This window comes from Physcomitrium patens, chromosome 4 (assembly GCF_059467195.1).
Source record: "Physcomitrium patens ecotype Gransden chromosome 4, ASM5946719v1, whole genome shotgun sequence".
NCBI classification, from domain to species: Eukaryota; Viridiplantae; Streptophyta; class Bryopsida; order Funariales; family Funariaceae; genus Physcomitrium; species Physcomitrium patens.
Window position 1 is genome coordinate 11,384,729 of NC_143413.1, and position 72,089 is coordinate 11,456,817.

Sequence of the window (72,089 nt, forward strand, 5' to 3'; positions counted from 1 at the left end):
AAAGATTAAGAGATGATGTCAAGGACTTATTATTGTCTATGTTAGATCCTCTAACAGTCAATGAAGCTATTAAACAAGCTGTGAAGTGTGATAATTATTTATTTCAAAGATGATAAGATAAACGTTCTTCAATTACATCACATATATACACCAATTATTTTGTAGCTTCTTCACCATCTAATTCTAATGAACAGTTGGAAGTAAAAAATATGCAGATTGATGCAGTTTGCTTCAAACTTCTAAACAAGAACAAAAATATGGATGGAAATTTGGACTATGCTTATATTATGAAAAACTTGGCCATAAGATTAATAATTGTTCAGAGAAATACCAACATACATATTAAATGAGAAGTGCAACCTTATCATCAAAAGCGTTGCAGAAAAATGAGGGCATCTAGCTATAATAGAGATCGTACGGTTAGATTCTTTACTATCACAAACCAAAGAGGTCTTGTACTCTCTGCTAGCCATTCTCGTTGTTTTACTATATATGTATGGTTAGGGGTTATAAAACTAGATTGTCATGCATTACTTGACTTAAGAGTCTTTGCATGTTTTATTGACAAAGAATTTTTTAGATTACACAAAATCTGTATAGTCAAAAAAATCTAAAGCCATACATATAGAAGTAATAGATAGTTGACCTTTATTCTCTAGAGATGTCACTCATAAAACAATTCCATTAGAAATAATCTTTGACAACCATAGTGACCAAGTAGTATTCAACATCATTAGATCACCATCAAGTCCAATCATTTTAGGATTCTCATGGCTTAAAAAATATAATCCACGAATAGATTGGATATCACAAAAGTTAGAATTTTTTCTAGTAGATCATGGAATCTTTAGATCTATAAAAAAAACTTCTAACACCTGACAAGCTAAAATTTAAAAAACATTTATTTATTAGAGCTAGAGCATTTGTGATGACAATCAAACAAGATACTATGTTTTTGTCTATGCAAATCCACACTCAAAACTTGTGGTTGCTACAACAACAATTCCAGAGGCATATAAGGATTTTGCAGATGTATTTGAAAAGAAAAATATAGATATCTTGCCAAAGCATTGCCCTTATGATTGTGCAATTGACCTTCAAAAAGGTGCTCAACCACCATTTGGAAACATCTACAATTTATCTCAAAATAAGCTTGCGACTTTAAAAGAATACATTGAGGGAAATCTGGCTAAGAATTTTATTCAATATTCTAAGTTACCAGTTGGTACTCTAATATTATTTATGAAGAAAAAAGATGGATCCTTATGAATGTGTCTTGATTATTGTAGTCTTAATAAAATCACGATAAAGAATTGATATCCATTGCCATTGATATCCGGACTTCTTAATCGACTTAGCTAAGCAAAGATCTTTACAAAAATTGATCTACAAGGTACTTATAACTTGATATGCATTAAAAAGAGAGATGAATGGAAGACAATGTCATACCTTTTGGACTTACCAATGCTCTAGCCATATTCCAATACTTAATAAATGACATATTTTGTGAGTATCTTGATGACTTTGTTGTGATCTATTTAGATGATATTTTGAACTTTTTCAAGAATCTGAAAGACCACAAAAAATATGTCTGCCTTGTGCTAGAAAAGCTATGTAGTGCTAGATTATATGCAAAACTAGAGAAGTGTGTATTTCATGCACCTCAAGTCGAATTTGTTGGATATATTATTTCCAACAAAGGTCTTTTTATGGAACCAAAGAAGGTACAAGCAATCATCAATTGGGCAAAGCCAAAAACTATATGTGATATTCAATGCTTTCTTGGATTTCTAAATTTCTACAAGATTTTTTGTTAAGAATTACTCCAAGATTGCTGCTCCACTTACATGGTTGACATGCAAGGACAAAATAAACTAGGGCTCCAAAGCAGAGAAAGTTTTTCAAAGCTTAAAAGATGCTTTCACAATAGCTCCCATTTTGATACATCCAGATTTCAACAAGCCCTATTTTATGGAAATTGATGCCTCACACTTTGCATTGAGAGCAATTTTGTGATAATATGGAGAAGATAGCAAACTTTATCTAATTAGATTCTATTCTAAAAAATTCTCAATGATAAAAATTAATTATAAAATCTATAATAAAGAGCTACTTACTATTGTAGATTCTTTTCAAGAATGGCGCTACTTTCTTGAAGGCTCCTATCATCAAGTGACTTTATATATTCATCACAAGAATCTTAAATATTTCATGTCAACTCAAGTATTAAACTGTCGCCAAGCACAGTGGAATATAACTTTATGATGATTTGACTTTTGCATCACATATTGACTCAAAAGCCAACAAAGATTATCAGATGCATTATCAAGATGTTTCTACCTTGAATCAAAAGAAGACGAGGTAGCATATAATCAACAACGGGCAACCTTGTTAAAACCTGAGTAATTTTATCTTTGAGCAACCGATGTATGAATGCGTGTGGATTTATCATTTCTTGATCAAATTCGTAAAGCCTCAAACACAGACTCTCTTATTCTTAATATTAAGCATATTATCAACAATCTTTTTGAATTGTCTTCTAAATTCAAGTATGAAGACAATGCCTTATTCTTTGAAGAACATTTGTTTATTCCTGAAGGACCAACTCACCTGCACGTTCTTCAAACACGCCATGACTTCTTTGTAGCCGAATATTTTGGATTCAATAATATCTTGGAATTTTTGTCTATAGACTTTTGGTGGCCTAAGATGTGAAAAGATGCTAAAGAATTTGTATTATCATGTGATACTTGTTCAAGATCAAAGAATCCTTAACATTGGCCATATGGACTTCTTCAACCCCTTACTATTCCAAGACAACCATGGTTATCTATGTCTATGGATTTCATTACAGATCTTCAACCATCAAACTCATTTGACACTATCTTCATAGTTGTTGATCGATTGACCAAGATGGAACATTTTATATATTATAAGAAATCAATTACTGGTGAAGAGATGGCAAGAATCTTTATTGAGAATATCTATCATTACCACAAGTTGCTAGAGGATATTGTGTCAGATCATGGACCATAATTTGTATCAAGGTTTTGAAAGGCACTTTTTAAGATTTTTAAGGTTGACATCAACCTTTTCTCTCCCTTCCATCCTCAAACTGATGGCCAAACGGAGCAGGTCAATAAAATTCTTGAGTAATATTGGAAGTATACCATCAACTATTAATAAGACAATTGGACTTCCTACTTGTCGTTGGCAAAGTTTGCATATAAAAACACAATCCATGCATCTAGATAGCAAATACTATTCTACTCAAACTACAATCATCATCCAAAGTTGGACATGATAGAGCCTTTAAAGTCAACAAATCTAACAACAAAGGAGTTTGCTACAAAGATAGCCAAACTTCAAGCAACCTCGAAGACTCACCTAAAAAGGACTCAACAACATTATAAGTTATTGGCAGATGAATTAAAGAAGGAACATCGTCCATTCTAAGTTGGTGACAAAGTATGGCTTCTTTGGCACAATATAAAAACCAACATACCATGTAATAAGTTGGACTACCGAAGGTTGGGACCATTTGTGATTCAAAAATAAATTAATTACGTAACTTATTGCTTAGAATTACCTTTATCTATGAAGATTCGTCTAGTCTTTTATGTTTCATTTTTGGAAAGGTATAAAGAATCAAACATACCAAGTCAAAGACAACCACCACCTCCTATAGTTGAAATCAATGATCATGTTGAATTTGAGGTAGAAGAGGTATTAGATTCAAGGATAAAAAATGGAACACTTGAATATCTAGTCCATTGGCATGGATATGATATCAACAATTGTACATGGGAATCAGTTGGTAACCTTATAAATGCACAAATGAAGGTTTGAAGGCTCCATCAACGACATCCATCTAGACCAAAAATAACAAAATAAAAAACAATAGCTTGGTAAGATGGCTTCACTATGAAGATTTTTAGTTCTTGGCCTTATAAAGAAGGGTAGGAGGCAACCTCTGAAGAGGCAGTTGTTGTCAAATGTTTTGAATAGTATAAGTCAATAGTTTGAGTTCACAACCATAGCTTGTTTATATTCTTTTGATCTTGTCTACTTTATATGATATGGATAGTCAAGAGATAGACGCCTTGCCAATCAAACCATCTCAACCAAGTAGCTTGTAGAGACGACCTTGAGATAAAGAGCTACTTGAATCACCAAGACATCCAAGGATACTTAGTAATAGTTCACTGATAATTGTGTTTGAGATAGAACCTGCATATCAAGGATGTTTAGAAAGAATGTTTGCAGGACAATTTCATAATGAAGATACCAAAGTTCATGCTTAGTCACAAGTAGAAGGCTTGAGATACTATTGATGGCTATAAGGACTTATAAACCATTTGCCTTGCAAAAAATAACCAGAATATATAGCAGACATTATGCAGCAGATCTTCAACTTCTTACACATATACTAGCTTGTTGTAACATTGCTTCTCGAAAACCTTGAAGCTAGAAGAAGACGTGATGTCACAGACATACAATTGAAGAAGATTCTAAAAGGTTCTAAAAGATTCTAAAAGATTATAGAAGGTACAAGTATGTTCTAAGAAGACTCTTAAAGGTTCTAGAAGGTTTCGGAAGGTTCCTATAGATTCTAAGCAAGTTCTAAAACATCATAGGAGATCTTAGAAGGTTCTAGGAGGCTTTAGATGATTTAGGAAGTTGTTGAAGAAGGATCTTAGGCTTGCTTTGTTCTCAAGCCTCATAGAAAGCTTCTCTTTTGTACTTTATCTATTTTTTATAATTAATAATAACTTATCATTTTTAATCATGTAATAATTTTTTAATAAATATAATTATATAATTATATATATAATAAATAAATTATTTTATTTTCTTATATATATATATATATATATATATATGTATATTTTATAATTGAATTGATTTTTTAAATATCAACACACTAAATTTCTATAGATGATAATATTAAAAATCTATGGCTATTATAATTTTGTCTTAGTTTTATTTTATTTTATTTTATTTTTTGGTTGTAATATAAAGAACAATTTAGTATAGTTTAGTTTAGTTTAGTTTAGTTTTTTTTTTTTTTTTTTTTTTTAATTTCTGAATCAAATCATTTAATGAGATTCAAGTATAAATCTTCAAAGATTTTATATGTACTAATATATCAATACTCTAGAGAAATTTGACTTTATCTTATTTTTATTACTAAAATTTGCACATACTTGTAATAATTAGATATTGTATATAAATACATATATTTTATAAAGATATATATATATATATATTTTTAGATAAAAAAGATATTTTTAAAAAACTATTTATTCTATAATTTTTATTTACAAAGCATATTAAGATTACATATTTTATTAAGAATTCTATTTGGCTTTGAAAATGTAATTATCAACTTTTGTTTTTTATTTTAAAAAATATAAATATAAAATGCAACACAATTATAAATTAATCTTAGAAAAAAATAATTAGAAAGTATAAATTTATTTTGGTGTAGTTCTATTGCTTGAGATGGTTACTAAATGCTATGATTAAGTCTTATTCATTCTAAAGTACTTGCATTGTCTTCTTAAGTACTTCTCTTCTTATTACATCTTTTGCTAACACATTGTGTTGTTCATACTTACTACCATCTCTAGTTTTCTCTATACATACAACTAGTCTCATCATTTGAGAATGTTTTTGCACTTTCCTCTTTCTAATCTACTATTATATTACCAGGAGTAGATATAAATAAGGAATGTACAGGAAGCCCCGTTCTGAGGTGCACGTATGGTGTTTCTTCAAATTATGTTCTTTAGAACACTTTTCGTCCGGCATCAAATCTCTTCGCACTTCTACCGATCATGAACGTCAACGTCTCTGGAAAATGTTCAAAGAGTCACAAGCAATGGTTTATTGCATGAGCTTTTAAGCCGATAATCAGATAACACCAATTTGGCAACTCTTTTTTTGATTCATGAAGTTTCAGCTTGACAAAAAAATTATGAAGAAAGAAAGAAAGAAAGAAAGAAATAGCAGAGTTTTGATGGCTTCAGTGACTAGGAGTTATGGAATGCCTAAGATTTGAAACAGAAAGCTTGTTCCCTATGTCCAGACTAAGTTTGACACGTGCCCGACATTGTTTAGAATCTCATTCCATTAGCAAGATTAAGATGACTTTCTGCAATTATGTGAAAATATACCAAGAAACTGAGGTTTTTGAGTATACCCATGCATTTTGCTTTGATTTGGTCGACCATAGGGGCGTCGATAGGAGGTATTGATGCTTTCTTCATAAACTCCTGGAATCTCTTTTCTTCTAGCAGTTTTTCTTGGTCACCTAGATCTCCATTTGTGGCAACTACTTCCTCCGCCTCTTCTTTGGAGTGCTTTCTCACTACCTTCTCGATAGCTCTCATTAAGGCATCTTCAGTATCATGGAATGGACGTTTGATGGTGACCTCCTTTGGAATTGATTTAGACCAAATTGAAACAATCGCATTGAGTGTAGGTGGTACTAATACATCCTCTTGTTGCAAACATGGAACTAAGAAGCTTTCCCACATATTGCCAATGTGTCGCTTGCCTTGTGCCCATTCGAATTCCCCTTTCGTCAGTAGCTGCTCAACTGCCCTTATCAACCTGACGAATTAAGATCATGAACAACCAAGATTAAAAATAAACAAGCAATGAACGTGTTTTAAAGCAATAAACATCAACAGGAAGATAATTCCCATTTTCGAAAGCGACGTGGACTAACCGGAGTTTTACGTCGTCATCAGCTGCCTTTCTTATGCAATAACCAAAAGCCTTTATCAACCTGCCATGACAGATATCCATCAATTCATCACATAGCTTCATAATCCCAACAATGAATATGAACATTGACGTGCATAGTCACAGATCAGCGGAACATGGCAACTCTAAACCTAGACCAAGCTCTGGCACCTAGCATCTCCCTCTACCTATCGTATGATTGGCAAATCCAATTTCAATGCCTCCATGGAGAAAGCTGTATGTACTAACTTGTCCAGAGTTGTCTCATCCACCAACACAGATGATTGTAGAATCCTGCAGAAAACCAACCCGTCCAGCGATCGCAATGCCCATTTTCGAGGATGAGGCAAAATTTCTAATATCTCGTCCACATAAAATGCAATAATTGCTTCTCCTGAATCGTTGCCTGATGCCGAAGCCAGAGCTTGTATTGCACTCTCAGCCTGATCAGGTGTCCACAAAAGTTCATTACAAAAAGTTCAGGTTTTTCACAACCCTTGTGATCTAGGTCTCTAATAAATGCATGCTGCCAACATGCAATGGAAGAGGTTACTACTCTTACCTCATGCGGAGAACGAGAGCAAAAATCGGAAGCTGCTGCGGCATTCAATAATAGCCACAGCATGGCTGAGACTTCTTGGGCGCATACGTTTTGATCCCAAGCTCTAATGAGCTGTTTCGCTACTGCTACAACCCCATCATTAACGCTCCTGTTCAAACACAATTTTCAACTGGTAAAGCTTCGCAGGGACAGGGATGGATGAGAACATTTGCTTCAAATTATTATTGCAGCATGCAACTTTTCAAAGCGGAAATTTGCATGTGCACCTCTTTGGGCTCAAGCCACAAAATGTGTACGACAAGAATTATCAACTGAAAAACATGAGAAAAAGTTAGTTAAATACTGCTGAATGCTGGTCATGATGTGACGATCGGTGAGGGTGGAGCATATTTCAGGGATGTGTGGCAGGATGTGCTCGGGACTGCTTCCGGCGAGAATACCATCCAACAATTGCAAAGCATGGCCCAAAGTATGTACGGAAACATCAGCACTCACATCTCCATGTATCCGTGGCATCATCAAAGGTAAATAAGAATCTGGAGGTACGAAGAAACCCAAGACCTTGGCACTCTCCAGAATCTGCATAAAGTGAACACTGAACTTCAGTTAGGTAATGTCAGAACTCTGGGTTCTGTGAAAACGTAGACATTCTTCGTTACATGTCCAGTTTACATTTCAGAATCTTGTTCACCGTCCACACCGAGTAGAAATGTTGTAAAAGTCATGACCACACCTTGTTAGAGATAGAAGGTTCGCCAATAGCTCTGTGCATTATTTTAAGGAGGGGCATCAAGTGCATGGTGATATGTGATTCGACAAAGAACAAGAGTGTAAGAAGAAAATTCGCTGCAAGCTCTTTAGTGCCCATCGTCCAACACTCAATGTCCATAGAGATAGCATGAAGGATTATTGCTGCTACGCTCTTCACCATGATCCGTGCTCCTAGACATGGTCTTTCTAACATGCTTAAACAAACAATGTGGTTAGCTACGGCTTGGACAGAAATTCAGTGCTGTTCTTTTCAGAAGTTCACTGATGTAATATAAGTTCTGAGTTGCAAAAATACGCATGCGGGACTTCTGCCTTCCTCCTTGGTTTCAGAGGCAATGTGACACCATCATTTCTGTGAAGCTGTGATAAATCAGCAACTGTTGTTCTGACAACATAAATCCGAGCATGTTGATAGTGCAAAATGATAGACCTTACTTTTAAAAGGATGAGGCAGGGGAGTGCCGCAGACGCTGACTATATCATCAGTTTCTTCGGCAAGGTAGGTGCGGGTATCTTTCACCTCATTCTCGTTCTCTTCCTCGTATCTGTCCAAGCCAGAAACTCACGAATGTGTTGACGAAGTTTTCTTGCACTCTGCCCATAGCGTCAGGGTCTACATTACAGTAACAAGATTCTCAATCCTCTACACAAACTTTCAAAATATTGTACATTTGTGGAGTTGACTTACTGAAGACCCACACCTTCGGTGAGTTCAAAAGCAAGCATCTGCAAGTGAGGACAAGCATCTTGAAACCCAGCCAGAAGATATCTGCACAACGCAATCACGAAACATCGATCACGTTACTGTATCTTCATGAATTATTTTACCTGAAAAGGACGGTCGTATTAAGAAAAGGCGTTGGATTAGAAGAAAATTACGGCAGAAGGCGGCACTCATGTTCTTTCCGTTCACCCAGCTCCCGCAACCAACAGGCTACGGTTGTATATAGTTCCTTTCTTACAACTGAGTTTTTATCTGTGGCCAGCATAGCTAAATATTGCGTCTGCACACACAGCATTAGTATCTTTATATTGTGATTAACAATACTTTCTGAGAGTTTTTCTGCAAGTTAGTTGTCCATACGATGGTACCTATGCGAAACCAAGAAATTTGAGCGATTAGAAGCAGACAGACCTTCGGGACAGGTTCATAAAAGGCCTTAATGGGAACAAGATTCGGGTCTCGATACGCAGTTAATTCGTAAATAGCATCATGAGCTCCACACATCGTCAATCTACAACGCCACAATATCACTAATGTCACAGATGCGTCCGTTGGGAGTACCCGAGAGAAAGACAGAGAGAACAGCTATCATCACGAAACGATACCTGCAGACGGCCTTCAGGGCAGCCACGCGTACGCGACAGTGATTGTGGGACAGGGACCGATGACACACCCTCACTAGCTGTTTCCCAATGGGCTTTAATCTGTACTCCATTATCTCCCCGAATAACTCAAGTGTTGGAAATACCACCTGCAATGCACTCCCCGGCAATGTATCAATACCCGCATGCCTCAATTGACGATCACCTCACAAAGTTACTATACGCTAAAAAGCATACAAAAACCAATGGGATTAATACAGAAGGCAACGGAGGAGCTCAAGATCATCAGGTACCAAAAGCACATCCGGATTTGTATCAAATGTTCCAGCAACCAGGATTGAAGCAACATCCGAGGCAAAAGCTTGAATTAGCCGTGGAGCCTGCTTCAAAAGAGAACTTATGACCTGCACCAGTTGCAACCTCACCTCTTCCGATGGCTCTACGACAAGGGCTTGAATGACGGGCTGCATGAGCGCGTGCACATCATTAAAATCATGTAACCATCAACTCATACTACTAATACACTTTTATGGTCAAACGTTACTTTGTAAATCTTATAAACAAATCCAATGATAGGCAATAGACTCCCAAGTGATCAGTTACCGGTTCTTTCAATAGTTCATCTTGGTCGTTACTTGGAGCAAGGGGAACCTTGAGGGGCAAGCGCTCGCCAATTACTGGGAGAATGTATGGCAGCAAAACTATCACCGCGCTTGGCACTTCTAGTAGCAACCTTAATATGAGTCCCACTGAAATTTTCTTATGCGAAGAATTAGGCATTGTACAATTGATATTTAACTTCTGAATGTCATGTTAAGAAATTATACAGCTGCAAATCAGCTACTAATTAATCATTACAACGTTGCCTTTGTTAACAGCTATGAGCGCGAAGAGATTATACAGAGCTACATAATTCATGGGTTGATTTTGAACTAACTTATGAAGAATCGTAATCGCGAGTATCCTGCATTTTTCCGAGGGATCTTCAAAGCGCAGCAATAGAGGTTTGACGACCAACTCTTCTGCCGCCCATCCCAGGCTGTGCCGCCTGCTCTCTCCTTTCGACCCGGTTTCTTCTCTCATGTTCTGAAAGCACGACTCTTCTCCAAAGAGGGTCACTTGAAGTCTCTGAAGAGCAGCTACACGTACTCCTCCCTCGTCGGCTGTCAAAGAGTTCAAGTCTTTGTTCAACGCAGTGGCCAAATTTTGGTTCTCAGGATTATCTACGGTATTGGCAGTGTCGGTAGTCACCGGAATGCGTGATTGCTCCTCGGGAAGTGCAAAGCGAATATGATGGGGTTCAAGAGCTGGAGTTGCCTGGACAGGATTAAATATTTCGTGGTTCGCTGGTTCTCGTCCTGACCCCATCTGTACTGCCACCCCTTCTATTTGCTCCATCGTTGCCTGCTCTATTCTTGCAGCCAAATTCTGGTCTTTGTCATCTAGATTTTGACTTTTGACCGCTCCACAAGGAGGAACCACTTCGTCCAGACTCTTCTCAACGCTCTCCTCCACATTAGAACACATATAAACACTCGCTGGGTGCGCTCCATTTTTCAGAGCACCATCGTCAAGATCATTGTCAAAACATTGGCTGTCGCGCTGAAGGTTCTCATTATCCACGACGAGCTTGCCAACAACGTCAGAGTATGTTTTGAAAGGATCTTGTTCGGACACACCAGTACTTTCTTGATGAGATTCTTCATGGGGTACCCTATTACCTGGGGCTGCATTAGGTTTCAGCTGTTCTACACAGGTCGCCGCGTTGGCTAAACTGTCTTTTCGGATCTTTTCTAGATACGCTGCTTTCAGTTTTGCATATTGCAAGATCGCAAGATCAGGCTGCCGGTCAACTTCACCAGGAAACAAATTTCTGTCTCCATGAACCCGCGTCTCACTGTCATCCCCTCTCTTGGAGCTCTTACATTCAGCCCTGCATTCGTAGGGGCACCCAACTTCCAGCGTTCCCTCAGAGTTTCGAAACAAATGTGCAGCTTCCATGAGAGAATAATCCGCGAGATGTGAATCGCAGGACATAGCAGAAGGGTAGGCTTTCTTCTTCCGTTTGACAGCATCCCTAATATGGTAAGAATTCCAATCTACTTTCATCCTCGAATCAATATTGCGTGTACTCCGAGTGGCATCGTCTTCTTTCAAAGCATTCCAAACATCCACGACAGACGCTTTCTTACCCTCTGCCTCCATTTTCGAATCCCCCCCTTTCAATCTTATCCACAAATTTTACCTCCTCCAAGATTCGGCTCTGCAAACCCTAACTCCTTCACCCACTCAGAAATAGAAACCAAACCGTCCCTCAGGTTTCCAATCCTACTTCATCCCCTACAAGACGATCCAGCGCCACCTCAGTAAAATAACTACTCCCTCAAAACAGTGCGCAAGCAAACTCACCTGTCGGTCGTCTTTAAGGGTAACGCGAGGCGATCTGCTCCACAGCCTGTCTGCTACGCCGCATACGTCTACAAAAGTGGAGATAATCCATGATCACTCTCCAAGAGAAAATGCGGAAGAAGCATTAGAAGAAGAAGCTTCTGGAAACGAGGTTGAAACATGGCGGGGGCGCCAGCCCTGTCACAGTTCCAGTGATGGGACAGGCCGTTGACCGTTACTCTCGTTAACGATCACTTTGGATGAACGCTCTGGATGAACGCTTCGATGGGTACTTTAAATGAATACTCAGTTTCATACGTAGCCTCTTCTCGCGCTCGCTCGCTGAATGCTCCGCTGTGCCTTCTCTCTTGCATGATGCTGTGACGACGCTTCTCTCTTTTTGGTGATAAGCATCATTCATTGGAGCCGAGGTGATCCGTAGCTGCTTTGTGATGACATCAGGTCTACTCGGAAGGTTCGGATAAACAGTAGCTTGGGTCCCCTGCATGTGCCATGTGTCGGTAAAGGTTTGCAGTTAGGGTTGAGTTGCATGTTGGCTTGCTTTGTCGAGTTGTGGAGCAGCATCAGCTGTACTTGGCTTTGTACCAGGTGATTTTCCGACTTTGTTGTTTTAGGCAGGTACCCGTTTGAGTTTTGCAGCAAAGTACAATGTATCTATTTTTATAAAAATAAAAATATCTTAGAGAAGTCACTGCAATATAAAATTGATGTTGCAATAAGAATTGTCTTTAAAGCTTCAAATGATATTTTAATTTCTTTATTCCACTTAAGTTTGTTTTTACAAGTAAAAGATGTAAGTAGAGCTACAACTTGAAGAATTTTTTAAATAAAAATTTAATAGTAATTGGCAAATACTAAAAAACATTAAAAATCCTTTATTACTTCTAAAATTTTACAATGTATGATATTTTGAACTTTCTTATGATCAATCTTAGGATTGTCATTTGAAATTATATATCCTAAGAAATCAACTTGAATTGTATAAAGTATACATTTTTCTATCTTGGCATATAGCCATATATCTCTAAGTTTTTCGTAACAAAAAAAAAAACATTGAATTCATACTCTTTTATAATTTTTGAGTAGATTAAATGTTGTTTAGATCATAAACAACAAAACCATCTAAAAAGATTAAAAATATTAGTTATTAGATGTTAAAAAGTAATTGGCTTATTTATAAGTTGGAAAAATATGACATTATATTCAAATTTTCCATAATTGATTTAAAACACAACCTTCTATTCTTCTCTTTCTTGAATAATTACTAAGTTGTATGCTTCTTGTAGATCTATTTTTATATGGATCTTTATTTGATTTAGGTGATCAAATAGTCCTTATATTAAAAATAAATATTTTTATTTTTTATGATAATCTTATTAAGTCTTTAATAATTGTTATCCATCTAAGGTAACTACATCTACCTGCAATGATGTTACATGTCTAAGGAGCTTGTATTTGCACTCAAATGATACCTACCAGAATACTCCAACAATATGATGTGAAAGAAGCAATGAGCAAGCTGATAAGATATTATTACAAGGCCATCAAAATTAACAAGGACATAGTAAAGTAGAAGAATATTTAAAGATTGAAGAAAGCATGTAGCTGGTAGTTAAGAAGTAGTATAATACTTAGCAAGTCTTAGGTAGTAGCTCTATAAATTAGTTAGTATTGAATTGAAGGCTATATAATTTTGACTAAGCAATAAATTGGACCTTGTCTCTTTTTCAAACATCATATGTGTCAAATTTAATCTTATGAGGTCTTATCTTATGTTTGCCAATAACTTCAAAAGCTTGAATAATATTTAGTAACCTTATTAGAGAGCATCATCCAACATAACCTTGAAAGAATTCAACAAAAGATGAACACAAGATCCATAAGGAAAATAAGTAAAGGAACCAGAGCAAGATGGAATATGGAAAGATTTTCTTCTAGTTGACTTGAGTTTGGTAAGCAAAATTCAAGAGAGACTACTATTGTCTTCAAAAGAGCTAAAGATTTATAGAGTTGGTTACAATAATCTACCACAATAATAAAAGATTCTATAAAAACAAATTTACAAGAAATATCATAGTATTACAAGAAACTTCCATAAATAATCATAAATTTATAATTTAAGTTTTAAGAATCTAAACATGGCAACCAAATAAAAAAATAGAAGAAGGTTATGGCCAAATTCTACAAGAAAGTCTATCCACTACCTTTATTTCAATCTCAATAATGGTAATCAACAAAAGAAAACCTAGCCTTAAAATATAGCAGTTATGATTTCATAGGTGATTTCAATAAACATATCAAAGCATACTTAATTGGAGTAGAAATTAATGAAGTCTTATAATTAAATGAGAATTGCACCTCCTATAAATTATAGAATATTGGGAGTTGCTTAAAAAGATATGTAAACAGATATATTAGGAGTTATGCATAGATAAGGTCATGAAGCCAATTGATTCTAATACCAAAGAAATTGCAATCCAAAATATATTCAAGAATACTGCAATTACAAATTAAATCTCAAAATACTAACATATAAAATATAAGACATGCTCAAATAATCATTGAAAGTCGTAACAAACTTAAATGCTACAATTATAGATTTCAATGCTACAATTATCAAAATTTGCATTAAAAAAAATCAACTAATTGATGTACTTATTATGGAAGATTTGACATTAATGTCATGGCAAATCATACCTGCAAGTTTGTCAAACTTTTCTACCCCAAAGAAGCTTCACTTATATTCTACATAACAAATAATGCTCTTGTTAAGTTCCTTGAAATATTAAAAAATATAATTATCTTAATTTAAGAAATTTGAGTACCAGTTAGCTTCTAATAATTTAGATGTTTAATAAAAGTCACTTCTAGGTCATTTTACAAAGACCATGGTAGAAAGATATGAATGCATTTTATAATTGGTTCAGCAACAAAATCACTATTTTCTATCAATATCAACACATTTATATCTACATTGATAGTTATATAACTTTAAAAAAAGCTTCCACAACTTAACAAATCATGAACAATGATTGAATCTTTGAACTAATCTACAATAAAAAAGAGCTAGTATTTGTATTAAAGACCCACTTGGTTTCTATTGCAAAAATAAACCTTATAATTCTAACAAACAACAAATAATTTAACATATCCATAAAATTTATTGTTGAGCTCTAAGATTGGCTTATTATTCATAAATAGCTAGTATACATCAAACTAGAAGAAAAAATGATCAAAAGATGGTCATATAATTGAAAAAATAATAATAATAATAATAATAATAATTTCAAGACACCTTGGAAATCCAAACACACACGAATAAATGCCAATATATCCAATATTATAAAAATTGCCACAATTGCATTGTTTCATGAATATTGGGACATATTTGCATAGTCATATAAATATTTAAAAAAAAATATTTGTGGAGATAGAAAATCATTTAATTGAACTTATCCTAAATGCTACACCAATTCAAAAAAGAAAATATCAAATGAATTACAATTACATCCAAACCATAAAGCAAGAGATGGACAAACTCCCATAAGCCAAATTTATTTTGTCTATGGATTTTGCCTCATAGTTGTCATCCATGGTCATCATTCCAAAAAAATCAGAAGCTCTATAAATTTGCATGAATTTCAATAATCTAAACATTGCTACAAAAAATGATTATTACTGTCTCTCATATATGGAAGAAATCATTGATAAGATAGCAAGCCATAAATTGTATAGCTTTATCAACTATTTCTTAGGATACTATTAGGTAGCTATGGTCTTATTGTATTTCAAAACGTTTGCTTGAAAATGCACCAGATCCTTGGTTGTAGAAGATAAAATGGAATTTTCAATAATTTCCTAACAACTCTAATAGAATCCTAAATAAATTATAATTAATTCTTAATAATGTTAGTCAATCTTTAATTAAATCCAAAATAAATCTTTAAAAAATTACAAAGAAAATATAAATAAATTATATATTAATCTTAAAAAATATATAAAATATATAAAATATAAATATTCTAATAAAATAATATAATATAAATTATAAAAAATATCAAAAAAGCTTTAAAAAAATATTTTAAATAAAAATTCCATATAAATTCTAACCAAATTTTAAATCAATTCTAATTAAATCCTATTAAAATTTTAAATCAATTCTAATAAGATCCTATTAAAATTTTAAATCAATTCTAATAAAATTCTATTAAAATTTTAAATCAATCCTAATTAAATCCTAATCAAATCCTAATAAATTCTATTCAAATCTTATCCATATCTTAATCAAATCCTAAATTTTAACCAAATCCTAACTAAATTCTAAATAAATCTTAATAAAATTTTAAATAAATTTCAATGAAATCCAATCAAATCTTAAATTCTAATCAAATACTAAAAAAATACTAATCAATTCCTAATCTAATTCTAATCAAACCTTAAAGAGATCCTAAATAAATCTTAAATAAATCCAAAAAAATCTTAAATGAATCCTAAGCAATTCCTATGGCTATTCTAAAATCTCAATAATTATAAATCAAATTATTGATTTCAACTAAAATATCATTTAAATTTTAATCCAAAAGCTAATAATAGACATAAAAAATTTGAAAAAAATTAAACTCACCAATTTAGAGTAAAAACTCCTAAGAATCTTAGAAATTGACTATACTTCTTTTTTAATTTGAATGTTGATCTTTTAGCAAGGATTTCTCCTTGCTGAACTATTTAATTTCTTGAAAAAATAGTTGATGTGTAGATATCTAAGTTAAAATTACTCTTATAAAATTTTTCTTATTTGCATTGATGGATTTTTTAAGATTGCAAAAACCCTTATTGATCCTAAATTTCAAATATTCAAGTTCCTAATCTAATAAAATTCTTATATCTTTTAATTTAATTATTTTATTAATATTTAATTTATTAAATTCACTCAAGAGAAGTATGAAGACAAATTCACAAGTTTTTACTTAATAATTTCCTACAATGCTTAAAAAATCTTCAAATTTATAAAAAAAAATTATTTTTTAAAATCTAAGACTATTTAATATATCTCTTATTTTGAAAAATCCTCAAAAATTCTATATGCATTCAAATTATTTAAAATAAATGCTTTAAAAATCCTTCTAAAATCTTTTTCCTAATTGTACTCTTTGATTAGCAAAAAGAATGTTGAAATTGTCATAGGCATATGGTTTTATGCCTTGGAATTTGATTTTCACTTCCATTCACAATTAGTCCTCTTTAAGTATCAATTCTTAGTATTTTAAAATAATTTTTGTTAAAATCTATTAACTTTCTTCTAAAAATATTTATATGATTTATTTTCTTAATCTATCTTAAATTATCTTATTTATGGCCTTACAAAGTAAAAAGAAGCCATTTTTAAAATAAAAAAGAGCATTAATACTAATTTTTTTACTATCTTTCTATCATTTATCCATATTTTGCTACTATATTTTTTTTACTAGGTTCTTTTATTAAAAAATCCATATTTTATCTTTTACAATTTAATTATGTATTGACACTAAAATATCAAAACACAATAATAAAATTACTTTTTTTTTACTAAATAGTGACCATTCCAATTCAAATCAATGTTGTTTGAAGCAAAAAAATTCCTAATAGTAACCATATTTAACATGTGATAGAATTTGTATTTAAGATATACTTCAAAAATCCTTTTGAATATATCTTAATAATAGGACTATCTATGGACTTGAAAAAGAACATATCTAATATCTGCAACAAATCTTTGATGTCTATAAAAAATATGGCATCAATCTCAATATGGATAAATGCATGATTTTGTTGTTCATTGGGCTCATATTTGGATATATTGTTTGCAGTTTGGATAAGTTGTTGAGCCTATAGAAAATCAAATAAATACAAAATATATCCAAACCTTGCAATCAAAAAGCAGTACAAAGTGTACTCATGATTACTTAGTTCAATGAGACCTTTATGAAAAAATTAGCACATTCGATCTCTTCTATATCTGAATTCAATAAATCCAAATATATAAGTATGAACTTCATTGGAATGTTATACTCGGTAAATCTTTTAAAGAAATCAAATGTGCATATATAAACCATCCAATATTATTAGCATCCAATTGATAATTTCTTTTTTGCATATACATTGATGCCTCTTATATCATTGTCAAAGTAATACTTTGACGTATGAAAATCATATAAGAAAAGTAAATTAATTTGTGTCATATACAAGCCAAAGATTAAATACAAAAAAATAACATTATTCAACTATAGAATACAAAGTCCTAGCAATGGTCTATATTGTGAAGAAATAAAAATACTATTTGCTCCAAAAGAGATTTTAGTTTGTGATTGATAATCACACATTTTTTTATTTAGTAAATCAATCTATGATTACTAGTCAAATTGCATGATAGATAATATTGCTCATAGAATATGACTTTGAAGATGTTCAAATTTCTAAAAAATAAAATAAAATTACAAATTATCTCTCAAGAAAATTCAATCCTATACTAGACTTAGGTATCAATGAATTGTTCTTAAATCCATATCTAAACAATGATTTTTTAGATGTAATATTACTTGCAAATGATTAGATGCACGATATTATCAAATATCTTACCACCAAATAAATCTCATCTATAGTTATGAAATTGTATTGTCTCAATTTTGCATGCAAAGTATTATCATATATGTATATTAATGATTAAATATATAAACTCAAGATAAATTTTATTATTTGATTATGCATTCCAGCTGCCCAATAATACAAGTTGATTCAAACATTATATAATAGCTCTATAAGAGGATACTAGGCAATTGATACGATAATTAAAGAAATTCTTACCACATGATATTGGTGGCCTACACTTCATAAAGATATCCATGACTATATCTCTTTGTGTCATTTGTGTCATATAGCCAAACTAAGATTTGTACAAATGGAGCAAGCTTCATAACAACTTATATTCTTACTTGCACCATTTATGTGTTAAAGACTAGACTTCATTGGATCCATTAAACCACTTATACAAAAGAAAAATAAACATATACTTGTAGTAATAGTTTTTATTACTAAATAGTATAAAACACATGCATTAAAAGCTAATACTACTTTTTTCACTACTAAATTCTTTTATGAAAACATCATTATTTAATTTGAATATCCAATTGAAATAATCTTTGATCAAGGCAAATATTTTATAAACAAGGTAATCAAACAACTTATAGATACATTCATAATTAAATATTACACATCCATGATATATTATCTTTAGGCAATGGACTTTCTAAATCCACTAACAAAATTATTATTAATATGTTACATTGCTTTATATGTAAGAATAAGATTGACAAGAATGAATATTTATTGGCTGCCATTTAGGCATATTACATGGCATATAAAATTGTAGGGAATATAAAATAGATCACTTATTAATTGAACTTGTGTTTGGTGTTCAATTCCTACTTTATACAAAATACATTGTGCCCACATTTAGATACTTGCGTCTTTGAAAGACTTGGCTACTAAAGCATCTATTGCCTATGTGGAGGATCTTGAAAGAATTGAAGAATTTTGCCATCATGCCAAGACCAATATTAAGCATAGTAAAAAAATATATATTAATTTCTTTTTAAAAGAAATATAAATATTATGAATTCAATAAAAAAATATATGGTCATTTTATGCCTTAAAGATTCAAAAAATTTAAATGCCAAATTTAATGCCTTTTGACATGTATCAAATAAAATTTAGCTTAGGCTGCCTAATAATATAATTTTATTGATTAATTAAGACAACTACTCTCTACATACTACTATTGTAAATACAAATAAGCTTTTTCAATATAAACTCATGAGCTTGGTCTCTATATGTCCATAGGCTACTTCTCTCAAAGACATCATTCAAATCATCAACAGTGATAATAACTTAAAATCATCACATGATCACAATCTCAAGTCACATCCAATACATGCCCTTAAGATTGTGGTTGTTCACATTGTAAATTAAAATAAGCCTCCACTAATTGAAAGCTTATTCTAATTTATAAAAATTTAATTATCTAAAGATTCTAATACTTATTGATTAACGGCTGATTTAATGTCTAAAGAATTTGATAACATTTCAATTGTAAAATAAAATAATTCCATCTAGTAGGTAATTTCATCTAATTTACAACTACTAATTAACTTATGAGTAATTAACTAAAAATATTTTTATTTCTTGTTGAGAGATTTATCCTCTTTAAAAAATTAAATTCACACTTAAGTAATCACAATCTACCATATAAGCCACACAATAATACAAAATCACATACACTTAAGAAAAAAATATTTTTTTATTTTTTTATTTTTATATATATATATATATATATATATATATATAATTTAATTATCTAAATAAAAAATTTATCTAATTTTAAACTTCTATCTATAATAATTTTTTATCTGTGAATGATTTTTTATCCACTAATAAAAATCATCCAAATTTGATCAATTTTCATCCATAATTCTTTCTATCTAGAATGATTTATTTAAAAATCCTAATTCTTAAAACCCTACCATTGCTTCATTCACAAACTATCATCTAATTATCACTTAAGCTTTTTTGGAATTTTTCACCAAGTTAAAGCACCTCAAAGATGTATAACTAATCAACTTATTTCATAACATAATTTTTGTAGCAATGAGCTGATGAGGGCTACCACTCTATACCTTCAAAGCTTCCAGTCCACTTCCAATAATTTGTATGTAGGATATAATATTGATGATCTTGTAACACTGAATTAACACATCCTAGTTACAAAACTAAGTAAGCTTGCAATCACCTTCTACTAAATATAGAGCTCCAGTACTAATAAGGATTATATTCTTTGGCTAGATACCTATCCTCTTGATTGTTTAACCTGGATCACAATATACTAGTCCTATATTATAATGTTGCAGATTGATCTACCTTTAATCATATTTAATAGACCCAATAGGACACAAATGAAATAGGTCCCATTAATTTATTGATATGTTATCTAATTCTTAGGTTTATTGCTAGCACAATGAATTTAAGATAATAATTATAATTTTTTAGAGTAGAATCCATCCTAGATTAATTTGGAGCTATTTTACCTGCAATTTACAATAGTCAAAGAATATCAATGCCTCTTGTAAACAAAAATAAACCTCCATTAGTTAGAAGCCTATTCTAATTTATAAAAACTTAATTATTTATTTAATCTAACACTTTTTAATTAACATTTGATTTGTATACAATGTTTCTACTAATTCTCCAATTGTGAGCTAAATAATTCCTTTATTATATGATTTATTTTAGCCCACAAATACTAATTAATTTATGAAATGATTTAACAAAATTTCTCTCTACTTCTTACTAAAGAACTTAGATCCTTAATTAATTTGATTCACATTCACACAATCCATCACAACAATGCAAGCTACTTTATATGGTTTTATTTAATATTCATTGAATTTTATTTTTATTTTTATTTTTATCTAATATTAATTGCCATCCAAAATTAATAATTCATCCAAGAAATTTTTTCACCTACAAATAAATTTTCATCCATAAATAAAAAATCATCCAACTTTAAACAGTTTTCATCCATAAATTTTCATTTAACGTGATTTTTTCCAAAAACCTAATTGCTCGCCTTCCTCACTCTAATTCATCTTACAAACTTGTATTCAAGTTGTGGTTTTTGCCTAACCAGTAAAGGTTGTGATGTAGGGCCTCTGATCTTCAAGGGCACTATTCCACTTGGTATCTCCAAACTGTCAAAGATGCTCAAATTACTTCGCCTACCATCCTTAAGCTGATCCACCAATGTCAAGGTGAGACACCCTTGGAATTTTGAAGCAGGTTTTGAATTCCGCTGATGTCGTATACTCCACCGTAATAATTCCAAGACTCAATTGGACATCCTCTTCAGCAACTCTTCTTATGAGAAGGAAGTACCTTGCAGAGAGCTATAAGAGTCTTGTTTTTTTCTTGCCACCATGCCAAAAAAACCACGTCTAGACTAGATTCTAGGTGGTCAATGATTCCAGAGTTGAACAACTTGCCACGCTATTCTGCAACTTCTTTAACTAACATCTATTAACTCCTACAGATATCTAAAATAACTAGCTTGATTTATAATACACAACTTTTCGGTACATGTAAGGACACTTGGTCATTACAGCCGTCCTTGCAATCAGCGCTGCCAACCAAAGTTGCAACCAAGGCTTCTGCTGATTAACAAATTCTTCCTGATTGGGGGCAATGAGGGTTGTAGCACGTCGACGAAGAATCAGTATGGATCACAATCGTTATACATGTAGCACCTAGAAAACGATCCGATCTTGCAAGTGTGATGACTTCAGGGATGTATGATGGCCGATCCACTTCTTAAATATTGGATTGAACACGTTCCACGCTCCTTGCTTTATACTTTGTAAATAATGGACACTTTATAAACAGGAATGTCGAATTTATCTTGGATGAGCCCTACGATGACTCCGCTGATGACTCCGCTGAACCTTCCATATTCTCAATGATCCACAAGGATGGCAAGAGTAGGAATGTCTTGAATTCAAATTCTGACAATTGGAGTGAATAATAAAAGTAAAAAAAAAAAAAAAAAAAAAAAAAAAAACGCATTATCAACTACTACTTGACTCGAACAGCAACACGCGAAGGATACAAGAACCACCTAGCGCTCCAATTCCACAACTACAATTTGACCTCTTCTAATTAATTAATATAAACTAATCGAGCAACAAGATTTGATCGCACATAGAGAAATTAACAATCACAATGTTTACATCCTAATTCTGACCAGTAATCATTGATACACTTGATTTTGGTTGGATGGTAGCGGCACTGGAACCTTTTGTTGCTCCTAGACAAGTCTGGAGTTGAAGCAATTCCACAATAAAAGCTTTATTGTCTAGAACCTCTATTGTTACAACTACATAAGAACCACGCAAGAAAGAATACCATTGTCATGTAGTAATACGATATACCATATTATTATTAGAAATAATAATGTGGATATTATTAAAGAAGAATACCATTGTCATGTAGTAATACGATATACCATATTATTATTAGAAATAATAATGTGGATATTATTAAAGAAGAGCCTAGTAGAAAGATATAGTAAAAGAATAAAGATAAATGATAGAAAGGTAGTAAAAGATTTTGTCTTAATGTTGCCTTTTGTAGAAGGAATTTCTATTTACTTTGTAGAAGCATAAATGAATCAAATCAAAGCAAATGAGATAATAAATCAATATAGGCATATTTAGAAAAAAATTAACAATAGATTAAAATAAAACATACCTCAAATTATCAAAAATTGATATCTGAAGAGGACCAATTATCAACTAGGATTGAAATCAAATCCCAAGGTACAACATCTTGCCTATAGGCAATTCTAAGATTCTTTGGTAGATTCAAAAATATAATTTGAGAGTAGACTTGAAGAAAGATTTTTAAATTTTGGTTTAATGTTATTTGGATTAATATTATGTTTTTGAAGGATTTTCAAAGTTAATAAGGTTCTCAATTAGTTTAGATTTTGAAAAATAAAAGTATGTTTACAAATTTGAGATATTCTTGAGTTTTGTGGTATACATATAGGTGAAATTTGGACAATGTATTGGTGTGCTGGTTATAAATGTGTATGGAAATTTTGAAGGCAATTGAATAGTTAGATTGAAGTATATGAGGATTTTTATAGGTTGAAGTCTCAAAAATTGTAGTTTGAAGATGAGTAAATATTTCTAAGATTTTTAGGAATATATCATTTGGATTAAAGTGAAAGTTTTTTATAAAGATATTATACTTAATTTTAAACATTTGGGTGAACTTTAAAGAGTAATTTAGTGATTCAAGAAAGAGATATTGGCACTAGAAGTTCAGTATTAAGATTGGAATAAGAGGTCATGCAACATTTGATTTGATTATCTTGCATTTCTCTCAATTAGTAAGTGTGATAAATTTCATCTTTCTTATGCTTGATTTAACTAAGTTATTAAGAAGTGTGCAAAAATTAAGTTGATATCAATAGTTCGATCATTAGTTGTTGAGGTTTCAATCTACTATAAGATTTATTAAGAGTTTGTTTAAGATTTAGAGTCTAATTAGAAATTTGCTTAGGATTTGGTTTAGGATTTGTCTATGTTTCAGGATTTTGTTAGAGTTTCAATTAAGATTTGACCTACCATTTGGTTAAGATTCAATTAGGATTTCAATTAAGATTTGACCTATGATTTGATTAACATCCATTAAAATTGTAATTAAGCTTAAATTATAGTTTGATTAGGGTTTATTTAGGATTTTTATTTTTAATATTTCTTTAATATTCTTTATTTATTTTTTTAATATTTTATATTTTAAATATTTCTTTAATATCATTATTATTTCTTTAAAGATTTATTTTTATATTTCTTTAAGATTTTTTTTTAAAGATTAATTTAGAATTTCTTTGTATTTTTTTATAACTTATTTTAGATTTATTATTGATTGGTCAAAGTTTTATTTGGATTATTAAGGTTTACTTAAAGTCTATTTAAAAATCTATTAGACTTGGTAGGATTGTTGTTGCATTTTTACTTATCTTCTACTACTAGGTGCTTAGTGCATTCTCAAGTAAGAACACACATAATATAATACCGTAAGAATTCTCTACTCTTTGATACACTCCTACTTGGCTTTGTTTGGACTATAATAATGTTAAGAAGATTTTTCGATGGAGACGCCAGCCAAGAAAGAACTAACTAAATTTTGAAAATTCTAACAAAGTTTAATGCTGATGTTATTGAAAGTTAGATACAACAAAATAAGGAGGTACTACAAAACAATGTAGTTGCATACTAGGTTCAAATAATGAGGGAAGAAGAACCAGACTAAAAATAATACATAAAAAATAATTGAAAACAATACACAAGAATGAAGTAAAAATTGTTGACAATTAATACCGCTACCAACATAAGAAAGTTGCAGTACTACAAAAAAAAAAAAAAAGAAGATGCAACTAATAATAATGCTACACTCTCATAACTTCTAATTACAACACAAAATCAGTTATTTGCATGTTGCTAAGATTCAACACCATAAATCTTGACTAATATGGCAGCTTTTATTGCATGTAGCAACTGCAATGAGCTGCAACAATACCAGCAATGAATAGCCCATTAGATAAAAAAAACAAAGTTCTTCTTGAATATATAGAGAAGAGAGAAAAGAAGAGAGAAAAAAATTAAGATTAGAGGTCCACGTTGCCAAACCTTGGTAGTATTTTTCCAAAAATTTAAAATATCATCCTTATTCCGAAACTTGGATAAGTAAGATTTTTTTTCTTTTTTTTTTTCTTTTTTTTTCTTCTATTTTTATTTTCTTTTAATTCTTAAATTTTTAATTTTTTTTTGAATTCACCAAATTAAACTATAATCTATTTTTAATCTAATTAAATTAAATTTTAATAAAATATTTCTATCATAAAAAATATTTTAAATCTATATTATTTAAATTAAAGGGAAATTATTTATTTTAAAATTATTTTTTAAAAAAATCCTTTTAGGAATCTAGTTTTATATTAAAATCCTAATTTTTCTATTTATCTCAAAATTCTTACATTAATTCACTAGATTAGTGATTTTAAGCATATTAAATATAATTTTTATACTAATCACACAAGTGAGACAATTAATTCAATGTGATGTAAATAATTAACTTAATTGCCACCAATGTGATGTGAATAATTATACAATCGATGCCTTGAAACAATGATAAGTACTTCATACAATGCCTTGTTGATGACAATTGTAGAGCCACATGAAGAACCAACGTTATACATTGATCATAAGAAAAAACAAAAAAAGTTCTACTATAACATTTTGATGGAATGAAGAAGAATAAGTATAGCCATACACCTACATGTACTCTGCATATAAATTACACATTGTCATGTTGTGATTTAGCTACCATGTGAAAATAATATATATATATATATATATATATATATATATATTTAATATATAATTTATTATATAATATAATGAGAGCCATGTTATTAGATTTGAATTGGTTACAAAATATGATTAGATTTTTATTTTGAAGTAATTAGTTTAAAAGACCTATTATTGAGGCTGATTTTAAGTTGATAATAGTTTTTATATATTTAGAACCACCTTTATTAAACATTGGTGACTTTTAAAATCTAATTTTATTTTATTTATTTAGTATTTAGGTAACATATTATGTAAAACTTATTAGAAAAAGGATTAGAGAAGAATCTTTGTATAAAAAGGGATAATTAAGCCAATTATATGGATGAATGGAGATGGATGATAAAAATCTCTATTCTTATTAGCCAAAAGTCATATCTAATGGACTTTTAGGAGGTTGTTTGAGATCTTATTGGAGATTAGGATCATTTTTTCATAACAAATTGAATATTAGATGTTAGTGTCATCAAGTTTAGGATTTTGGGTATAGTTTTGATAAAAAAATTATATAATTTGGAATTTTTGTAAAGGAGATATATGCACTCAAAGTTAAGGTGTTGATTTTGTACCTACTATTACTCTTTGGAGCATAGCACATGTATATGAAGAGATTTTTAGGATTGGATTCTGCAATTGAAAATTTGGTTTAAAGGGCTATATTCTACATATAAAAAAAAAGTTTAAAGTGGATTTAAAAGAGAAATAATTTCTTAAAGATAGTGCTTCCATATTAAGGTTTCTTAGCCACCTAATTTCATGAGGGATTTGATTCTAGCCATATCTTAGGCATTTGGACGAATCTTTACCTAAAATTTTCTACAAATGTGTGTCATTATATTTTAAAGTTAAATATTAGATTTTATAGTATTTGGATTTTTTATTTTTGAGATATGAAGAGAATTGTATTCAAATGCTTATAAATTAGGATTTAAAGTATTTGCTAGGATTTTTGAGATGCCAAATGATCTATAGTAGATTTATGGTTCATTTTTTTTGTAATAAATCTTAAGAATAAATTCTAAATTATCTATAAAATTTTAAAAAAATTAAAAAATTGGATCAAGAGATATGAAATTCTAAAATTTGGAGTAAAAAAAATCTTTTGTAGGAGAAAAATATTTTGAAAAGATTTTGCTATAATTTGGGAATTTTTTACAAAATAAAGGGGTTTTTCAGAGTCTATAATTTAAATATATACTAAAAATAGATATATAGAGCTATAAAAAAATTATGATATAAAGATGGAATTTTGTAAGGAAATTATGGATTTTCTTTGAACTTATTAGAAATCTAACTTACTTGCAAATGTTTAGTTATGATTTGATATAACAAAGGATGTTAGAAAAAATTTAGATGCTTTAGAAAATCTTATATATAAATCCTTTTAAATATAAAAGATTTTACTAATAGAATATTTTTTTATACTGTTGCATTTATTTGTCTTTTACAATAAGAATAAATCACTTATTGGAGCTTGGCTAATAGGTTAAAGCTTAACTTTCTACAATTAGGTATCTAATGTATTTTCAAATAGAAAATCACACCATATGACAACATATATTATTTAAATATAATAATAACATTAATAATCCTACAAAAATATTGTAGATATATGAAAAGAATAAAAAAAAACCACTAGCTTTCTCTATCAATTCTAAAACCCCTCTTTGAATATGCAAAGAAGAAAAAAATGAAGAAGAGCTTAGATGAATGGAAATAGAATCTAAAACTATATAGATCCCTATGGCCTTCCAAAAAACTTAATCTGCATCTATGCAACTAATAAAGAAAAGATTTTGTTTTTTTTTTTTTTTTTTTTTTTTTTTTTCCTTCTTCCATCTATATTTTTTTTCTAACCTTTTTGAATTATCACATCATATTTATATTTAATTCTTAATTTAATTAAATTATAATAAAAAATTCTATTATAAAAATATCTTAAAATTATATTAGCTAAATTAAAGAACAACTATCTATTTAAAAATTCTTTCTCAAGGAACCCCTATGAAAGATCTCTTCTTGCATTGACATCCTATTTTTTGTTATTTGCCTCCAAATTCTTACATTGATTTCTTAAGCTAGTAATTTAAAGCACCATAAGTGCTATTTTTTGTATTAAAATATACTAGTGAGTCAATTGTGTGACTAACACATATCACTACCTTATCACTTAAATACAATATAATTATTAAGTATTCCATCTTGTTGATAATAAAAAAAATAACAACCAACATGATCGCATTTTTAAACCTTTCAATCAATGCAATTTTTTATACAAACACTCCATAAAAACAATTTACCATCTCAAAATCTACTTGTCTTACTCTCCTCTCTTCACATTCATTTTTTTCTTTGTCTTCTTATTTTTTTATTTTTCTATTGAACTATTTTTTTATACAAAATTGGTACTTTGTTCTTAAGCCTTTTATATACAATTCTCTACCATACCAAAGATACAAGCGTGTATTGATATGCAAGACAATGAGTGGACTAATAGTGTAGATTTAGAGAGTTACTATTGCAATCTATTATCTGCTATAAATAAGAAGTAGTGTTGGCAGTTTGTATAAAGTATGACTTAATACAACTCAACTTAGGACTAGTACATAGGCATGGTAGAAAGCCAAGAGATTTTACAGAACATTAAATATCTCAAAGTTATATTTGGATTTAACTTCTAGATGATCACCTACTATAGATCCAATTATAAGTAATCATACTCCAATCACAAGGAACTTGTTAGCAATAAGACTCTTGTAATTGATGAATACAATATGGATACAATTAAATTTTGTCACAATATAAAAAATTATATGTACATTTGTGACATACTTGCCTTTATATGTTTTTTACAAGTAAGTCAATATAATTTCAAATGTTAAGGTAAATATTTATTTCCTAGTAGAGAATAGAAAAACAATTGATTTGAGGCAAGATCATACACAACACCTTCACATAGGAATTGAGATACCATCAACAAGACCAACATTCTTATAGTATTATCAACTCTTTTTTTCAATATTTAAAAGTAAGTACAAGCATTATATTATAAAATATAGATATATATCACCTCAAAGATTGATGAAAGACATCTGAGTAAAGATCAAGAAAGATGCTAGGAATAAGTGCCCAAAAGAGCATCACAACAAGAAATCTAAGCAAAAGAAATTTAAATTGACATTGATGCCTACATCATTGCAATTGATTCATGGCACCACAATCTTTAGAAAATAGTATGAAAAACAACAATATGTGATATTTTATTATAACACAAAATCCTAAAATAAATATTATATAAGTGAGTCATATTAATCATTAAAGAAACCAAGAAATCATATTGTCAAGAAGACTATGTTCAAAATATGATTTATAAATATTATGAGCTCAATACAATATTACAATTACAAATAAATAAATTGAACCATGATGTAGTCTAGCTATGCAAAGCTTTTTTGTCATCCACAAGCATCTAGGACATAAATAATATACAAAAAGAGATGAAAAGTTTGTAGTCTCAACTTAAGGAATAAGACTATATTATTTCTTAATAACAAGAAAAACTTGTGACACTTAAGTATGATCATAGTGCTATATAAGGCAAGTTACAAGAACAAAACTAAATTCAAGTAATACAATAGAAACAAGCAACTTTCAAAGCTATAAAGAATACCATTTAAACTTAAGTTAATAAATTACAAGCTTTCAATACCATGCTACGAGAAGCTCAAGTCGCATTTGAATTCATAGTTATTAAGTTATAAACATAGTTCAAAGAAGTAGTACAAAGAATGAAGATAGTATATATGAAAGATTTGCCTACATTGGCAAAGCAAGCTTGACACAAATCCATCTTGATCTTCATCAATCTGATAGTATCAAGAGAATGTTTGGTACTTGGTGCATTGTCAGCCATTTAAACAACCTCACATCTTGAGCAAACTTATAAAGATGCAAATTCACCTCATATACCCTTTGCATGGATGGTTGACTACAAAGATCAATTATAGTCCTTAATAGTGTATCAAACCATAAGTTGACTTACTTGATACTTGTCGCCATCGACTAATGTAATTGATATAGCATAAGCTACAACTTGACACTTGGCCACTAAGCACATGTTCAACAATAAAGACATATATAGTAGTAACTTAAATAGCAATATTGAAGATGTGTTGGATGCACAATGTATAATCTTAAAATATTTTGCCATACATCCATAGTTCAAGGAAAAATATGCCATACATCAATATGGTAGATTGTCTGATTTATAAAAAATCCATATTCAATCCAATTTTCAATGTCTATTAATATGCATCAAAAAACCGAGTGCAAACACCATTATATTTATTAAGAATTCATTATAGCAATACAAAAATTATATAATAGATAAGAATATACTGCAATAATTAACCTCATTCTTGTGAAACAATACCAAAAATTTCCTTGGATTGCAAACATTTTGAAGGTAGGATGAGAGATACCTCATGGATAAAATGCCAAAGGTAACCACACCTACTTATGGTAGTGTTATCTATCTAAAAAGCCTATACCCACTTTTAATTGATACATGCCAAAGTATCCCAATAACACGACATTAAAAGAGTAATAAGCAAGGAAATAAGGTGCTATTATGACGCCATCAAAATTAACAAGAATGCAATAAGGTAGAGGCTAATTAAGAGTTGGAAAAAGCACTTAGCTAGTAGTCAAGAAGTAGCACAATATCTTAAACAAATAATTCACTTTTAATCAAAAAAAGATAAATTTCTATCATTATAAGTGTATTCTTTTCAATATGTTAAGAACAAAAAATTAAAGAATGTAATTAAATAAGTGAGGTATATCTTAAAAAAGATGAAATAAAAAGATTAAAAAAGAAGAAATTGGATTTTTTTTTACTTAAGATAAGAAAGATTCAAACTCTTAAAATTAGACTATGATTAAAATAATAAATAATAATAAATAAAAAATAAAATATTTGATAAAAATAAAAAAAATAACATTCTTGCTTTAATATATACTATCTAATTAATAAAACACATGGCAATGTCCTATAGGTCATTCAATACATGTACAACTTGCAAAACATGTATCTAACTTATAAGACAAGTTTTGAACATGTGTGCTACATGGCCAATTTATAAAGCTAGTGGTCAATACATGCAACATGTAACCAACTTATTAGCCAAGTTTTCAACCTATCAATTATCTAAAAATACTTAAGAAGTCAAATTTGTATCTATGAAGCTTCTACAAAGCTTTTTAACAAGATATTATCAACTTTAACTACTTCTACCTAAGCCTTCTTATCTAAGTAGATACTAGTGTCAATATATATGTCCATGACATAATATAATAGAAGTTCTTTAAATTTATAGATAATTGGATACTACAATCTAAATTATATAAGTGACATTGAAATTTAGCATGTCATTATTGATTATACATTTTTGTTGGTAAGAAGTATAATTAAACTTTAATAATTAAATTACTTATTATTCTATTTATAAAAAAAAAAAAAAAAAAAAAAAAAAAAAAAAAACTCATATTAACAAGCTATAAATTCATAGCATAAAAGTCCAAAGTTGAAGATTTCTTTACGAAAAAAAATCTCTTAATTCTTTCTTGGTAGGTTTGTGAAATTACACATTTTCTTCAATTAATTTTCTATCCAATTTTTTTAATTTTTAATCTTTTATCATATAAAATTTCTAATAATATATTTATCATTATCAATTCTACATAATAAATATCACAATGATATCGTTTGTTTTTTAATTAATTTACAATATATATATATATATATATATATAAATTTTATTAAATTCATTAAACTTAAATTATTATTTTTAAATAAAAAAACTAATTACATCTTTAGATTTGTAACTAAGCACTTGAGATCTGGTATCTTCTTAGTCAATACTAATTATTTGGATAATATTTTAACTAAGTATTACATAATTTTTTATATTTAATTATTTAGAATTTTCGAATTTTAAGAAAATAGAATATTAATTGTATAACTACATTACTTATACAAATAAATTTTTTATTTTTATTTCTATAGTTTTGTCAATATATTTTTTGATAATAGTTTTTAAAACATTTTTATCATGTATAAAAATTACATTAAATTAATTAAAAAAAAAAAAAAAAAAACTTATCAATTTGGAAAAAAACCTCATAATTCGCTTGGATATTGGCCAACCTCCTTCTCTAACCTTAATGCTGATTTCTTAGAGCCAAAATCTCTTGTTTTCACTTTTTAATTGCTCTCTAATTTTTTCATGATTGTTGGAAATCAAGTTTGCTACTAGTGCACCAAATTTTACATTAATCCAATTAATAAATTATTGCAAATTTTAGAAAACTTCATGAATCCTCTAAAATCTAATTTCTAAGACCACACGTCACTTAAATTTCAATAACATTTAATTGAAACATCAAATCTAGCTTAAACTTACAACACACACTTTGCAAAATTAAATTCATAAATCTATAAATTTTCACCCATTGTTCTACTAAAAAGCTTACAAATTTTCTAAAATATAATCTTCTTTTATATCATAAAAACTAGAATCATTTCAAAACAATCCTAACTTTTCAAAGGTCTTACAAAGCTCTAAAGAATTCAAATCATCCATAGTAAATGCTTTAAAAAGCCTTTTTTAGTCTTTTCTCAAATTCTACTTTCCAATCAACAAAAGAACTTTAGAATTGGTGAGTTGGTGCATGGTGCATGGTGCATGGTGAACTTTAGAAGTACCATAGGTGCATGGTTTTGTGTCTCTGGTCTAATTTCAACCAAGGTTCTTAATCAATCTTCTCCAAGTATCACCATTTAATTTTTCTAAGTAATTTTTGCTAAAAGCTACTACTTACTTCTATCTTAAGATGTCTATGATATTAAAAAAACTTGAAAGAGACAATAATTACATGACAAAACAAAATAAATAAATAGACATAATTCCAAGAATGTATTAAAAAACGAGAAACGAAATCATGCACTAGAAAAAAGAAAAAAGAAAAAAAAAGAAAAAAGAAAAAAAAACTCAAATCCTAAAATTAGTATATATATATATATATATATATATATATATAAGAAATGGAGAGCCACGTGTTGTTGTTTAGGAATGTGGAGCTGGCGCGACCCGTTGGATTCCCGGGTGGGATCCATCCCCCGGCACTGTGATCTGTTGGGGCCCAGCCCGTCTCACGATCCGAATCCCCAAGCACCACGTAATCGAATCCCCAAGCACCACGTAATCGAATCCCCAAGCACCACGTGATCGAATCCCAGCCCCTACAAAAACGGAAAGTTCATTTGAGAGTACTGAGTCTCCGCACTTCACCAAGTCTCTTTATATATATAGACCCTCCATTTCAAGCATCAAGTTTGCGTTATTGTGGAGAATCCTCTGTGAAGCTCAGGAAATGCGATAACTTTCACTTCTTAATTCACCCCATGTGACATACCTGCAAGCCGATCACGTTACGTTTGTGTAGCTGCATGAGTAACAGTTGTACTGTTGAATTGAAGGAATGGAAAAAGATGCAGTGTTCTACGAGATAGTGTTAAGATGGAATGGAATCGGAGAATGAGGAGGAGGGAGGGAGGGAGGAACTGTGTGCGATTCTCATGCCACATGAGACGATTCTCGTTGTTGGTGTTTTGTTTGGCGGAGTGTCGTTGTGTGCCATGACTCGGGGACGCTTGATTATAAGCACTAGACGTGAGACCCTGCAAGAAACTGCACTGGTCTGGTGATGTAGAGGGAATGGGTTTCATACAAGCTTTCAATGATTGTCTGATCTAGAGAAAGCATGAGAAAGAATCGGGAGGGTGTTGAAATGTGCTTAGAGACCACTGGAACGGGCAGATGCTCGGAAGTGATCCTCATCGGAAAGTCAAGCAATGGCCCACATGAGCATCTTCATCAAGTGACCAGTAATCGTCCTGCACCAACATGCAAGCACGTATTCTCTAAACAGTTGGATTCTTTGGGATGCTTGCGGGAGTCGCGGCGGGTGTTGAACCCAGACAAGGGAGCAGACAAGAGTGAATCTCACTGCAGCCCTGGTTAACGCATGTGAGCGATGCTTGTTACCAGGTTTTTAATGTATTGCAGGCAGAGTTCCTGCGGAAGATGCTGCAGGCCACAATGTTCCAAGACCCCGATAAGGCACCAAATTTAATAAAATATTTGTATACGAGAATATGAAAAAATGGTTCCTCAGAAGCTGTATGTGGATTAAGATAACAAATGTATTAGAGTCAATGATAGAAAGAGTCAAGTGTAACTTGGAAATTTCGAACACCGAAAAACATCGTTTGTTGTGAGAGTATGTGCATTCCGATGACCCGAATTATGAAACTTCAATTGCAGATGGTATTTTCCCGTATCATGCATAAACAAATATACAACAGCTGACTTTCAGAGGAAAAGAAGTTGGTTAGAAATTCTTTCAAAGTAATGTAGCTCTCTCTAATAAAAAAAAGTTAACAATGTGTGTGAGAGAGGGAGAGAGAGGGAGAGAGAGGGAGAGAGAGGAATAGAGAGATTGTTGTGCGTATTTTTCATTTCTTCATTTTTCTTTATTTCCTTATTTAAATGATCATCAGAGACGATAGAGCACAACTTGGAAACCAAAACCCTACTGTTGGTGGTACACTATTCAAGTTGGTGCGAGTCGGTTGTGTGAAAGTAGAAACGACGGATTTTACGAAGTGCGGACCACGATTTCAGGCATCGGGAACTACTAAGAATAGGGAACGGTACAGAAAGGGGTGCCGTAGTACAGAGGCAGCGTTGACGCCCAGAATAGTCGACGTGGTAGGTGTATGGAGTGAGAGACAGGAACCTGTAGATTCCTTCTTACAATAGGATCTCTTTCTGGTGTCCATTTGGAAGTCACTGAGAGTTGTGAGAGAAACGGGGAAGAGAGGCCTTTATAATCAAGTAATTTAATTGAGATGATTCAAAAACATTCTGCATGCTTCAGGATGAGACGTCGAGGATCAATAATTAGCCCCATGGTGTGGAAGGATCCATATGAGTGTGGAGGGACAGAACTCATGGAAGGGGGTAGAAGTGATGGAGTTTGTTTTTCCATACGAAGTTTCGGTTTGCCGGAGAATCTCGCGGGATTCAAGAGCACATCGCCTGTTAAGGATCAGAGGCGGCACCTTATCATGTTTGCACCCACAGGGTCGCGACTCGTTCATTGTCTGCTTCTTCTACTGAATAGCGTCTTCACGAAGATTTTATTCGCTGAGCGATTTCAAGCTTTCTGTCCACGTGCCAACGAAATCCCAGAATTGAAGCACGTGGTGTTAGGGATTGTTCCATTGATGATTTGAGAAATCTCTCACGTAATTGCGTCACCACGACGTAAATGATTTGTCTGATAATGGACAGTTGCAAATTTTACGATTAAATACTAGCAGCCTCCTGGACGCTGGAAGCTCAGAGTATGCGAATTCTGCAACGGGCTGCCCTGGCTGACAAATCGTAGCACTTCAGAGCGAGGTAAGATTGTTCAGATTGCGAGCACAAGCTTCTTGTGAGACCAGAAAGGTCGCTGGAAGAACTGTCCGCGACAAAGCTTGGTCCCACAGGTAAGGCGCTTACTCCATCAGTTGAAAGGTCAGTGGTTTTGGATGGAAGCTATGGATAAGGATAGATAAAAAGGAATGAAGCACTGGATATTTGGATAGAAAGCAATCCGTAATTTGGAGGGTTGTTGATGGAGTTGGAAGGATATTGGCTGCACAATCATTAGTCTAATTACCAAGATTGGAGTGCATTGCTCAACAGGAATAAATCCACAAAGAAAATGGGTGAAAATGGTGCACAACACAAAGCTCGTGACAATAATCCGCTAACCCAAACCAGGGCAGAAAAAAATTGCTAAGGCATGCACTGAAAGGGAGACCCAGAATTTTCCTAGAAGAATTTGCAATGTTCTTGTCTTAACGAAAAAGTGCCCAGCGTTCTCCACAAAGGGGTGTGGGCAAAGTCCTGTTCAGGCTCTGGTAATCAGAAGCACATTTCCACTCGAACCCTAAGGAAGGGAAGGAGACTCATCAAGGTAACCAAAAAAAGGAAAAAGAAAATTGAAAGACACGAAAAAACTTAAAATTAAAATTAAAATTCACGTCTTTACTAAGTGAGCACTTTGTCAAAGGACAAGGCGCATTCAGGGGCCTGCTAACTAGTGCGGGTCTCTCTCTCGCTCCGATCCCAAGGTAGAGTGCCGGAGAACCAACTTCTGTACACTTCTGAAAGAGATCCGTAAGGAAAGGCTCAAGTTGTTTCAATTGAAGTAGATCAATTGTGAAATACAGGGACATCTGGTGAGAAAGCAACTTGGATACACGGCTTACCGAATGCCATGCCAAATGGTGTTGCTCACAGAGTCCAAAGTGAACATTGCTCCTTTCCTCGTTTGACGAGGAGGTCAAAATTTGAACAACGGGTTCCCAAAACCAGAAAAATGAGCCCAACCCCTCAATAAAGAGAAAATAAAACAAAGGAGTAAGAAGATCGAACCACTAATTGGAAAAAAACGACCCTGGAAAAGCTTGAAATGATTTGCTCTACGCCACTGGAGGCCTCAGGACATGATCCTGAGAAGTATCTACAGCAGCAGGCGGCATCCATTGCCACATGGCCATGCCAGGATACGCAGCCATTTGCGCAGCCTTCGTTGATGCAGCTTGTGTCTGTGCGGCGAAAGCAGCTGCTGCTGCATGCATTGCGGCAGGATGAGGCATGTATCCCGTAGGAATACTAATCGACTTCACTTGCTGCTCTAATCTTTCCTTATCGGCCTTCAATCGTGTCTTCTCCTCACGCAATTCATTCTTTTCATTCTGATCAGAACCGAAAGAATCATCATGAATTACGAGGTTCTTCAAAATTATAAACTTGAAACTACGAGTATTCGGCCTAAACCCAGAGTTAAGATGTAATTTGAGCCCCTGGCTTCTTAAAAAAAATATATGAATGATGCAAATGATAGCCACAAACCATTAAAACAACCTGTCAATTCACCACTACGTATATAGGCATTTAAAATATTAAATCGAATGGATTCTGCACCTTCAAATCCTTTATTGTTTCTCGCAGCTGATTGTTGGATTCTGTAAGCCCTTGAGCCTCAGCACGAAGCTGGGTTAGGATACGAACAGCATCGCTTAATATGGTGGCCTTGTCGGTCTTGGGTGGCCGGCCTGGTTCCAATGCCGCACTCAGTTCCAAGAACCTGAACAAACATACTTCTGTAAGAAAATATGAACTGGTTTACCCCATCTCAACACTTATTTACAAACCCAGTAATCAAAAGGTGACGATGGTCAAAGAAAAGACGAAATATCTGCCCACCGACCATCACGACTGACAACCAAAATCGTATTACCACTAAATCCTCTGATCACGTCAAGAGCCAGCATGTCCGAAATCATAATCTGAATGCGCTCACCTATCATTAAGGCGGTCACGGCGCATCTTTTCCCGGCATGCTTTGTTGCCAGCGCCACTGCAAGCATCCTCTCGGGACCTGCAAAAATATGTTAGTCACGTGTCTACGGCAAACAAGGCAAGAGACAGAACCGTTGATATATAGAATATTTGAAACCAACAAATCAGTTATTATCAATCACCTGCACCATGACACCAGTCATCAAAGGCGCGTGTAAGGTAAAATTTAATGTTACTCATTCCGTTACTCGTACAAAGAATACTTCGCTCATTGTCTTGTATGCATGTGCATAAAAGAATAATCGATGAATTGTTTGCGAAGTCAAGACTGGCATACCTCTTTCGGGAGCAACTTTTCTCAAGAACATCTGAATCTCCCTTCGAACACTCGTTGTCAATACTGCACATAGCACATCAACGCGATTACAGAAAGCCACACGTGCTTCCTATTCTCAACAACCGACTACGCAGATCAATACTGGGTTACAAACCCTTCTTAGAAGAAAGAAATGACTTCTCATTCGCCTAACGCCAGAGAAACTTTTGTTAATCAATCAGACCTCGCAGAACACGATGTCGACAACATGCAGACACCACAAACTACCACAGCTCAGATAATGACAGTTACCTGGCTCACACAATGCAGCAAAATCCATAAAAAAAAAACACATATGGAACTACATGCGATAAGCACATTTTTCCACAACAGATGAAAGGTGGGAGCAAGTTGAAAAAGCCATGTGCTAGCACGGAGTGGTAGGGAAGACGGTGCACATGCCGTATCTAAAGACATTTCATACTATTATCCAAAAGCTAAGATACTGGAAAGCTGTCGATAATAACGACGAAAATTGTCTGCATTCTGAACACCCCAACCAGAGCAAGACGTGTTTGCAGGGTTTTCTCCCCACATGCGTGAATAATGATAATTCTTGTCTAAAGAACGAGCGGAAATATTGTATGCGTTAGGGAAACTGAATGCAAGTAATGAGGCGCTGTCCAGGGCTACCAACCGCGTAGGTTCTATTTGGTACAGATAGTTCGTGAATGTTCGCTAGCAACACTAGAAGTCCAACACAGGAGACCCTTGCCTGAGCCGTGAGATACAACTCTAGACCAACTTCTTCCAAATTAGTTGAAAATGGGCCAGAGTGATATTGCATAACAAGTGTGAAAGCTACCATGGCACAAAAAACGAAAGAACGCAGAAGGGAAGGGAGAACACTCAGGCTTTCACTCGCACCACAAGCCTAAGGCGGATGCATGAAACAACGATCAATTCTAACACAAAGGAACCTTCACATTCTTGCGACAAACACAAAGAATAGTGTATGTGACCAAGGTCGCCCAGAGGAGAAATGGCTGGACTGCAACGGGCTTTTAAATTCAAATAGCTGGAGGAAGGAGTCTTGTCGTTGTTAAACTCTCTTGGGCAGTGGGTTTGCCAGGGTGAATTCCATGCATACCTGCAATCGACTTGCTCGACAGGATGCTGACTGGGGCACCAAAAAAACGGATTAGAGGGCTGAACCTCATCCTCGGCCAGCAAACCCTCGGCCAGATACGACATCCACTTAGTCGTATTAGACGGTGAGGACATCATCCTCCCCTAGTTGGCAAGCCCTTCACCAAAATTTCGTTCAGCAGCGCAGGAAAAAGTAGACGCCCCCGGAGTCCCAAACGCCCTTGTTTCACAGTCCCGTCACCACACTCTCCAAACCCTTTCACCACGCTTCACCTGTCCTGTACGTGATTGATTTCCTGACCTCGCACCAAACCGTCCCTCTCTTGCTCCCTCCTTTGAGTCCCCAAGTCTCCTCCTGTTAGACCGACCCCAAGCTGATGCTCTTCAGTACAGTTGGTACTTAGGCAAGAGCCCAAAAAAACAGTACCAAAATCAAGAACACTCCCCCTGCACTCGGAAGATGATAAGTACCAAAACCAGACACCGAGCCCTTACTATAGCATGGTTTCATCACCAACAGAGCCTACCACAAACACACGCCACAACAAATGTCCCAGTGCCCTACAAACCTGTGGATGACCCTCCTCTGTGGCCCCCTCCGTCACGCAATAACCTCTCAAAACACACTCCTACGAATTCGGTTTTTTCCAGGGACACGACAATATCCACTAACCTCTCACAGTAAAAAGAAAAAAAATAAGAAGAAGAAGAAGAGGAAGAAGAATAATGAAAAACTAAAGCGCTTTTGTATTCCAAAAGGTTTCCAAATTCCCAACTGTGGCGTCAGAAAAAACTTCTCCCGAGGCAACCCTGCCCCTCTAAAGACCTATTCTCTTCTTATTCACGCGATTACCTGCGCGAGAGAAGGGAACACGAAAACCAAAAGGCAACAACGGGCCCCCCACCCCACCCGCGAGAAAGCAGGCTCCGATCGGGCTCAGATTGGCAATGGGTCGTGAACAAGGTGGCGGCACCCGATTGCGAAGGCGCCGTCTGCCGCAGAGAGAATCAGAAAGGGCAAGCCACGGAAGCAGCGGCTTCGAATCTGACAAGCAAATGCCACTTACGCTGCCACAGGAATTTTCCATGCGGCTGCCGTCGTGATTATCGCCCCCTTGCTTGATTGCGAGTCCGCTCGCATCCGCGGTCACCGCGCAAGCCACCACACCCCCAATCGAACCCAGCCTCTCGCAAAAGCTGTGGCCTCGGCTGCGCGACGTCCTCGTTTCCACCCTCAGTTTCAACCCCCTTCCCTCGACTCATCTCATGCTCCCACTCTCTCCATATCTTGCGAAGCGGGGAGGGACTCGATTCTGCGCCTGGTCTGTCTTTCCTTGCCCCTTCGAAACTTCCACCGCACTGCAGCCCTCCTAGTTGGGGCAGCCGGGTATCTGCACCAAAGTATCTATCTATCGCCTTCGGCCACGACTTCATTGGCCTCTTCATTTGCACTCCACCCCTACCGATACCAGCACGGTAAAAGTCCTTCACGAATGGTATCAGCATTTTCGGAGGAATCTGATGCATCACCGTGATGTTAACCCCCTCCCCCTCCCCTCTGAAAGCGTTAAATAGATTCTCGGCGCGCCTTACTCACCACGCAAACCTCCACCACAAAACCGAATACCTCCTCAAGTACGTAAACAACAACTCCAAACGCTCTCTCCTCTCTCCTCGGCCGGATTTTCCGCTGGAGTCGTTGAATTGCTGAGATTCTTCTTATCCAGAGCATTTACCACATGTAGGAGCGTGATGGAACGCGGCAGACACTCTCAGAAAAAGGGATTGCCCGAGCAGGTTGTGAGGCTTCTGACCCCCATTGGGACAGTGATGCAGCAGATGGGATCAAGCAGTGGAAAGGGAATTTCGGGTGTTTTCAGGGGGCAATTGCTTTATGGTTTGCCTTTATTTGGGTGGTGTAATGGTTGTTGTTTATGTTGTTGTGGTGGGATTGATTCGGACACCTCCTCCTCCGCTGGTCTCCCAGGCCACTATTCCTGTGCCTTCCTCCTCCTCCTCCTCGCTCGCTCGCTTGCTTGCTTCTCTCCATGGCTCCTCCTCCTCCCCCTCCCCAGCTCCTTTGAGCGTCGTCATCGAGCTCTGGGTTCACTGATTTCGAAACGTGCTTGTATTGGGAGTGGACAGCATGGTCTTCCCTCCCTCTTGCTCTTTTCCAGGCTCCATGATTTTAGGGTTTATAAAAGATATGAATAAAAGGGAATGAAAAACATTCTACAGAGTCTGTAAACTTATTGACTCACTTTTTATGCAATGCCCACAAATATATCTGTTTTAAGCCCTTTTTGTATTAAGTGCACACAAGGATGTGACAGCCCATTCAATTAGGTTTTCCAAATTATATGGGTTGTGTGTACTAACGTGGGTGCATACTTTTGTTGAATTCTAATCTCTTTTTCTTTTTTCTTTTTTTTCTTTTCTTTCTTTTTTTTTTGTAGTTTTTTTACATTCCAAAATGGTAAAAGTTGAAGGCAGTGCTGTGAGTTGACCACTGTGCTTGTAGACTTGGATTGCAATTGGTTCTTTTGACATCAGCCCAATTATTTGAACAAATATTTTTTACCATCTGTATGTGAAATAAATATCTCAAAAGTCAACTGCATAGTGTACACAAAGAAGAATTGACTTGGTACCTGCAAAGGAATGTATATAATTCATTTTAAGCAAATATATTTGTAAAAATGCTAGCACTTTAAAAGTGTTAAAATTAAGACAATTGTTAATACTACAGTAACAAATGCTGTATGTCCTTTAGAATGTTTGAGCTATGTGTTTGGATTAAAACACTACACATGTATTGTGGAATACCCATGATATGAGTAATGTTTTTTAAAACTTAAATCATAAATTTGAGATTCTTATCATGACTTTGAAAATGATAAATATTACATGCTTGCATAGGAACAATGGTTTTTATATCTTCAGTTTATATATATACATATATATATATATATTATTTTATTTTAAACGAGTTGTATTGACTTGTTGTATTGACTTGTGGGTTGTGTTTGAAGGCATTTTTATAGACACAAACAGTATATCAGGATATGCTGTAATGTAAATAAATGAGGTGTTCCAGCCATTCAAAAACACTATGATAGAGATTCAATCAAATAATCTAGTCAACACAATAACATCATCAGAATGTTTATAATTTGCTTATTACAGTGCACCACAGATTAGCATTGCCAAGATTTGATACAAACAATAACAATAACGTAATTTAAATATCAAACAATGCAGCAAAAAGTACAAATGTGTCTAGGCATGTAGTCCAAAATATTTATTGGCCAAAAGTGGATTATAGTGTGATTTTTTGACAAATATTCCAAAAGAAAATAAAATTTTAAATTCAAAAAGGAAGATTTACCCAAAAAAGAAAAACATATTTAACCCCTTTTTAGACAAAAAATCAAACCTCATTTCAATTGCATACAAGTATCAATGGTTTAGAATAGTATTTACTTACATACAAGTATAAAATAGTGCCACAATAGCTTTGCTCCACATGAAGAGTGATAAAATCAACCAAGATTTTTCTGAAGCTGTCCGACATCCACAGCAGATTTCAAAATCATCAATGGACGACATTCATTCACACCAATTGGTTGTGTGTGTGAATAAGTCATACATGCCGCGAGAAGCGATGGTCACTTTTGCTGACATGGCAATCCAGCTGGCATCCCAGCGACACTTGCAAGATGCTCTGCTGGCATTGTCTTCACGTTTACTTTTAGTTCAAGCTTTAGACTTTTTGGTTTGATTCAGTTGTTGTTCCTCTTCCTGCAGAATGAAGTCGATGCTTCAACAGCAAAATTAGATCCACCGACTGACGATCCTGCAACGCTTCTTGAACTCTATGTTTCTGTGAATCACCGGCAATGCAGAGTGCACCAAACTGCTACTGAAGGGATTTAATGTATCTCTTGTAGCGGGATGTCAACTGCCTCAAGAAGGCGACCAAGCCGGGTCTTTAGGGTACAAAAACACAAGTGCCGCAGATGGGAGACCAACAACTGGATCCTGCTTCTGCTGATCCCTGATGGTGCGAAGCGAGCGCCAATTACCGCTGCAAATGCCATAATACAATCCTATGCTGCATGGTTATGATCTCCAGGTGAACTATTACTATGTCATCCAAGGATTTGATAGGTTTTGTGGTACAGAAGAAACCGTTCATGTGAAGCTGTGAGAATGCTGAGTTTAGTTGAAGCTAAACTTTTATGATGAGACTAGGATTTTATTCTTCTAGATTCAGATGGTGGTGTGTAGCGGTTTGTGTACAGGGGAATGCTTGATTCACGCATGGATGGAGAATCTGCACCCATGTGGGCATTGGTGCACTGGGTTTCATTCGAGTTCGACAAGCAGGTTCGGCAAAGAATGTAGCGTGCCGAAGTAACGGGAGTAGGATTATTAGGGTTTTGCATCAAGCCTGGGAAATATGTTAAGTCGCAACTGCATGCAATTACTGCGCAATGATCAGCAGCATTCGCAATAGTGAAGTTTTATGTGGATATCACAAGCATTGTAGTCGATGAGATGGCCAGCACTGCTATGTTCTGCGAATTCGAATGAAAGTCTGCTTGAAATGTAAACCAATTTTTTAGTCGGGGGTTTTCTCCGACCCATGTCGAACCAGGGTGATCATCAACTAGTTCATAGTACCGGCGCTCTGCAAGAGGTTCCATACACTGCTTGGAACACCAATGACTCTGAATAGTTGGTGCAAATGATTTTACATTTTTGCATTTATTGAAAATAAAATTTTGCTAATCTTGCAGAGTAATTTGTCCTCGGTGCAAAGCTTGCGATTTAGCCATAGTTCTGAAGCAGTGGAGTGAGTCAAAACCTAGAGATGGATGGTTATCACTTATGACGGTGCGAATACTTGGACATGGAGAATGAGGATGACGCTTTCCAGAGACTCCCTCGGACCCCTCATTTTTTCAAGTTTATTAATGAAAATCTTAACGTTCTGGAAAATGCAAATTCTTCATAAGGCGGAAGAAATGGATGCTTTGAGGGATAGACCAAAGCCCATGGCCCAGTTCAAAACGCATTGTCCCACTGAGTGGTGTTGGCAACACAGCCCAAGCTGGGACTGAAGTGTTTGCCAGAGAAGAATGCAGCTGCGACAGCTCGGTTGGCAGCGTTGGAGAGATGGATCCCGTCCCAGCTCAAGTAGGAGCGCGAGTTGGTGCACGGTGTGACGGTCAAGTTCACTACTTCATTTCCAATGGTTCCAATCTCCGAGCATGTGACCTTTGTGTTGAAGTTTTAGGATCCCCCAGCGCCACAGCACGCCTTCAACGGCTGCGTTATATCTGCAAATCACCGCCACAGTGAACACAACTTCAGGTCATGATTTCTGATTCTTCGAACTCCTTTTCATCACAGTACCGTCACAGGGGTATAATCTTACTGTATGTTTGAGGTGACTTGAGGATGTCGGTGTAAGCGCTGAAAAGGTCGCCGTAGTGAAATGTGACATTGCGGTACTTTTCTCGAATGGTGAGCACTGTGCTATTGAGAGCTGTGTTGTGCGCGGTGCTGATTTTGTTCAAGCTAGACAAGCAACCGTATTTGTCATACTTATCGACACTGGCGGGGTATATTGTGAGAAGAGCAGGGAAACATCCCAGAGGCGGTAAGTTCACCACTACCACGTTTGCCCCTCCAAATTGTGCCAAACCCTGAACGATCACCCATCTCATGTTAGTAATTATATTCTCGTTCAGAATGTGACTAGGCTCTGAAACGGATTGAACTTAGGTCCTGCAAATGCGGGTGTGCAATTCAAAAGGTGATACCCTCTCGAAGTCCCTTAATGTAGCTTTCACGAACTACTGAGCTTCCTTACTTTCAGCAGATCACCGATCGCCGACACAACGCTATCCACTTTGGTCAATAGTCTTCTCGTAGTGGATTTCTGTTCGTAAAGTGAGAAGAAGTAGTCTTGGAAACCAGCTTGCACAATGTATAAGGAGGAGTTAAGCGACGCAACTGAGGGCAGGGATTGGTTAACATCTGCAGGAAGCATACAGAGGAGGTTCAGAGGGGAAAACGAGTAATCGAGTTTAGATTAGCACTTTCATTTTTCCTTTTTTCGGTCGTCAATTACGACTCATGCTCTTCGGAATTCTGAAGCCAAGCTTTGAGTGATTGAGTTGGAAAGAACCATTGTCAAGGGGTCAAGAGCTCACAAGATTGCTGATAGTAATAATCCAATCGAACTTTGTAGCGCCTTAGCCATTGCAACTGGTAATTCAGTGAGAAAGGGGTGTTGAAACCCGAATTTGGAATCCATTCGCTGGTTTGGTTTACCGCTGTTGCTCCAGCAGCTCCAAAATTCGAACCAAACTGCGGCATCGTTGCAGTGCTACGGAGAAAAGGATATGAGGGTCCCAAGCTGCTGCCGAAGGCTGCTCAATATATCCAGTGTGCCACCATCAGCATCATCATCGTTGCTGGGTGGACTCAGGAATCAGGACATGGAACAAAGCAGGAGAACTTACAGAAGAAGTCGACGAGGAGCGTTCCATCACACATACGATCAGCTGCATGGGATGCCCACAAGGCGCCATTGGGATTTGCCTCCGCGTACGCAAACTGGACTGGAAACGCAGCAATGGAATTTCCGTTATCAACTAAAGAATCGCCGAAGGAATAAACTGCCGGGTACTCGCAAACAGTCGCCGAGTCTACCCCTTTGAATGCAATCGTGTGAAGGCAACATGTCACCACCAGGACATACCAAAGCACGCTTCTCCTCTCCATCTTTACTTCTCGCGGCAAAATCTGCTAGCACAATTTGGATCACCTCTCCTGAACCATGTGTAGCCTCTGCTGCGAATGCCCACAAGTAAACACAATTTGAGGAACTTTATATATAAGAATGCATAGGGAGAGAGAAGTCGATCATTCGCAACACTATCTTGATAGACCTTCTATCATCAACAGGAAGTGACCAACCCCCTCTAGCATGACGCGTGGTGGAGTTGCGGTAAAGCCAGCCAAATCATTATTTTGCTACTCATTCGAAATGTACTAAAAACATTTCTTCTCCTCTTAAACACTTTTTCGTGAGTACATATTAGAAAGCAAGGTCTCTCGTTGATCCCACTTGCAAAGACGCACTCATTGAATCAATGCAACGGGCGTATTAAAAAGGTAGAAAGATTGTGTATAACTCTTAGCGACGCGAAACTTGGATTTCTGTCTGGAAGGTGGAGTTTGAAGCTCCCCAACTTTTTGTGGTGAAGCTACAGAAGACATTGACAGTTGTGTGAGTTGGCAGTGGCCTTTTATTAATTTCTCTGAACAAAGCCAATCGAGTCATTGCGTTTCCCCTGTTCTGTTTGCTTCTCTCAATCGGGCACTGTCGGTCATTCATGGGCGACATTTGTGGTTCCGCAGCACTAATTCTCTTATAATGCCAAAAGCAGCAGCGCTCTACCTGAATGATTGATCATCTTCTCAGTAACATCATCTTTTCCTTGCCACGCACTTAGCCCTAGCTTCTGTTCCCATCGATTACGAAAGTTAGACAATCGCCGAAGATGAGAGAGACCATGAAGTGAACGTCTGCGACATCCATGAAAACACGATTACGCGAACGAGAACAACATTACCCAATTCATCTCAATCTAGTGCAAGCCAGTCAAAGACCATCCCCATTACTCGACCATTCAGAGAACCCATGAACTAACCTCTACAAGGACGTCCAATACCCTAAACTTACCAGTTTACACCCCCAAAAGAAACACGTCTACAGCATGGGAGCCTGTAGCGACTGACTTAAGAGAGGGATCTGTCAGCTGCTAGTGCATTATTCACAGTGATCGATCGTCACGTACACGTGTGTCAAGTCGACGTTGTGCGACGACGAAATGAATTGGGAGTACCCAGCTTTTAAAATCATTGCCGAGATTGAGACACTGGATCACTGTGGAGATGTAAGCAGTAGGGAGGGAGGTAGGCATGGGCTGTGAAGGCAAAGACATGGAAGCGATGCTCATAACCTGGTTTCATTTCCATCCACCAGCAGGCTCTTGAGCTTTACATCCTTTGGATCTGTGATCGTGTTCCATTGTTCCTTATCACGCATTCTGCGATCATGTTAGTTGCCGTCGGTGATGAAGACGCTGTTGTGTTGCATCGAAGTTTGCGGTTTCTCGATACCTGTGAGCGATAGTGATGAATCGAACCAGCCAGGTACCACAAGAGCTATGACCTTCGTATAACAAGCGCAGCCACAGCCTTCAGGTTGTTGCCTCTTCTGCCTTGTTACTCTGGTGCTACTTGTTACTTTTGTTGTTGTTACTATTGTGATCGTTATTGTTTTTGAATAAATAATTGTGAAAGTAAAAAAATCCCTTCTTCTTCTAGGTTTCTATTCTTACCAACACAAATTGCAGTGTAAATAATTTCTTATGCTTGTGTTTATAATATTTTTATTTTTCAAAAAATCTATTATTTAATTGTATTAAGAGGTGTCATTGTCACACCATCTACTACTTTTAGTGATGTTATGACTTTTGAAAATTATTTCATAAATAGCTTCAACATAGAAGTGGTAAAACAAAATGACTTTTTGTCAACATCATATATTGTTCAAAAAATATTCAACTCACTTATATATACAATCATTCTATAAAGAAAAAAGAATGTTAAATTTACTAATAATTAGACTATAATACTTGCCACATTGCTTTGTAATAGCAAAGCACTTATATTATCCTTTTATTTTAGCATTCTAGACTTATAATTATACAAGTTATGTATCTTTGTACATAATTCTATATGATTTTATATTAACTAAAGAAATTATTATATTATTTATTTACACAAAAGTCATACACAAAAGAAATTTTTGTAATTGATTTTATTTTAGATTCATTATATATAAATACATACATATATACATATAGTATTGCTATTGCCACCACAATCTGCCATCCATCCCATGTCACTATAGTTTTTGCTACTACCACCACAATTGCCTATTAAATACATGCCACCTTTATTCAATACCTTTCTAATTAAAGTTTTTTTAATACATTTCAAATTATTTGATTAAATATTTTTTTATTATTAGAATACAAAAAACTATATATATATATATATATATATATAAATCAAGTGGATAGTAGATTGTAGTGACATTAGTAATATTATAAATAAATTAAATATATTTTAAAAAATATTTTTTAATATATAAAATCAAACAATAAATTTTATATTAGTATTTATAAAATATTATATTGAATATAAATATTAAAATCTTTTGTACTATTCATTATAAAATAATATATATATATATAATTCAAAGCTTAGGAATAGAATACATTTTAATGTTACATCAAAGACAAATTACCTTTTAAAAAAGTAGTTATTTAATTAGAACCAATTGCTATATAGCAAAATATTACTTATAAGCTTGATTTATGAATATATATATATATATATATATATATGTATGTTATATATGTTATATATATAGGAGAATGTTAAATAGATACAAGTTTTTACTAAATTTATCTACCCATTTTAACTATTATAAAAGTAAATAAAAAAAATTCTAGATTCATTTCTCCACTAATGGATATGCAACTAATGAAAACCAACCACATTCATCATGATTACCGTATTCTTTAATAATAGTGGGTTGATTTTGTAAAAGCATAGATCTATTTAGCATTCTCTTATATATAAATCATATATTACATAATTTTACTTGAAATCAAACTATAAATCACATCTTTATTACTTGGGTATTGCTAATGCTACCACAATTTTTGCCACTACTACCACAACTTGCCACCTATTCAACATATGTATATTTTTTTATTTTTGTTATTCTAATAAAAAATTCTATTCAATCAAATGGTTTAAAAAATCTTGGACAAAGAAGATTTGATTGGATTGAAAAGTATAGATAAAAAGTGGCATGTGATAGATGAAGATTGGGATGGCAATAGTAAAAATTGTAGTGACATTAGCAATACCCTATTACTTGATATTTCTATATTTTGTTTGTCATAACACAAGAATTCAAAAAAAAGATGATCATAATGTCTAAAGAAGTCTCTTGCCCAATGCTTCACTTGTCCAATCATTTTATTACACAACCAAGTGAATTAAATTTTATTACGCTGTTCATTTGGGGTGAAAAAATAATCAGTGTTTTGATTTCACGAACAATGTCGTTGACTATCCCCTGCACGGTTCTCATTCATCTTACACTCATTGTAAAACATTCATCCACAGCTCATTGAACGGCCCCGTCGCATCAGGTGCAAGAGCACCGTAACGATCATCCACAGCAACGATACTTCTGACGAACGTAGAACGCTGCGTTCGTTCGCCCATCCGTCTTTTCGTTCGTTCCTCGAGTCCCGGCGAGGGCCGTCGCCGCCAACTCCTTGGCTAATTATTGTCGTTGCCGTCGACATCGCAAAATCCTACGGCTTCGACGCGCGCTCTGTTCCTGCCTCCCCACATCCATGCAATGCCCTTCTCTGCAACTTTAGCTTCTCAATGAGACCTTGATTGTCTGTTGAGCCACTGTGCAGCGAGCGCACAACTGCAAAGAAGAAGGGCATTGGAATTGGTCACAATGCTCGGTGCCATTGCTCTGGGCAAGCAGCGGCAGGCGCTTATTGAGCACTGCCACCAAGTCATGGTTCGGTCATGTGGAGATCGAGCTTAAGGATCCCATCTTGGGCGTCACGGAAGCTTAGCTCGCCGACACTCACCCGCAGAAGATGAAAGTTGACGTTATATGTGCTCGTGACGATTGTTATATGGATTTTGTAGAGATCCCTTCTTGTTGGATTTAGCATTCTTGCGTCGGATTTTTTTCTTAGTTTTAAGCGAGGTGTGGTGTAGTTTCATTTCTTCTTGTTTTAATGTTTTAACGAGTCAATTCATTTGTTTATGTTCCACCACTGACTCTGGAATATGCAGATGCCTGCGTCACTGCGTCACATTTTTCTGATCCATAACTGTGGGATGGTATGTACTGTTAGCTCTTGTGCTCTCATCCCCTTCAACAGTCATCCTCCCAATTAACTAAGTTTATCTAGTTTCCAGGATTACATCACCTAATAGCTCAGATCATAACCATACACATGTACATTAGTTAGTGGTCCGAAACTTGTGTATATTCAGGTACTGTCTTGAGTACCACATTGAATACAAAATGTTTCTTTTCTTTGTTTTGGAACTATTGTCAACATGGTATCAGAGCGCATTGTATGGGTCTTGGATATATTGTAGAGGTATATAGATTATTGTTATAGTACTAGTAAGTAAGAAGTGAGCTCTGCTCCTTTTTTCAATTATTTATTGGTATTTCTAGATGTAAGCTTTGCTCTTTTCTTCTTCTTGTATACAAAGAAGTATTCTCAAAGAAAGTCAATTAATATGGCAGAGCATGGTAGTCATAGTAGTATGTCAGTAGAAGAGGCAAACAAGTTGAGAAGTATCAACAACTAATACATATGACAACTCAAGATGAAGGTCATATTTAATAGAACTAATGTAAGGAAACTTACAAAAACTTATACTTAGCCTACTAACTTTTTAACAATAGTTCTTGGAATTTAGTACATTAAATAATTGATGAAGAAAGCAAAGAATCATGTCTTGTTTAAAATTCAATTGTCAATTATGAATACCTTTTTTTGGCTTTGTATCTATATTTATAGATCCAACACTTACATTGAAGAGCCTAAAATTGAAGTTTGCTTCATAGAATAAATTACAACTTTTCATGTTATCTAATCATTTTAATACGTTAAAGATGCTAGAATGAAGTTCTTTAGAAGATTATGTGAACAAGGCCAAAAACATCAAAAACAAGTTAATGTCTATAAAAGTTGTTATATTAGATAGACAAATTTGTCAACTACTATTAAAATATCTTCTAAAGAGCTTTAAAAGGGTAGTTTAAATATTTAACAACCTTAATATGATGCTCACATTTGATCAATTAATAACAAAACTTGTCACCAAAGTGACAAGATAATAGCAGAGGATGGTCTAGCTAAAAGTTGAAGAAGCTTTAGTTGCATATTTCACCAAAACAACTAACTTTAGGCCTTAAGGTAATAATACAACTCAAGTATGGAGAAGATTTCAAAAAAGATATTTTTTCTAATAAAATATACTTTTGTTGGTTATTATTATGGATGCAAAGGTCCTCTAGGAAGAGGTTTTTTAAGGTCGTACATTACATGCTACAACTATAGACAATCCGACCACATTACAATAAAATGCATCTTTCAACCAAATAGGTTGTTGTAACTAAACATTGGTAGATGCCAATTTTATCCAACAACCTATACGAATGCCATAAAAAATCTTGATATATCACTAAATAAAATATTTGAATATATCAACCTCCTTCAATATTGGTACATAGATAGTGGAGCATCTATGTATGTTACTAAAAAACTAAATATGTCTAATATTTTTTTGTAAGCACAAGATTCAAGTATTAAAAATAAATTAATGTAAATTTTTTATCTAATACAACTTCAATAATTATTACAATAGCCAAGGTATAAGAAAACACTTAGCTTAAGTAAATATTCTACAAGAAAATGAAGTAGCATAGTACTAAAATTGGATAATTATTGAAAAAGTACAATCACTAGTAGCAAACAATGGTCTATCAAGTTTTTTGTATACAAGAGCCGTAGCAACCATATATTATCTTATCAATTGCAATCTTATATGTGCCAACTTAGTTATCACAACTTAAGAAAAATATTTAAATAGAGTTTTCAATGTTCAATATTTTTAGATGTATGACATATTTATACATTTCTAAGGATGATAAGCACAAACTAGACAAGAAGACCAGAACGTATATGTTTCTTAGTTATGAAAAATAAAACAAAATTTATAATTTGTATAATCTTGTAAAATAAAAGATAATATTAAATTGTAACATTACTTTTGATGAAAGTATTATAAGATATTACCATCTCTTATTAACCTCTTTGATAACAAAAAATATGTTTCTTATCTTTGATACCACCTCCAATGACAAGAATGATGAAAATTTGGATCTATTACTTATTGATCCTCATCAAGAAATAATAAATACTAGCTATATATAACCAAAAAATATAAATGACTTAAGAGCACCACCAAAAAATTTCAAGGAAGAAAAATTGGACATATTTCAAGATACTATAGCCTAACAAAGTCCTAGAAGACCAACACTATTTGATGAAAAGGCAAGTCTATTTGTTAGGCAATATCCTATGTTCAACCAAATACTATTTGTAACATTAAGAGATCATATTTAGACACTTGTCTCTGAAATAATAAAAGAATCAGCCAACTATTATGAAGCAACACTAGATAAAAGATGGATAGATGCCATGCAATAAGAAATAGATTCAATTTGAAGAAAGAATACCTATGATGTTGTAGATAGAACAATTGATAAGTTTCTCATAATCACTAAGTAGATTTATAAAGTTATGAATGAACTATTATAAAATATTGAAAAGCTAAAAGCCAAAATTGTTGCCAAAGATTTCTAATAACATAAAGGCATTGATTATTTTGATATATTTGCCCTTGTTGTATGATTATCAATTGTGACAACTGCACTATTAATTGTGGCAAAACAAAAATGGCAAGTATCTCAAATAGATGTCAAAAGTACCTTATTTAATAGCCAAGTAGAAAAAGAAGTATATATAAAAATTCTCAAGGATTTTGATGGAGAAAAAAACCTTAAAAATATATGCAAGTTAAGCTATGTATTTTGTGATTTAGATTAGGTACTAAAATCTTGATATTTAAAGATGAATTCTTGATTATTATTTTAAAAAACGATTCAAAAAAATATTTATTTAAATATATACTTTAAAATAAATAAATAAATAATTATTATCATTTTATATGTTGATGACTTCTTGATATTAGATGATGACAATAAGAAAATTAAGTAGATACAACAAGAATTATCAAAATAATTTAAGATGAATAATCTTAGATTAGTAAAATTTTACTTTGATATCAAATTTGAGTATTATCAATTTAGGATTTAATTATATCAAAGAAAATATATTAAGAAATAGATAAAATATTATAGACTTATTAATAATGCATCTATAAAGCTCCCTATAGATCCATACTTTCATCTCTAAATAGAAATAGTAAAAAATATGTTGATCCTAAATTTTATAGATTACTAGTTAGAAGTCTAATATATGTAATAAACACATGGCGTGATACATATATTATATTATAAGGAGCATAAGTTGATACATGAATGCACCAAAGAAGGCACATCTATAAGCAACAAAACATATCTTAAAATATTTAGGATTTGCTATTACTTTTGGATTACATCTAATTACAAACAATGATGAGCATTATTTTATATTTGTGGATGCCAATTAAGGCAAGAATTTGAATATAAAAAGATCAGCTTTGGAAATTATGCAAAAACTAGAGAATTTAATAGTATACTGATTGAGTAAATTTCAAGACATAATATCACCATCAACCACCAAAGTTGAATATATAATTTTATCAAATACAATAGATGGCATCTTTCATTTGGAAAAGCTATTTGCAAAACTTGGCATAAGCAAGACAAAACCAACACCAATGTATAGTGACAATCAATCCTACATCAAATTGATAGATAATCTTATCATACATAAAAAAACTAAGTATATTGATATCAAGTTATATTTTATTAGAGAAAAAGTATAATTAGGAGAAATAGAAGTAGACTTTATTTCCACTTTGGCACAACAAGCTAGTTTCCTAACTAAATTTGTATCAACCTATTGATACACTATTATCAAGAACAAAATTGAGATAAAACTATTGTCCAACTTATATATCTCAAGCAGTCTTTGATAAACTTAAAATCCTAACTTCCAAATATAATTTTGCCTCTTCTATTGATTTGAAATCTTTATGTTGAGCGTCACTAAATCTTTTTACTTGTTGCTTACAATCTTTTCAAGTGGTATAAATTCTAGGTTTATAATCTCTTCACTCAACATATAGCTTTTTCCTTCATAGCACAAGTATGTTAACATCTTCCTATGCTTCAAGTAATATTTCTAATCCTATACTCTGAGCATTAGAAGACAAATGAAGCATCATCGGCATAAACTATCAAAGAACCTTTGAGAGAATGTATCAATCAAATAAAAGTTATCTCTATTAAAAAATCACAACAATGATGTACAACTACAAGTAATAGACATATTGCAAGTTCAATTATCTCAACCTGTAGAAGAATCAAGCACATAATATAAAAGCATTGTAAAAAATTATACTCAAGACTAGTACATAATTTTAAATATTAGTTTCTTAGTTAGATGTATATACCATAATAAATGCATGTATCTCTCTATACATATGCTGTATAACCTCAACTAGAAGAAAACTAATATGCGACATACTATTGCTTATATAAAGTTGAGAGCAAAAAGAGGTGTTAGCTCTTATGCTCTCATCTCCTTCAATAGTCATCCTTCCAATGAACGAAGTTCATTTAGTTTACAAGATTGTATTACCTTAATAGCTCAAATCACAACTATACACATATGTATTAGTTAATGGTCCAAGGCTTGTATATATTTAGATGCTATCTTGAGTACCACATTAAATACATAATTTTTTTTTTTTTTTTTTTTTTTTTTTTCTTTCATCTGGAATTATTGTTAATATGTAGATTATGAGCTTTTGTATTGTTTTTTTTCTTTTTTTATTATTTTTGTTAACTATTTTATTGAAAAAATTAACCATTGTTATATTATATATAATCTTTGATCATTTGCATGAGCCAAAATTAGTTTGTTAAAGCTTATTAAAATTTGGCTATTTTCTTATTAATATCTATTTGGTAACTTCTAACTTTTTATTCATATTTCTTGGATCTACTTTATTTCTTATCATAATATTTTTTGTAATAGAAATTTTAATTATAAAATTAAGTTATTTCTAATCATGTCTTATATTTTTGTCACAACCTTGTTATTGTATTACACTTAATATTTTAATTGCAATTTTTTTTGGTTGCTCTCATAATTGATATCAATAATAGTTTTTAATATTATATATATCTATAAAAATTAAGAAAAATATAAAAAATATGGTTAAATTTAATAAAAATCTATAATCATTAATTATATAAATAATAATAATATTATATAAATAGCATAGAATCATATAAATTATCTAAATAAAATAAATATATTACAATTATGATTCAAATATAAAATTGTATTAAACTATATTTAAAATCTTTATTTATTGTTTTGGTATGTATGGAATTTTATTTCAATTATTATAAAATTCATCTTTCTTTTTAACATACCATTGATAACTACTTGTAGATAAATTTATTTATAAGATGGAATAAAGAATATACAAATACATCTTTTGATGTATATATTAGAATTTTATAATTTAAATCTTTCAAATAATAATAATAATAATAATAATAATAATAGTAATAATAAGAAATTATATTATTTTATTGATTTTTTAAAATAATGAATACATACATACTTTATTTTTTAGTGTTTAAAAAATCATACATAGTAAAAGATTTTTTATTTTTTATTAAAAAAATAATACATAATATTTAATTAATTTAATTTAAATTTAAAGTAACTTTATATTAATTGATTTCAAAAAAATCTACTCTTAAAGAAATATATAAGAAGCTCTTTAAACATCATAATAATTCTCTTAATCTATATTGTTTATTTTTAGATTGATTGATTATTTATAATGTAAATAAGAAAAATACAGTTTTATCTTTTAAAGAAATTAAAACTTTGCTTGTTGTTACTAAGTAACTTCAACTAACACAGCCTAAAATGTGACTGATACATTGTATCAAACGTAGTAATTATAATGATGCATAAAAATTTGTAACACAACAACAATAGTAACATAACATTCTCAAATTCAATACTCAAATTTTGACTATATTTATAAAAGATTATATTACATATCATGGAATAATAAAACACCAAAAATCTTGTATTTGAACTTAAAATAATCTCAAAAAGATCATTATTGTAGCTGGTAAAAAAACCTATCAAATTTACTTTACATACTCAGTTTTTGAAACACCAAGTCTAATCTTTGACTCAGTTGAATTGCCTTTGTCCTTTTGGAACTATTTCCCACCCCATCTGTAATGCAGGTGTTAGTGGCACTTGTAGATGTCGGTTTATATTGTTCAAAGAAATTTGCATAATCTAGAAAATCTTCGGTGATTTATCACTAGTGAAAGATATACCAACATCAACCACCTACAGTAAATTGAACGCTTGAGCGAAGCAACACAGAGAGCTGGTGATTCTTCGGGTTTTGGGGGAGTAATTTTATATTAAGCTCGAATAGATTTTGGGCGTTTCGGCACCTTGAATTCAGTGACCTCTAGAGATAACATTGAACTGGAAGAGGTGGTGCTGTCAAACCTGCGAAGAAATGCTAACCATACTGCAGAAAAACGCAAACTGACCCACAGTTGAGAGTTGATCGTTTTGTTTGAAGAGTACACATCACTGAATACAGTAAAAATTAGGTTTCTGGAAGTGTGAAGAACGTCGGAGAAGACATGGTTGATGAGCAATTCATGTGGACTGCGTGTACAGCCGAATTGAAACGATGTGCGAGTCTTCTCAAAAGAGTGTTGATCTCCTGTGAAATAGCAGAAAAAGCTTACGTGGAGAAGACCACGAGTGGTGCTCAGGAGGACATTGTGCTCGTGATAAGGGCCATGTTTAAGATCAAGCTCAAGGTGAGCTTCCACAAGCTCATCAGCTCTCTCCATCGTAAACTTTCGCAAAACTTGAGCATGGATCTGCGGTTTTGACGCAAAAAAGGCGCATTTACCCGAATACGGATCGTCTCATGAGCGCTGTTGCTATTGGGCGGGGCTGTGGAGGTACTCTCTCAGGGACATCCTTCTTCGAGCAGCTGCTCTTACATGTTATCATGGACAACGGCACGGTCTCAACAAATGTTGCAGGTGTTTTCGTCGGACGGCTTTCGTGTCTCCAAAGGGTGAAGAGTTTCATATTCGTGGTTACAATTTTATCACGAATTGCTCGACCCAGCTGCTTGATTGGTTTTGTCAGAAGCGCCGAAAGAGAGCTGTGCTAGCAGGTGGGCAGTTCGCGCAAAACCTGCGGAAGGGCCTCGCCCAAGGCTTGACGAGGAGCTTCGTCGCAGGGTTCCAAGGCTACCCTCGACGTCGTCAATAGTACCTCGGAAGGCGCTCAGAGCGAAGGCCACAACTAAGGCCCGCCGCTTCATTGGCCGGGCTTTGGTCCTGCCCGTTTCCTTGATATACTTCTGTCCATCGACGACATCAGCTAAAACGCTGTTTACGGTGCCAAGAACGTCGAACTCCGGAGAGGTACCCATATTGTTATCATCCCCATCGCCTCTAAAATTCGTCACTAAGTCCTCTTTCCGCACCATGGGGGACATCATCATCTGCTGACCGCCGAAAGCTGAGACCTTAACTATCCTTTGCGATGGAGAATGGCTCAACCTCTTAGACTTCAGTTTCTTAAGCGCCAGCAGGAGAAACACTCTTCTCAGAGACCTCCCCATAAATCCCCTTTGCACAGCCCTTCCTTGGAACGACGTCGGTGCTTTAACATACCTGGAATCTACAGCAATGAAACCTCTGTCACTGCTTGGTGCGAAGGCTGCGGCCGATCTGACACCCACCACCGATGCCATCGTACCGATCGACAGAAATCCGAGTAACTCCGGACTCTGAATCGATCACCCTGACGAAATACTCTCTCAGTCGATGGCCGAACAAACTCGACCCAATTCTCAGGAAGCGTGCACTTGATCCTTCCGCAGAGTTGAGCAACAACAACCTAGTGGTTGCAGACTGCAGCGTGGAATGCATTTATATCCAGAACCTCCATGGTATGGTCTAGAATGTCTATCAACTTCCTGCGCGGAACCTAACGAATCTGTCAAACTCTTGTGAAACATGTCAAAAGTGTAGCTTCCGATGTTACTCCGATGGTTGGCTTTTAAACGGAACGTGCGGAAGTTGACCACTGTAAGTATGAAATTCCAGTCGTCGAAGTGGAGTACACTGTAATTCCGAAGCACAGGTTGCTTAGAAAAATAAAATAAAAACAAAACCAGAAAGGAGAGTCTCATGCGGTGACGCGGAACGGAGTCTGAAAATATGAAGCGATGGATGGATGGATGGCATCACTCTTCCATCACGAGGCGTCGGAAGTTGCGAATTCTTCACACGCAGTGCGCTTCTTTGACCCCGGAATTCAGGCTTTGCTGCTACTGCTCAAACTCTCTAACTCTCTGTTTGGCATCTTCAGTTTTATTAGGGCTTTTGGGTGCTTGTGGAAAGAGGGAGTTGGATGAGGAGAATGGATTTAAGAATATAACTTGGGTATTAACACAAAGAGACAAAGAAGTCTACCAATTGGCCATGAAGAAGGGAACTTTAGGAATATGGGAATGAAGGAATATTGGAACAAGAAAACATGGGAATAGATGGATGTGCCAAAGATTACAATGTCCAACAAGTTTCAGCTAATATATCTACTTATATATAAAAATTGAGCAGCTTGTGTTTGTATGAAGCATCAAAAAATCCCATTGGCTAGAGTAGTAGGGGGGCACTGATTGCTGAGGTATATTGTGTGTGTGATCTTTATTTATTTATTTTTATTATTTTTAATCATAATAAGGGGCACTCATTGGCTGTTGAGGTATGTTGTGTTTTTTTGTTTTTTTGTTTTTGTTTTTATTTTATTGGCTGCCTAAAACATACTTGATGTTGGCAAGGCCAATGGATTTAACTACTATCATATATATATATATATATATATATATGTATATATATATATGTATCTAGCATGTTACAAATAAGGTGAGTATGATATATGTGAAATGTTAAGAGGACGAAAAGAAGTTGGTTCTTTGAGAAAAATAATAGAGTTTTTGTATTGGTAATATGGCTAGGCTTTTGTAATTTCTTAAATCCATAATTTTGTAAAAGTGTGGAGTGTCAAACAGAGGTGTCAGTGGAGTTCAAACCTACCAAAAAGAAAGCCAATTCGACATGGATTTTATAAATGTTTTTGATAATTTTAATAATTGTTTAAGAAAATTATGAATATTTATTTTTAAAATTTTATAATAGCGATTTTTATTTTTCATAATAGAAAATTGAATTTAACTTAGCAAAAATAAGACATATACATAGCAATAGGTATTAGAAGATGGAATGGATCCAAAACATATTCTCTAAAGAATGTATGTGGTCCAATGTTCATATTGTGAATTAGACTTCCACTAAACTTTTCTTTTTATGTGTTTTTTTTTTATGTGTTTTTTTATGTGTTTTTTTATGTGTTTTTTTTTTTTTAAATGAAGAATTTAATGACAATATAATAATGTATTTAGAATTGCTACATATTACCTATAATGTTTTGTAACATGCTTTGTAGGTAATATGAATGTTACAAAGCACAAATATTGTTTTACAGTGTTTCAATATTAAATAATAGAAAAAAGGAATTTAATTTTTTTAAATATTTTTTCTTTTGAATAAATTATTTAAAAAAAATATAATAAATATAATAAATAAAAGAAAATATAACATAATCAGAGGCAATAAACAATCACAATGAATTTTTGAATAGTTACATTTAAAAACAATATATTAGAAAGATAAACATGATATGTGTAAAACAATTGGATAATATAGTTTCTTTCTAATTTTTTTTAAAAAAAATAAAATTCTATTTTCTTAAAAAAACTTGTATTAAATCTATGTATTAGATATTTAATCATAAAAAGTTAGAGTGTTAAAAAGAGGGAGTTAGCAAAAGTGTAATTTATAAAGGAAAATGAACTATGTATGTTTTACAAGAAAGTTTTGCACTACCCTTTTTTTTTTGAATCTACTAATTTTAAGATTTTTGATAGTTTATATCTTTGCAATATTTTTTCTATTAATATTAAAAAATCAGAAATAAGAATAAAAATATAAAATATTAATAATGATAAAAGCATATTTAGAATATTATTAAAAATAAATAATCATAAAAAATTATGATGCAATGGTAATAAAAGAAAATTAATTAAAAATACTATTTGAAGCCATGAGATTTCAAAATAAAAATCATTATTAAACTTAAATTTATAAAATGAAATAAATAATTTTAATTTCTTCTCTTATTTACAACAATTAGTATTGCATGAATTTCTAAAATACATGATATTCAATAGGTGAAATTATTATCAAATGTTATATGAAATATTATTTTTAAAAAAGATGTTTATAAACCAAATTTAATTTTATGTAACATGCTGATTTCATAATGCATTGATAAATGAATAATAATCACCATAGTATGGAACTTTGTTGATTATTTTTCATTTTTTATATAAAAAAATATTTGTAAATAATTTAATTAATTTACAATTAATTATATATAAAAAATATTAAAAATAAATTATTAGTTTTCTTTCATTTGAGTTTTATATTTTCTTGCATTAATAATTTAATACTGCATTATCAAATAATTATATTGTAAGATTGCAAACTTGAAGTACAATATTGTTTTTCACATTGGACTTGATATGTGGTTCTGTTGGCCAACCACGACTTAAGTATACAGCAATATATTTAAGTAGATTTACTAAGCCCGTTTTAAAAATCCATTATATATATATATATATATATATATATATATACATATGTGATTTTTATTATAATAATAATGGCAAAAAAATTTTAAAAAATTCTTATGATCTTAAAAAGCAAGATATGCATTAATGTTTAATAATTCTTACTTCTACCCATTATTATTTTAATGTCTGCATATTCAAGCATAATTGAGCTACTTAATTTTTAAAAAAAGTTATAAATGTAATTCTATATTTCGATAAATAAAATATTAAATTATCATTAAAAGAAGAATCTTAATTTTTTTTTGCTTATAAAATAATAAATATATTTGATTTTATTTCTACAAATAACATATCTTTGACTATCTTTGTCTAAAAATCTAAACCCTCAATTCTTTTGCAACCACAAGATATACACATATTTATATATTATCTATTGATTTCATTGTTATAGTATAAACAAGTGTACATGCAAAATAAATTCTACATATTATATAAAGAGTTATTTAGAAATTTTGAAAATCTCATGTCTTCTAAACTATGGATTAGCTAAAGATTTTAAACATACCATTAGGATCAAAAGTATTACAAACAAAAAGGAATATGTTAACTTAAAATTTTAAAATGACAAAATCCAAAAAATATAATTAAAAAGTACCATGTCAAAGTTCTTATATTTAAAAATTAGATTAGTTGTACATCACTCTAAGGATCTTCTTCCATTCTTAATGGGTGGGCAATATTATTCTTAGACTTTGCTTGCACCCAATGATCCTTGCAAGGCAAAATCTACCAAATTTCAAAATTTGTACTTCTATATATAAGGAAGTGAAGCATTTTATGATCTTTCATAGGAAGTCATAAAAAAAACTTTCTAATAAATAAAAAAGTTATCTTTTATAAGAGGTTATATGAAGATCAAATCATGTCCTATTGCAAGTCAAAAGTCCACCAATTCTTGAGTGTACTACTCCAGCTACCTTTTCTGCTGTCCAAAATTAATGAAGAACAAGTTGCCAATTCCATTGTTAAAACTAATATATGTTAGGAAATTAGAAGAGGATTTTATATTTTAGGTATACTTTTGCCTACTAATCAAGCATAAAAGGAGGTTCTAAATCCATCACTAGATTTGTAGAGTTCTAATATAGGAGGTAAATTAAATCAAAACTTATAAAATTCTATCTATTTGTAAAGTCAATTCAAAATTTAAAGTGTTCAAATCTTTAATATCTACAATAAACAATAAAAAAAATAGATCCAAAAGTTTTTTAGAATTCTAAAAAAAAAAATTAACAATAAAAGTCAAAATCAAAAAGTCTAAGTCATAGTTGTTATATCTTACAAGCTAAAAATTTATAGATCAAATTATTTATATCAATGAAATTATAGATAGCAAAAATAGAGAAGTAAGCTAAGTTAAAATTTAAAAAATAAAAACGATGTCTTTAAGCACATCCATATAATTCTAAAATCTAAATCTTAAATTTTAAAATTCTTAATGTCTAACTTTTAAATTTTAAATCTCAAAATTTTTAATCCTAAATTTTATAGTCTGATCAACAAGCATGAAAGTGGAGAAGTGCTTAAGCATATCAACAAGATTTAATACAAGATAGCCAATACCTTTATGATGGTTGAGAGCAAGATGTTTCAAGTAATAGTCACCTCACCTTTGAATTTCTTTTCAATGCACATTGATTTTTTTATAATAGAAAGATATATAGAAGTATAGATAGAGTGATATTAAAGAAGACTAATAGTAGTGAATATTCAAAAAAAAATGTATGAATATTATACTGAAGGAGCTTGCTATTTTAGTAGAGAGTATGGTGCAAATTATTGTGACCATATATAATCCATTGCATAAATTTAAAACATAGGTTATATAGTTTTAAGTCATTTATATAAATAATATTTTTAAAAAATAAATTAAATTTGAAATTTTGTAAGTAAAGAATGTTTATAAAGTTTATTATATATCAATTATATTTTTGTAGTATAAACAAGTAGATATGAAATTTTATTTTTAATTATATATTATATAAAATATTATTTAAAAAATTAAAAACCTCTTATTTCCTAAATTAAAGACTTACTAAAGATTTTAAAGATACTATTAAAATAAAAAAACATCACAAATAGGAAGTTACATCAATTTATTTTTTTTAAAAGATAAAGCAATAAAAAATCAATAAAAAGTATCAAATTAAATTTCCTATATCTAAAAATTAGATTAATTATACAACATTCTGAATTCACCATTAGATTGTAGCATCCTAATATAAGGAAGTAAGTCAAATCAAAATTTACAAAATCCTACTCATTTGCAAATATAATTCTAAATATAAAATGATCAAATCTTTAATATCTACAAATAAATATAATTTTAGAAAAATTAATTAAATATTCTAAAATCATTAATATATAGCTTATAAATAACTCTTAAATCTATATTTAAAAAAAATTACCAAAATATTCAAATTCTTCACTTAAATCATAAAATCAAGTAAATTTCTTAAATAGTATAGTAATTTATTTATATATACGAATATGAAACTAGATAAATATGATATGAAAAAATTTAAAAGTATAATTAATAAAAAATTATGAAACATAAAATTTTTATTTTATTTTATTTTAAATATTTTATTTTATTTTTTTAGAAAAAAAATATTTTATAAAGATAATTAGTTTTACTTTATTTTTACTTAAATTCTACTTATGAACTTAATTTATTATCTTTTAATAAAAAAAAATTTTAACTTTCAATTAATATAATAGATTAGTTACTTTTTTCTTCTAATAATAAAACAAAATGCTTCAAAAATTAATTATTTGATCTTAGAGAGATTATTTTTATGTATTTTTGTTAATTTTATAATCCATCCAATCTATTATACCTTTATCAAATCACTCTCTAGTCCAATTGAGTTCACAGAGCTGCCATTGCTTTGTACAAAGCAAGCAAGGCAAAATAATCTTTGTTGAGCAATTCAACAATACCACTACTTGCACCAAAAACCACCCATTTACATGGTGGTTGGATAAGCTCTATGCTTGGCATGTAGAATATGGTCTCGCATGGTTTATTATATGGCAGCAAGTGCAAAACTACTAATAATTTTGATATGGTTAAAGAATGACTATAAGCGACGCAAATGGTTGCCTAAAATTCTACTATAATAGTTCTATAAATTCAAAAAGTTATAATTAAAATGGCTAGCCTGATAGTAGATTTTTTTGCTGCCACCATTAAAACAAATAAAACAAATAATTGAAGAAATGTATAGAATCTAATTTAATAGCTATTACATGTCAAGGATATAAATTTTAAAGAACCAAAAGATTATTATACTATTGTGTCATTCAAAAAGACTAAAAAATCATTTAAAGATGGTATAATATTAAATTTGAATGGCTATTGCCAAAAGATAAGAAAACTAGAGAGTCTTAAAACAAGACTAAGGAATAGAAAAGAATTGACAAGAGTAAAGAAGGCTTCACTCTTATCTCCACATAAACTATCTACCAAAGAGCTACATGGAAATTTTTTATAGGACCTTTGACACATGTCTAACTTACAAGATAAGTTTTTTACATAACCGCTACATGGTTAACATATTCCACAAGCTAATAATACATGTAATACATAGTTAACTTGTTGTCTAAGTTTTTAATCTACTAATCAATTATAATACATATAAAATCAAATACTTATCTATGAAGCTTCTAAAAAGCTTTGCTACAAGATAATATCAAATCTATATATATTTATTTATTTTATCTAATATTTCTTATTTAAATAAGTATATAAGTTAGTGATATAACTGCCTTTCTTTCTAAAGATGAATTCTATAAGGAATAGCAATCATATATTGAGGAAGTCCAAGGTATAACAAGTTATATTTTTTTATATATTCTAATCTTTCTTACTTTTAAAGGTAATTAATAGGTCCTCTCAACCATCAATAGTATCTCATATAAATGCAAAAAGACCATCTTAGTATTTGATCATTATTAAGGCCTTCATAACTTCCTTGAAATAAAATATTTGAAATACCATCTAAGATGGTTTCTACCTCCAATAATATCAAGCATCAAGAGTCTCTTCCAAGGTCTTAATACCAAATATGTTATATTTCACCATCTACTCAAAAAAAAAATGAAATTGTTTAGGATCTTCAACTCTATTCCATCATCTTATAGGTTATGATAGTTGTAATGTCTTATCCAATAAGTCAGCAAATGATAGCTCTTGAGTTGAATTTGTTGGTTGTTTCTTATCCATCTCCTTATTATAGTTACAAATAACTACAAATAAAGATAAAAGATAGAATGCAATCTTTCTTAAACTGCATTTCTTTTATAACTAAGATTTTTTATTATTCATCTTAATTTTAATGGATATTTTTTATGAAAAGCATCAAATTTCTTTTCTAAATTTACGTGATTTTTAGTTGGTTCTTATGTGCATTCACTAATATCATATTTATGATTAAGAAAAATAAGATATTCCTATTTATTTTGGCATTGCCTTAAGTCTAAGACTTCTACAACTTCATATTCTTGATTATCAACTACTTTTATAAAAAAAGGTGGCATTTGTTATCATTTTAGTATATCTATTGTCTTGCATGGTTCAATAAAAGATATATAGAACACAAGATAGTTATTCATAGACTTTGATAGATATAATTAGTAAGTAATTAGATTAATTCATTCACAAATAAAAAATGATCTAAGTTTATAATAATCTATTTTTCTATAAAAATAAATAGTCTTGATATTATAATGAAGTAACCATATCTTGTTGCCAATGTGAAAATGATGTTTTTTCTTGCAATAAGTATTTGCATTGATTTTTTTTTATTCTTGAGCTTCTTTTAATTGTATCTTTATTGATATATGTAGCTCTAATAAATGATTTGCCAAATCTTTTTCTACAAGATTATCAACTTTTGAAAAGTCAAAAGTATCAGGCTATAAATGATAACCATAATTAGCAAAGAAAGATGTTTGTCAACTAAAAGAATGTATCATATTATTATAAGCAAACTTTACAAATAGCAAAAGAATTTTACAATTATCTTATTGGTAATTGAAGGTATACCTCAAATATTGCTCTAAAACTTGATTAATTTGCTCTATTTGTCTAAAAATTTAAAGATAAAAAGTCAAAAATAATTTTATATCTATCTTTAAAATCTTGAAAAGAGTTTTTTAAAATCTTGATATAAATTGAGTCCCTCCATCTAATATAATATTCTTTGGTAATTCATGATAGTAATAAATATTATCAAAGAAAAACTTAGTTATTTCTTCACCAATGATAGATTTTATACATGGTATAAAATATGCCATCTTGATGAATTGGTCTACTATTACAAATATAGAATCATGAGAACCTAAATCTGAAAGATTTATAATATAATTTCTAGAAAAAAAAAAAAAAAAAAAAAAAAAAAAGACAATGGTTGGTTCAAAATAGGTAATGGCTAAAGAAGTCAATAAAATTGATGACAAGGAGTTTTGATCTTGAATAAATGCCACATCATTGTACAAAGTCTTTGATTGCCCTCCTTATTTGAAGCCACCAAAAATCTTTAGATATTAGCTCTAAAGTCTTCTTGTATCCAAAATATCTAGCTGTTAGAAAGTTATGACGAGCTTAAAAAACACATAATTATATTTTATCTTTTAAAATATATAATTATTCTTCAAAACAAAATAAATTATTATTAGGTTTAAATTTAAAAGTATTATAAGACTTAGAAGAATTATTTTTAATAACATGAAGAAGAGGATCAAAGGACATACTCTATTGAACCCACTTAAGAAAAATTGAATCAACAATCAGTATTGATTTTATTGCTCAAAGATGAAAATATTTCAACTTCAAAAAAATCAGTCTTTGTTTATCAAAAGCTACATTTTCTTCTTTAGATGTAAGATGAAAATATTTAAAAAGAACATCTAACAAATTTTATTGTTTTTAAAGCTAATAAGTAATTTTGATAAAGATATACTTCAATAAGCTTAGCAATGATTTAAAACATGTATTGCCATGAAATACTTGAGGTTCTTATGATTTATATATATAGTGACTGGAGAGGAAGTACCTTCTAAATAATGATGCTATTTTTGAAATAAATCCATAATTGTAAGAAGCTCTTTATTGTGGATCTTATAGTTGAATTTGGTTGCTAAAAATTTCTTAGAATTAAAAGTTACGAGTTAGAGCTTATCATCTATTTCTATTTGTGACAACATAATACTTATAGCAAAATTTGATGCTCTTATTTCCATAAAGAATATCTTATAAAAATTAATTCATTATAGGATTAATGTAAAAATAAATATAATCTTCAAGGATTCAAAAGATGTTTCAATTTCTTTGCTCTATTCAAGTTTGTCTTACATGAGAAACATATAAGAGAAGCTACAACTTAAGTAAATTCTTGATAAAGATCTTAAAATTATTAGCAAATTCCAAAAGATATTGCACATTTCTAATTATTTTTGGGATTTTTCAATCTATGATAGTTTGGATCTTCTTAAGATCCATCATAAGGCCATCATTTGAAATAATTTATCTTAAGAAGTCAAATTAAGTAGTATAAAATATATAATTTTTTATCTTGTCATATAATCCTATATCTCTCAATTTTTGTAATATACAACAAACACAAAGTTCATACTCTTATATGTTCTTAGAGTAGATTAAAATATTATCTAAATAGTAAACAAAAAAATCATCCAAAACATCACAATAGATATCATTCATAAGATGTTAAAAAGAAGGTGGTGCATTTTTGAGTCCAAAAAGTATAACACTATATTCAAAATGCCCATACTTGTTCATAGAAATAATGCTTTATAAAAATGTTTGCATGTTTTTTTAAAAATATCTTAATAATCTTAGCTATAGCTTGAAATGCCACTTGAAGTATTTTTTTCATCAAAAATAAATGTGGCATATATAGAAAAAACTGATCCTTTTTTTGAAACATGCATGAAAGCTCTTGTACTTATCAACAAAGATTTAATTGTATTCGACTTATGAAGTTTTATTTAACTAGCAAAATCCTAAACTGAACTATGAAAAAAATCAAGGTTACAAAAAATTTAATCTATTTAAAGATTATATTTTTTTAAATATAATAATCCTAAAATAACTAAATTAGAGAGGAATCTAATGACATTAAATATTACTAAGCTATTATGATCTTTAATTACTACATCTAAAATAATTATTTGATGGATAATATCTTCAAAAAATAACAAACAATCATCTATGACTTCTACAAACACATATTTATTTTCTTAATTAAAGATATTTTTTGTTTTTTAATAAAAGTTTATCTAAAAAAATAAGTTGAGGATCTTGAATTTGATAAAGTAAAGACTTTGTAATTTTCTGGTTCTAAAAAAACTTCTATTGTAAAACAAAACAATGGATCTAAAAAGAAAATATGACCCTTATTATGTATTATGGAAGATTCTAATTACATTGTCTCTACTGTAGTTAAAAGATTAGTTTTTTGATACATCATCTTTTTTGGAAAAAATATTCTTTATTTTATGATTATATTGTTTCTTTAGAAAATATTGAGTAGTATGTTTAGATTCTCTATAATATAAGTAATAACTTACTTGATGATGTCAAACCTTTTTTTTACTAAGTAAGTAATTTGAAACATACCGTATCAGTTTTAATAGGTTCTTGCCTTCATGAATAAGCTTTTGAAAAGTTAGAAGTTGTTACTATGACTTCACTTATACATCTTCAACCAAACTTTTGTTCTTGGCATCTTTCAAAAAGTTGATTATGATATGCTATCACTTGAGTAATAAATTATTCCAATGAATTTGCTCTCAATATTTTCAACAATAAATCTTTAATACTCTAAAGTCTTGTTGTATCCAAAATATCCAACTGCTAGAAAATCGTGGCATGCTAGAAGAATACGTAAACATGCTTCTTCTTTTGGAACATATAAGTATCCTTTGAAAAAGAGTAGGTTGTTTTTGGATTCAAATTTGGAAGCATCATGAAACTTAAAAGAAGGATTTTTGATATCATGAACAAGAGAATTAAAAGACATACTTGATTGAATTTGTTTGACAAAGGTTGAATCATTAGTCAATATTGATTTCATTACTCAAAGATGAAAATGCACGAGCTTCAAGATAATTGTTCTTTATTGAATAAAAGATGCATCTCCTTCTTTTGGTGCAAGATAAGAATGTCTAAAAAGGGCGTCTGATAAATCTTATTGATTTCCAGATTGATATGTAATCTTGAAATCAAATCTTGATAAGTACATGCTTCAAATATATTCTTTATTTTATGATTATATTAGATATGGCACCGATTCACAACATGTGTTGACATGAAGTATTCAAGATTCTTGTGATATGTATACATGGTGATTGGATTGAAAGCGCCTTCTAAATAATGATGCCATTTTTCAAAAGAATCTACAATTGTAAAAAGTTCTTTATCGTAGATTTCATAGTTAATCTCAATTGCTGAAAAAAATTTGGAATATAAAGTTATTAGGTGAAGTTTATTATCTATTTCCATTTGTGATACTACAGCACTCAAAGCAAAGTCCGATGTATCTATTTTTATAAAGAATATCTTAGAGAAGTAAATATTGTCGTGTTACATGAAATCTTGCTTGAGAGTGCACCGAGCTTCTAGATGTAGAAGGTAGAATAGAAATTGCAATAACAAAATCTTAATTCTAATAGAATACTAAATAAATTCTAATTAAACTTGAACAATGTTAAATAATATTTAATTCAACTTCAAGAAAAACTTTAAAGAAATTACAAAAGAAACAATAAAAAAACTTAAAGTAATTGAAAGAAAATCTACAATAAATCTTAAAAGAATCCTTAAGAAGTCCTAAAAAATATTAGAATGATCACAAGTATATCTTAAATAAATTCCAACCAAGTTCTAATTTAATCCTACTTGAAGTCATATGGACTTCAATCAAATCCTAAACAAATCCTAAATCCTAAACCAAATCCTAAATCAAACTCTAAATAAATCCTAAATCAAAAAATCAAACCTTATATTAAATCTTAGATCTTAAATCAAATCCTAAATCAAATCCTAAACAAATCCTAAATCCTAAAGCAAATCCTAGACAAATCCTAAAATCTAAACCAAATCCTAGATCAAATCTTAGATCCTAAACTCTAAACCAAATCCTAAAAAAATCCTAAATTTTATATCAAATCCTAAATAAATTCTAAATTCTAAATCAAATCCTAGACAAATCTTAAACCTTAATTCAAATTCTAGACCAAATCTTAATCCTAAACCAAATCCTAATCAAATATTAATTAAATCCTAATCAATTCAATCTAAACCTAACACTATTTAGAACCTCAATATCTATTAATTGAACTATTGATTTTTCTTAAAAATTTGCATAATTTTCAAAAAATAATTTGGCAATAAGCATACAAATTTTGAAAATAATCGCACTTATCAAATAGAAGAAAATTTCTAAAATCTACTTAGATTTTGGCCAACCTCCTATTTCAATTTAAATGTTGAACTTCCAGTGTCAATATCTCCTTATTGAACTATTCAATTGTTCTCAAATTTCACATTTATGTAGCAAATCAAGTATATTATCTTGAAATATAAATTTTATCTCAATCCAATAAATAGATTTCTAAAGATCTTAGAAATCCTAACTACCTTTCAAAGTCCAATTTCCAAGACCTCAACCTACTTGAAATTCAAAATCCTTCAATTTATCTATTATATCAAGTTCAAACTTATAGCATACACTTTAGACAATTAATTTTATAAATAATCAAAATTTGAACCATAGATCTACTACCAAACTTATGAAATTCTCTAAAATATATCATCCTTTTTATTTTACAAATTCCAAACTCACCTAAAATAATTATAACTTTGTAAAGCTCTTGCTAAGTCACTACATACTCAATTCTCTCAAAATAAATGTTCAAAGAAATCTTATCAAGTCTACTCTCAAATGCCACTCTTTGATTTACCAAAGAACATCCAATTTACTGTCCATGCCTAGTTTTGTGCCTTAGGGTCTGATTTCAATCCAGGTTGATAACTAGACCTCTTTGTATATCAATTTTTTTTTTGAATTAATTTTTATTCCAATAAATTCTTAAATTCTTCTTTCATATGTTCATATTCTTTATTTTTTTAATCTATCTTATTTTACCTTATTTATGGCCTTACAAAGTAAGTAGAAGCCTATTTTATAAAAAGATAGTATTTAAATCTTTAATTTTACTTTCTTTTGGATTATTGTCTATTTTCTAAGATAATTTGCTACAATATTTGAAGTAAGATCTTTTATAATATAATATATTCTTCACCTCTTTCATCTATTAGTTATGTTACATCACAACAACACAATACAAGATTGGTATAGAAATAAAGATTGTCTTTAAAACTTCAAATGCTGCTTCTCTTACTTGATTCCACTAAAGTTTATCTTTACAAGTCAAAAAAGTAAGTGGAGTTGCAACTCAAGAAAAGTCCTTGATAATGATTCAATAGTAGTTGATGAATCCCAAACAATATTGGACATCTTGAACCATTTTTGGATCTTTCAATCTATAATAGTTTGAACTTTCTTGGGATCCATCATAAGTTCATCATTTGAAATGATATAACATAAAAAATCAACTTGAGTAATATGGAATACATAATTTTCTATCTTGGCATAAAGTTCCACATCTCTTAATTTTTGTAACACATAATGAATATAAAATTCATATTCTTCTATATTTTTAGAATAGATTAAGATGCCGTTTATATAATAGACAATATAATCATCCAAAAACTCTCAAAAAACATCATTCATAAGATGTTAAAAAATTGTTGGTGCATTTGTAAGTCCAAAAGGCATGATATTATATTCAAATGTCTGTACTTAATTGAAAATACAATCTTTTATTCATCTCCTTCTTTGATGCATAGTAGATTATATACTATTTATAGATCTATTTTTGTATAGAACTTAGCTTGATTCAACTAATTAAGAAGACTAGATATTAAAGGTAATAGATATATGTTTTTTATGGTGATCTTGTTGAATCTTTGATAATCAATATACTTCTGCAATGATTCATTTTTTTCTTCAAAAATAGAATTGAGGCTCTTACTGGAGATTTGGAATGGCATATGAAGTTCTTAACTAGATTCTCTTCAATATATTCTTTGAATTTAGTCAATTCTTTTTGTGATAAATTGTAGATTGATCCAAATGGCAATTGTGCTCTTTTTTGAAGGTCAATTGAGTAGTTATATGAATAATTTTCTAGAAGAGTATCCACATTTTTTTTTTCAAGTACATCTTAAAATTCTTGATATTAGCTTCGAATGTCAATTGAAGTCTTTCCACCATTAGAAATGGATGTGGCATAAATGACACAAGATGATTCTTCTTTTGCAACATATAAAAAAGTTCTTATACCTACAAACAAAGATTTAATTGTACTAGATTTGTGATTTTCAACTTGATTAACTACACTCTTAGTTATACTTTTAAAAAATTCAAGAAAATAAAAAAAAT

The 72,089-nt window shown here is 31.7% G+C and overlaps 5 protein-coding genes and 1 long non-coding RNA gene across 8 annotated transcripts; 2 read left to right on the plus strand and 4 right to left on the minus strand.

Moving 5' to 3' along the window:
- Nucleotides 1–5,420: 5,420 nt before the first annotated feature.
- Nucleotides 5,421–11,990, minus strand: LOC112281047 (uncharacterized). 3 transcript variants are annotated; one of them, XM_024517196.3, is made up of 16 exons: nucleotides 11,822–11,990; nucleotides 10,350–11,675; nucleotides 10,016–10,145; nucleotides 9,706–9,876; nucleotides 9,416–9,561; nucleotides 9,222–9,321; nucleotides 8,966–9,090; nucleotides 8,775–8,855; nucleotides 8,522–8,631; nucleotides 8,049–8,272; nucleotides 7,659–7,894; nucleotides 7,316–7,463; nucleotides 7,003–7,196; nucleotides 6,737–6,796; nucleotides 6,206–6,618; nucleotides 5,421–5,856 (listed from the first exon to the last, which is right to left on the minus strand). In XM_024517196.3, the coding sequence occupies exons 2-16, from the start codon at nucleotides 11,615–11,617 to the stop codon at nucleotides 5,792–5,794; spliced, it is 3,471 nt and encodes a 1,156-aa protein (XP_024372964.1). In that variant the 5' UTR covers nucleotides 11,618–11,675; nucleotides 11,822–11,990; the 3' UTR covers nucleotides 5,421–5,791. The 3 variants fall into 3 exon arrangements, with proteins under 3 accessions (XP_024372964.1, XP_073389379.1, XP_024372965.1); XM_073533278.2 differs by having other exon boundaries at nucleotides 10,350–11,684; XM_024517197.3 differs by lacking the exon at nucleotides 11,822–11,990 and having other exon boundaries at nucleotides 10,350–11,815.
- A 22,805-nt stretch (nucleotides 11,991–34,795) lies between these two features.
- LOC141045307 (uncharacterized) lies at nucleotides 34,796–36,336 on the plus strand. Its single transcript, XM_073533471.2, has 2 exons — nucleotides 34,796–35,440; nucleotides 35,640–36,336. Exon 1 carries the CDS (start codon nucleotides 34,796–34,798, stop codon nucleotides 35,180–35,182), a length of 387 nt encoding a protein of 128 aa, XP_073389572.1. The 3' UTR covers nucleotides 35,183–35,440; nucleotides 35,640–36,336.
- On the minus strand, nucleotides 36,118–39,226 carry LOC112281502 (transcription factor bHLH115). The gene is made up of 5 exons (XM_024518100.3): nucleotides 38,771–39,226; nucleotides 37,642–37,704; nucleotides 37,306–37,383; nucleotides 36,927–37,089; nucleotides 36,118–36,697 (listed from the first exon to the last, which is right to left on the minus strand). The coding sequence occupies exons 1-5, from the start codon at nucleotides 38,905–38,907 to the stop codon at nucleotides 36,422–36,424; spliced, it is 717 nt and encodes a 238-aa protein (XP_024373868.1). The 5' UTR covers nucleotides 38,908–39,226; the 3' UTR covers nucleotides 36,118–36,421.
- On the minus strand, nucleotides 38,827–40,223 carry LOC149989397 (uncharacterized). Its single transcript, XM_090249752.1, has 2 exons — nucleotides 39,623–40,223; nucleotides 38,827–39,124 (listed from the first exon to the last, which is right to left on the minus strand). Exons 1-2 carry the CDS (start codon nucleotides 39,855–39,857, stop codon nucleotides 39,039–39,041), a joined length of 321 nt encoding a protein of 106 aa, XP_090105878.1. The 5' UTR covers nucleotides 39,858–40,223; the 3' UTR covers nucleotides 38,827–39,038.
- Nucleotides 40,224–42,554: 2,331 nt separating this feature from the next.
- On the plus strand, nucleotides 42,555–44,323 carry LOC141045294 (uncharacterized). Its single transcript, XR_016502618.1, has 3 exons — nucleotides 42,555–42,904; nucleotides 43,074–43,158; nucleotides 43,572–44,323. It is a non-coding gene; the product is annotated as an uncharacterized LOC141045294 (long non-coding RNA).
- On the minus strand, nucleotides 44,193–46,897 carry LOC112281574 (GDSL esterase/lipase At4g01130-like). Its single transcript, XM_073533518.2, has 7 exons — nucleotides 46,812–46,897; nucleotides 46,247–46,374; nucleotides 45,545–45,636; nucleotides 45,306–45,399; nucleotides 44,994–45,212; nucleotides 44,651–44,817; nucleotides 44,193–44,483 (listed from the first exon to the last, which is right to left on the minus strand). Exons 1-7 carry the CDS (start codon nucleotides 46,895–46,897, stop codon nucleotides 44,193–44,195), a joined length of 1,077 nt encoding a protein of 358 aa, XP_073389619.2.
- Nucleotides 46,898–72,089: the final 25,192 nt, after the last annotated feature.

Coding starts and splice junctions, on each gene's coding strand:
- LOC141045307 (XM_073533471.2), top strand. CDS start 34,796: ATGATTCAAAAACATTCTGCATGCTTCAGGATGAGACGTCGAGGATCA.
- LOC149989397 (XM_090249752.1), bottom strand. CDS start 39,857: ATGGAAAATTCCTGTGGCAGCGTAAGTGGCATTTGCTTGTCAGATTCG. Junction 39,125..39,622: donor TGTTCCCTTCTCTCGCGCAG/GTAATCGCGTGA, acceptor TCGGTCTAACAG/GAGGAGACTTGGGGACTCAA.
- LOC112281047 (XM_024517196.3), bottom strand. CDS start 11,617: ATGGAGGCAGAGGGTAAGAAAGCGTCTGTCGTGGATGTTTGGAATGCT. Junction 9,562..9,705: donor CAAATCCGGATGTGCTTTTG/GTACCTGATGAT, acceptor AGTGCATTGCAG/GTGGTATTTCCAACACTTGA. Junction 6,797..7,002: donor GATGAGACAACTCTGGACAA/GTTAGTACATAC, acceptor CTGTCATGGCAG/GTTGATAAAGGCTTTTGGTT.
- LOC112281502 (XM_024518100.3), bottom strand. CDS start 38,907: ATGATGTCCTCACCGTCTAATACGACTAAGTGGATGTCGTATCTGGCC. Junction 37,384..37,641: donor AAAAGTTGCTCCCGAAAGAG/GTATGCCAGTCT, acceptor ATATTTTTGCAG/GTCCCGAGAGGATGCTTGCA. Junction 37,090..37,305: donor CGTGACCGCCTTAATGATAG/GTGAGCGCATTC, acceptor ATGTTTGTTCAG/GTTCTTGGAACTGAGTGCGG.
- LOC112281574 (XM_073533518.2), bottom strand. CDS start 46,897: ATGCGTGATAAGGAACAATGGAACACGATCACAGATCCAAAGGATGTA. Junction 46,375..46,811: donor GTGGATGGAAATGAAACCAG/GTTATGAGCATC, acceptor TGGATGTCGCAG/ACGTTCACTTCATGGTCTCT. Junction 45,400..45,544: donor GAGAGGAGAAGCGTGCTTTG/GTATGTCCTGGT, acceptor TTTCCAGTCCAG/TTTGCGTACGCGGAGGCAAA.